We start from the raw sequence: 72,089 nt of genomic DNA, 5'->3' as shown, positions 1-72,089 counted from the left end.
GTACGACAGGGATAGAAATGGTAGTGCTGCCCCTGTCCCTACGAGATATGTGCTCAGGACCCTTGCGTACCCCATGTCTGACCACAACCTTGGAACTGATAGGCCCAAAATCCCCAGCAGTGTGTTCCCGGGAGTTTCGATATACCCCACCCATTAAGCAGGCTTTGTTAGACAAACCACCTGATCCAGTCTGGGTGACAGAGCAAAAGGGACGGGTGTGTCTTATAGGAAAGGGACACGTTCAGATGGGAACCTCGGAATGTACCCATACCCTGCCATCCGACACCAGAGGGAGAGAAAAGGGAGGCCCCCTTGTAATAACCATAGATGACCAAGCCCAGCATAACGTAACCAAGCTAACCATATCTTGGGGAGCACCAAGCGCCACCCGCGTTGAGATCGGTAAATGCATGGCCTCGGCCCTTATCCCACCCCATGGAGTGATGTTTATTTGCGGAAATAAAGCATATCCATACTTACCCGACCAGTGGGGAGGGACTTGTTATCTGGGATCCATTTTTCCCAAGGTAAATTCGGTAAATCATGTATTATTAGATGTAGGGAAGATGATTAAAAGGAAGGTATTTTCGGAAATTGGTGAAAGTAAATATGGCATTCGAATTTCCAGACACGACACAGGAAATGCGGCTATGAATAAGCCAACCATCTGAGAGATAAGGTAACTAAATGCCAATTAGTGGGACGGGGGGCTAGGAATTTGACCATGGTGTGTGTAAGAAAGTATTTTACAGGATGGAAAGTGAAGAAGCCGCCGACAACGACTATGGTTCTGACCACAGAGGCCGTCGACCTGAATGGGCCCTTCAACAAGGCAGTTGTGACCAGCGCTCCAGAAAATTGTATTGAATTTTGTGATGACTGTGATACTTGTGTTGATCCCATGTGGGAACTGGCTGCGGCCTGTATTGATTTTTGTGATGACTGTGATACTTGTGTGGAAAACCCCTTGCGTGTACTGGCTAACGCCTCTTATGTATTATGAATGATTGGCTAATAGATAGTCTCGCATTAGTAATGGAACGAATTGGAAATGAAACCCGAATCGCAGAACTACAATTGGAAAACGAATTAGTGCATATGCGAACGATGGTGATGCAGAATCAAGTGGCTTTGGATATGTTGTTGGCAGAAAAGGAAGGAGTATGTGGGGAAAACGATGAACCTATTGATGCTTGGGATTCTGATAATGATGATTTTAGTAGGGATGATTATACCTGTGATTTAGAAAGTGTAGGTTCTTTTAAAGGTTATTGCTATTATGCCAGCAGTAAGGAGCGGATGGCAAACATGTATTCGGAAGAACCACCCTCACCACCACTTACACCACCCAGCAATCACATGTACAAAGCTTGATGGCATTGGACGTCGATTGTTTGCCCTAATTCGCGAGGACACGCCTGCATAAGGAGGGCCCTAAATCTGGCTGGCAACTGGGTCGCACCTACGCCGTGACGAGGGTGGATTCGGAAACTGGCCGGGCGGCAACAATCTCCTAACCAGGAGCCGTCGTCGCGAATTATGGCTAACAATTCATGCGTTGAATGTTAGACAGCCAGTTAGGGCCGGTATCTCTCTCTTTGAGTATACGTGACGCTATGTCGTGCCTGCCATGTGACTAATTGGGATGCTGACCACTGGGGTATACGGTGTCTTTCCAAGGAATTGTCTTGTAAAGACAAAGGAAGGAACTGTCAGCCATTGGGGTTTAAAACCCATGACTCAATTGATCATAATATCTGAAATTATATATCGTGCTTCTGAAAAACTGATTTGAACTCAGCTGCAGGCAGAGGTGAGTGGACAAAATGTGGTTTCGAGGCTCGACGTGCAGGGTGGATCCTTAGCCCAGTAAGCAAGTCCTTGAATGTATGTGCCAAACAGTAGATAATATGCTCGCGACCTACGTACAGGGAAAACATGTCGCCACACGCCTCCTTCACGAAGGGAATAATTAATTATATATCTTTGTAGTTTCTAGTATGTCTCCTAAAAAAGGACGTAACCAACCTCGGGAGAAATATAGACATTACATATCCTTGATTGTTATTTTATTCAGCACGTGTATCCAATCATTCATCTACCATTTAGCCTAGTGTATGAGAATATTTACTTCGGCCTGCGCTCGGGTCTGATATGTTTAGATAAAGAGCCAAAAAAGCTCAGCCCATCCAATGCTTACATCTGTTTGTCTAAGTTTGGCCTTCTCCAGGAAGGGACGAGGGAAGGTGGGTCTCGATGGCCCAAGGTTTTGCTATGTCTTTAGCGCAGATTCTTGTCTGATCTTTTGCTATAAATGAAATGCCTTTTTACTTATTTTTCAGCGAGTGTCTTGAGGAATTGCCCGCTGCGTGTTAGGCGGTGCATTCTTGAGCCTCGCTCCACACTGTGTGTTTGTAATCGATTTTATTAAACATTGTTGCTCTGATTCTTCTTCTTCTTCCTTCCCATGAGGTCTTCGACCGACAAACCGGGAACCAGGTCAATGTGGGGTTCATGGTGCCAGGAACCACGTAAATGTGGGGTTCATGGTGCCGGGAACCACGTTAATGTGGGGTTCATGGTGCTGGGAACCACGTTAATGTGGGGTTCATGGTGCCGGGAACCACGTAAATGTGGGGTTTCATGGTGCCGGGAACCACGTAAATGTGGGGTTCATGGTGACGGGAAACACGTAAATGTGGGGTTCATGGTGCCGGGAACCATGTAAATGTGGGGTTCATGGTGACGGGAACCACGTAAATGTGGGGTTCATGGTGCCGGGAACCACGTAAATGTGGGGATCATGGTGCCGGTAACCACGAAATGTGTGGTTCATGGTGCCGGGAACCAGGTCAATGTGGGATTCATGGTGCCGGGAACCAGGTCAATGTAGGGTTCATGGTGCAGGGAACCAGGTTAATGTGGGGTTCATGGTGCAGGGAACCAGGTTAATGTGGGGTTCATGGTGCAGGGAGCCACGTAAATGTGGGATTCATGGTGCCAGGAACCACGTAAATGTGGGGTTCATGGTGCCGGGAACCACTTTAATGTGGGGTTCATGGTGCCGGGAACCACGTTAATGTGGGGTTCATGGTGCCAGGACCACGTAAATGTGGGGTTTCATGGTGCCGGGAACCACGTAAATGTGGGGTTCATGGTGCCGGGAACCACGTAAATGTGGGGTTCATGGTGCCGGGAACCACGTATATGTGGGGTTCATGGTGCCGGGAACCTCGTAAATGTGGGGTTCATGGTACAGGGAACCACATAAATGTGGGGTTCATGGTGCAGGGAACCACATAAATGTGGGGTTCATGGTGCAGGGAACCACGTTAATATGGGGTTCATGGTGCCGGGGACCACTTAAATGTGGTGTTCATGGTGCCGGGAACCACGTAAATGTGGGCTTCATGGTGCCAGGAACCATGTAAATGTGGGGTTCATGGTGCTGGGAACCATGTTAATGTGTGGTTCATGGTGCCGGGAACCATGTTAATGTGGGGTTCATGGTGCTGGGAACCACGTTAATGTGGGGTTCACGGTGCCGGGAACCACGTAAATGTGGGGTGCATGGTGCCGGGAACCACGTAAATGTGGGGTTCATGGTGCCGGGAACCACATAAATGTGGGGTTCGTGGTGCCGGGAACCACGTAAATGTGGGGTTCATGGTGCTGGGGACCACGTTGAAGTGGGGTTCATGGTGCCGGGAACCATGTAAATGTGGGGTTCATGGTGCCAGGACCACGTAAATGTGGGGGTCATGGTGCCGGGAACCACGTAAATGTGGGGTTCATGGTGCCGGGAACCACGTAAATGTGGGGTTCATGGTGCCAGGAACCACGTAAATGTGGGTTTCATGGTGCAGGGAACCACGTAAATGTGGGGTTCATGGTGCAGGGAACCACGTAAATGTGGGGTTCATGGTGCCGGGAACCACGTTAATGTGGGGTTCATGGTGCCGGGAACCACGTAAATGTGGGATTCATGGTGCGGGGAACCACGTTAATGTGGGGTTCATGGTGCCGGGAACCACGTAAATGTGGGGTTCATGGTGCCGGGAACCACGTAAATGTGGGGTTCATGGTGCAGGGAACCACGTAAATGTGGTGTTCATGTTGCAGGGAACCAGGTAAATGTGGGGTTCATGGTGCTGGGCACCAGGACAATGTGGGGTTTATGGAGCCGGGAACCAGGACAATGTGGGGTTTATGGAGCCGGGAACCAGGATAATGTGGGGTTCTTGGAGCTGGGAACCAGGACAATGTGGGGTTCATGGAGCTGGGAACCAGGACAATGTGGGGTTCTTGGAGCTGGGAACCAGGACAATGTGGGGTTTATGGAGCCGGGAACCAGGACATTGTGGGGTTCATGGAGCTGGGAACCAGGACAATATGGGGTTCAAGGCATCGGGAACCAGGACAATGTGGTGTTCGTGGTGCAGGGAACCACGTAAATGTGCGGTTCATGGTGCCGGCAACTACATAAATGTGGGGTTCATGGTGCAGGGAACCACGTAAATGTGCAGTTCATGGAGCCGGGAACCAGGACAATGTGAGGTTCAAGGAGCCAGGAACCAGAACATTTTCGGGTTCATGGAGCCGAGAACCAGGACAATGTGGGGTTCATGGCGTCGGGAACCAGGATATTGTGGGGTTCATGGTGCCGAGATACCTCCATGAGGCTTATTTATTCTGTCTTTATTTCAATTAATGTTTGGGGGGGGGGGGAGAGGGAGTGGCCAATGGGAAGGATGAGGGTAATCCGCACTGCCCGGTTCATTGGCTGAACTGCGCGATTATATTCTGTAAAGGCGGACCTCGTGGAGGACACACGGTTCTGATCCATCCGAACGTTTGTGCTTTCTCTCCCTCTCTGTCCCGTCGCCTTCCCTCCTTTCAACGTCCCATGGAGCTCACACGAGTTTCCCTCATTTCGGATTTCTTTGAGCAATTCTCCAAAAAGAAATATTCGAATAACTTTCCTTTAATCATTTGTAAACACCATCAAAATCTGTTAAAATCACAACTTAAATAAACAATTTAACATTTCAAAGGTATTCTGACCTCGTTCCTTCCTCTCAATCATGGCATCTCTGTCTGCATGTGACATTTCCCCTTTTTGAGGACGACACAACACACAGTTAAGCAATTCGACGTTTATAAGTTTCACCAGTTCATCCGTTCATCGATTTCAAGTCATGTAAAAACACAACTGAGCGAGGGGCGTGGCTTAGCGGTGACCGGGCAGACCACGCCGAATGAGGGGCGTGCCTTAGCGGTGACAGGCAGTTCAGGCGGAGCGAGGGGTGTGGCCTAGCGGTTGCAAGCAGCCCACATGTGAATGGCTGCAACACAACGGCGAAATTATCCGCACCCGTTGATAAGCGGTATCTCCCGATCGCTCCTTGCACAAGTCCTGCACAGTACCGAACGTCTCAAATTCATCACGAATTCTTGTAATTGTTATTCGCGACGGAGGATCCGTTTTAAATTCGCGGCTCCACTGTCTTTGCACTTCACACGCATTTTTGAATGTCCAAATCCACTTCTAAATTACTTTGCGTTCTTCAACCGTGAAGCGGCTCTCTGTCACGTCGTTTCTGTTTTGTAATTCCTCATCTGATGCGGAGTGGCGCCCCCAAGTGTGCAAATTGTGTAATTCCATTCTTGTGAACTCTCCCGCCAACGGCCACCACATGTGGCTCTTGTATAAATTATATATATATGTATGTATGTATGTACACATGAAATATAATATATAAAATCGAAGATTAAACTTTGTCCTATCTGTTGTTATAAAAAATTTTGGAATATTCTTCTTCTTGCGACTTCTTCGAGAACTATTGCTTTTAAGGTGTATAATCATGTTTTATGTTATCGATGCTGGTTCCCACCATTTCAAATATCGAGATAAACGTTGGATTACGACACTTGAAGCTTAAATTGGTGAATATAAAAATTACACTTAACTTTTCATGCAATTTATGCTGAAGCTGAGTCACTTTGTTCGGAGTTTTAAAATATTTTTTTCTGAGGTGAAGTTGGTTTTTCTGCCGCCTTGCGGGTTTTTTTTTTGTTTTTTTGTTTTTTACTGAATCGAGGCTCGTGAAAGAGCTGACACTCGCGAGGGAAAGACAGCACAGGGGGACCACGAGGGAAAGACAGCACAGGGGGACCACGAGGGAAAGACAGCACAGAGGGACCACGAAGGAAAGACAACACAGAGGGACCACGAGGGAAAGACAGTACAGGGGGACCGCGAGGGAAAGACAGTACAGGGGGACCGCGAGGGAAAGAGAGCACAGGGGGACCGCGAGGGAAAGACAAAAACAGCACATGGGGACCGCGAGGGAAAGACAAAAACAGCACATGGGGACCGCGAGGGAAAGACAAAAACAGCACATGGGGACCGCGAGAGAAAGACAAAGACAGCACATGGGGACCACGAGGGAAAGACAAAGACAGCACATGGGGACCACGAGGGAAAGACAAAAACAGCACATGGGGACCACGAGGGAAAGACAAAAACAGCACATGGGGACCACGAGAGAAAGACAAAAACAGCACATGGGGACCAGGAGGGAAAGACAAAAACAGCACATGGGGACCGCGAGAGAAAGACAAAAACAGCACATGGGGACCACGAGGGAAAGACAAAAACAGCACATGGGGACCGCGAGAGAAAGACAAAAACAGCACATGGGGACCACAAGGGAAAGACAAAAACAGCACATGGGGACCACGAGGGAAAGACAAAAACAGCACATGGGGACCACGAGGGAAAGACAAAAACAGCACATGGGGACCACGAGGGAAAGACAAAAACAGCACATGGGGACCGCGAGAGAAAGACAAAGACAGCACATGGGGACCACGAGGGAAAGACAAAAACAGCACATGGGGACCCCGAGGGAAAGACAAAAACAGCACATGGGGACCACGAGGGAAAGACAAAAACAGCACATGGGGACCGCGAGAGAAAGACAAAAACAGCACATGGGGACCGCGAGAGAAAGACAAAGACAGCACATGGGGACCACGAGGGAAAGACAAAAACAGCACATGGGGACCACGAGAGAAAGACAAAGACAGCACATGGGGACCGCGAGAGAAAGACAAAAACAGCACATGGGGACCGCGAGAGAAAGACAAAAACAGCACATGGGGACCACGAGAGAAAGACAAAGACAGCACATGGGGACCGCGAGGGAAAGACAAAAACAGCACATGGGGACCGCGAGAGAAAGACAAAAACAGCACATGGGGACCACGAGGGAAAGACAAAAACAGCACATGGGGACCGCGAGAGAAAGACAAAGACAGCACATGGGGACCACGACGGAAAGACAAAAACAGCACAGGGGAACCACGAGGGAAAGACAAAAACAGCACATGGGGACCACGAGGGAAAGACAAAAACAGCACATGGGGACCACGAGGGAAAGACAAAAACAGCACATGGGGACCACGAGGGAAAGACAAAAACAGCACATGGGGACCACGAGGGAAAGACAAAAACAGCACATGGGGACCACGAGGGAAAGACAAAAACAGCACATGGGGACCACGAGGGAAAGACAAAAACAGCACATGGGGACCACGAGGGAAAGACAAAAACAGCACATGGGGACCACGAGGGAAAGACAAAAACAGCACATGGGGACCACGAGGGAAAGACAAAAACAGCACATGGGGACCACGAGGGAAAGACAAAAACAGCACATGGGGAACGCGAGGGAAAGACAAAGACAGCACATGGGGACCGCGAGGGAAAGACAAAGACAGCACATGGGGACCACGAGGAAAGACAAAGACAGCACATGGGGACCACAAGGGAAAGACAAAAACAGCACTTGGGGACCACGAGGGAAAGACAAAAACAGTACAGGGGGACCACGAGGGAAAGACAAAAACAGCACATGGGGACCACGAGGGAAAGACAAAAACAGCACATGGGGACCACGAGGGAAAGACAAAAACAGCACATGGGGACCACGAGGGAAAGACAAAACAGCACATGGGGACCACGAGGGAAAGACAAAAACAGCACAGGGGGACCACGAGGGAAAGACAAAGACAGCAAATGGGGACCGCGAGGGAAAGACAAAGACAGCACAGGGGAACCACGAGGGAAAGACAAAATCAGCATAGGGGGACCACGGGAGAAAGACAAAAACAGCACAGGGGGACCGTGAGGGAAAGACAAAAACAGCACAGGGGGACCACGAGGGAAAGACAAAAACAGCACAGGGGGACCACGAGGGAAAGACAAAGACAGCACATGGGGACCGCGAGGGAAAGACAAAGACAGCACATGGGGACCACGAGGGAAAGACAAAAACAGCACATGGGGACCGCGAGGGAAAGACAAAGACAGCACAGGGGAACCACGAGGGAAAGACAAAAACAGCACAGGGGGACCACGAGAGAAAGACAAAAACAGCACCGGTGGACCGCGAGGGAAAGACAAAAACAGCACAGGGGAACCACGAGGGAAAGACAAAAACAGCACAGGGGGACCACGAGAGAAAGACAAAAACAGCACAGGGGGACCACCAGGGAAAGACAAAAACAGCACATGGGGACCGCGAGGGAAAGACAAAGACAGCACATGGGGACCGCGAGGGAAAGACAAAAACAGCACATGGGGAGCACGAGGGAAAGACAAAGACAGCACATGGGGACCGCGAGGGAAAGACAAAAACAGCACAGGGGGACCACGAGGGAAAGACAAAGACAGCACATGGGGACCACGAGGGAAAGACAAAGACAGCACATGGGGACCGTGAGGGAAAGACAAAGACAGCACATGGGGAACGCGAGGGAAAGAAAAAGACAGCACATGGGGACCGCGAGGGAAAGACAAAGACAGCACATGGGGACCACGAGGAAAGACAAAGACAGCACATGGGGACCACGAGGGAAAGACAACAACAGCACATGGGGACCGCGAGGGAAAGACAAAGACAGCACATGGGGACCGCGAGGGAAAGACAAAGACAGCACATGGGGACCACGAGGAAAGACAAAGACAGCACATGGGGACCACAAGGGAAAGACAACAACAGCACGTGGGGACCGCGAGGGAAAGACAAAGACAGCACATGGGGACCACGAGGGAAAGACAAAAACAGCACATAGGGACCGCGAGGGAAAGACAAAAACAGCACATGGGGACCACGACGGAAAGACAAAGACAGCACATGGGGACCGCGATGGAAAGACAAAGACAGCACATGGGGACCGCGAGGGAAAGACAAAGACAGCACATGGGGACCGCGAGGGAAATACAAAAACAGCACATGGGGACCACGAGGGAAAGACAAAGACAGCACATGGGGACCGCGAGGGAAAGACAAAAACAGCACAGGGGAACCATGAGGGAAAGACAAAAACAGTACATGGAGACCGCGAGGGAAAGACAAAGACAGCACATGGGGACCACGAGGGAAAGACAAAAACAGCACATGGGGACCGCGAGGGAAAGACAAAGACAGCACATGGGGACCGCGAGAGAAAGACAAAAACAGCACAGGGGGACCACGAGGGAAAGACAAAAACAGTTCATGGGGACCGCGAGGGAAAGACAAAAACAGCACATGGGGACCGCGACGGAAAGACAAAGACAGCACATGGGGACCACGAGGGAAAGACAAAGACAGCACATGGGGACCACGAGGGAAAGACAAAAACCAGTGTGGTGAGAGGAAATGTGTGGAATGAAAGAGTGAAGGTGAGCAGAGAGCCTAGACTTTGGCAGTTTAACCATAAGAGGGTTGCAGGCAGACCTTGTGCGACCTGAAGGAATATTGGGGGGGACAGAGCACAGAGAGAGCTGGGGGAGCAAGGCCGGAGAGGAGTCGGTAGAAGACAGAAAGACCACCAACCTGCCTGCGGTGAGTGAGTGAAACCATCTCAACCAAACCATCTCAACCTGTTCCTCTTCACAGCATCTATCACAGGCAATATTCCCATCATCTTTCGCAATTCATCATTTGTCTTCCTCTCTCTCAACGATACTCCGCACATCCATCGAACCATTCACATTTCCACCCTTTCCAGCCTTCGTTGCTGCTCTACGTTCATTACCCATGTCTCGCTCCCATAAATCACAACACTTCTCACACATGCAGCATACACCTTTCCCTTCAGCTTCAGCGACACTCTCCTCCTCATCAGCACGCCACTCAGTTCCCGAAACTTCTTCCATGCACATCTCACTCGAGCAACCGTTGCCGAGTCTGATCCACCTTCTCCATTCAGCATGTCTCCGAGGTAGCAAAATGTTTTCACACCTTCCAGCTTCACGCCGTCTCCAAGATCCAACTCAACATTTCCTCCATCTGCAGCTCCCTCTGTGCACACCTTGCATTTGAATGTCGCTGCCACACTGGTAAATGACCCTCTCAGACCACTACATTTTTGATGAACCCACTCAGCGCACATTGTACATTGAATGGAGTTCAGTCCGACACCCTTCCTGCACACAGCACACGGCCACTTCCCAGTTCTTTCCACCTCACCACATGCTTTACCACTTGCCATCACCTTCGTCTTTCTGATATTCACCTTCAGACCTTTTGTTTCCATACATTCCTTCCACTTGTTCATCTTTTCCTTCAGTCCATCCATACTTTCCGCAATCAACACCAGATCATCTGCATACAACAACTCCCACGGTAAACCCTCCTTTACGTTCTGAGCCAGCACCTCCATCACAGCTACAAATAGTAGTGGACTTAGTACCGACCCCTGATGCACTCCCACCTTCACTTCGAACTCACCACTGTTCCCATCCTTCGTCCTTACAGCTGTGCACGCTCTTTTGTACATTGCCATCACTACTCTGATCAACCATTCCTCCACTCCTAACTTCCTCAATGCCCATGTCAATACTTTGCGTGGAACCCTATCGAATGCTTTCTCCAGATCAACAAACCCATAAAACAACTTCTTCCTCTTCTCCATGTACTTCTCCTGCAACTGCCTCACAATGAAAAGCGCATCTGTCGTTCCTCTTCCTGGCATAAATCCAAACTGCATTTCGTCGATCTTCACCTTCTTCCTTATCCTCCTCTCCAACACCCTTTCCAATACCTTCATTCCATGCTCCAATAACTTCATCGCTCGGTACGAGCCACACTCCAGATGGTCACCTCTCCCCTTGTATAGAGGGACGAGGGTACTCAGTTCCCAGTCCACTGGAATGCGGCCTTCTTTCACCGCCAGATTACAGATCTCTGTCATTCTCTTCACACCCCAACTTCCTGCTGCCTTCAACATATCTCCCACAACTCCCGTCGGCCCTCCTGCTTTTCCACTCTTCATTGCTTTTATCGCTTCCTCAACTTCCTTCTCAGTTATCGTCTCTGCCGGTCCTAAACCTGGGTTACTCTCTATGTTGTAACCTCTATGTTGTAAGTCAATCGGATGAAAATTGAGGATTTTAGAAATCTGAAAAAAGTGGTTGTCCTCTGGCCTTTGTTGACCTGTTAGACTATGCTGCTCTCAAAAATAGTTGGTGGTTGAATTCAGTTAGCTGATATGTAAATCATATTGAAATTTCAAGTCAATCGGATTAAAATTGAGGATTTTAGAAATGTGAAAAAGTGGTTGACCTTTGGCCTATGTTGACCTTTTGACCTTAAAAATATATAGGATTTTGTCGGACCACGAACTCTACTATTTGGTGAAGTTTTGTGAAGATCGGTTTCAAATTGTGACCTGTAGGCAAGTATAAGTGAGCGGACAGACAAACAAACACACAAACCGGAATGATCAACATGCTTGCAAATTTTTTTATTTTTTTTTGGCCAAGTAACAAGCCAGACAACGAACATACTTGCCGGAATCTATTCCGGCAAGTAACAAACGGACTCAAATGCAATACCCTCTCCTCTGGCGAGGGTAATTACGTTTAAATAATTAATCTAACTTGTATTCAAATTACAAGCAGTACAATGTCATTTCCGATAAGAACAATATTGGGCTTGTGCTTAGCCTCCTGCCACTATCATCATCCTCGTCATCATCAATGTGCCATGCCCTCTATGGCATATATTGAGCGTTCGTGCTGCCGAAACAGCTACAATCCTGGACTGCTCGCCACTCAGACTCGAAGTGATGGCAGGAATTTGGAATTTGGCCATGGTGCTCGCCTACTCTTCATGAAGGAAGCGATGGGATCTGTAACGTCCACCAACAAATGTCGGCAGACAGGATTCCCAGTTGAAGGTCCATCCGAGGGATGGTACACACACTGATGAATCACCCTGCCTGTGAAACACCAAGATGAAAGTTTATAGCTGGATGGGATTCGATTATGAGGACCACTAGGGGGAGGTGTTGTAGGTCGCGCTTTGGTGGCGGCACCACGGCCAACTTGGGTCTGATGTGGTGACCGCCCGGGCACGTGGCCTGACAGCCTCTCCCTGAGACTCTGGGACAGCCAGCATGTGTTGACCTGCCATGCTGTGCTGGTCTATGGACGCGGGTCGATCCGCATGGACGGGGATGGATTTATAGTGGACGGGGATAGAGTACGTACAATTTGGCCATCACTTGCCACTATAGTGATGAAAAGCATTAACTGTTCATAATCACGTGTTCATGGTAATTCGCTACTATTTTAGAATTTCCCCTGACCAAATCCTCAAATCTTCTTGCAGTAAAGTGAAGGTTGCAATGTTTGACTCTCGGTCGTAATATATAACTTTACCTTCGTTAGCACGTTTCTGGAATCAACAACAATCGACTGCTTCATTTAAAGTGATGTCTTTCCAAGTGACATTCACAACTCGAAACTGTACAACACCTGTGTACAGCATCCAGACAGTAAACGAGGGCATTGACAATGGACATAAAACACACTAGCAGATGGCGATACAAGTCAATTGTTGTATTGGATCGAGCGATGTATTTAGAAGAGAACAAGGGAGATTTCGAAAATCCATCAACAGCTTTTTTGGTGCTTTTTATGGACGTTTGTTTGGCTGTCTGTATGGTCCTAAAAACCATCAATAACTTGGCACCTGGGATAATGGTTTGATCGTTTCCTTCACACTCAGGTACAATGGAATCATGGCTAAGCCAATAAGGCTTGTTTTATTCAAACACTTGAGGTGAAATTTAAAACTCAGTTTTTACTGCTTCCTTAAATCCTACTCTCGTAATCCTAGTTATCCCTCTTTTGCAATGGGTGGAATGTGTTGATATGTAATATAAAAATAGAGGCAATACTCCTGGTGCTCACCTGGTAGAATAAACAGTACACTGCACTGACTAAAGGTATTTTAAACCAATTTCAATTGTTGCTAGAAGACAGGGCAGCATGTAGAATCATACTAACATAACCATAAAACTTTAAACAAACCAAAAAAAAATACATATTTTGGGGGGCAACTCCCCCGCCCCACCTCCACCCCCCCCCCGGACCTCCCCTTTGGGCCCTTTTTAATGCCGTGAACAAACTTTGGTACATCGTGGATGTTGAAGGTTGTGGTCAAGTTTAATTGGAATTGCTGGTGTCGTTTCTGAGAAGAAAGCAAATATATATTTTGCGGGGTCAAACCTGGATCCCTTTTGACCCCCCCCCCCCCCCTTCCCATAAGTCCCCCTCCGACTTCAATTTTCTTAGTGCTGTGAACAAACTTCGGTACATCATGGGTGGTGAAGGTTGTGGTGAAGTTTCATCGATACAGTGTGTGTAGTTTCAGAGGAAAAAGCAAATTAATATTTTGGGGGGTTAATCCTGGATCCACTTTGACCCCAGTAAACCCCCTTAGATCCCAATTTTTTTTTTTATGCCGTGAACAAACTTTAGTCACAACACAACAAATAAAATTTGTGCCAAATTTGGTCGCAATCCCATCAGCGGTTTCGGAGAAGTTTCAAGTGTTTGCGGACTGACTACGCGCCTTCGCATGAGCTCACCTAAACTTCGTTCGTTCCAGGTGAGCTAAAAAAACAATGGATAATTTTTAGTTATTTTAAAGTCTTTGACTGTTACTACCTTCTTTTACATGGTAACAGATTGATGAAGCTTCATAAGGTGTATCAGATTCTTGGAACAGAGACGCTGATTTGAGAACTTTTGCTCGACCGATTTATTTTTTCTTTCTGGGAGAGCAGTTGTACCACTGATGCCCACTCGTGCGGTGCCCCCTTTCCAGCTAGCTGGTACTCATTTTGCCAACCTTGGAAGAATGACTGGCTGAGCCAGAGCCAACCCGACCGGTGTTAATTCAACGGCGACGACAGAGGCTCGAATTCAAGAACCCCAGTATCGTAAGCCAGCTACCTCAACCGTTAAGCCAACACCAGGCTTATTATTTTCACTGGTAGTGCTTATCAGCTTTTAACAGTGGGGTCTGTCCTACCAACAATGAAAGAATTGCTGTTTCCTTTTCATTCGGCCCATTGGAGCGACCCTTCTCCGCAGCCAAGTTAGTGAAGCGGCTGATGTAAATGCTTCTCACAGTTTTAATATGATAATGGTGAAAACTGAATTGCTTGATAACTTTCTTGTTTTTGTATAGAAAGTCCAGGCAGTGGGGATTATTAGCCATATGGTACAAAATGCAGTATTTTCCTCACCTCCCACACTATCCCTCTCCCCTCCAACCCTCACCACTAAGCTGCTCCTGAAGGGAGCAGGTGTTTCAAGTGTTTTAAAATTTACATTATATAATGAAACCGTTACGTGTTTAAAGTGTGTGCTGTGATGTTAGAACAGCACTTTATTTCATGGCAATATGGAGGGAATTATATATGCTTTATCCCACGTACAGTGCTCAACACTACAGCTGTAAAACATTATGGCTTCTCTGCAAAAGAGTAACAAGGAGTAAATTCGCCAGAGAAACAGGATCAGAGAATTTAAGTGATTCTTTATTAAGTTATAGGGCCAAAAACAATATATAATATTGTAACGGTTTTGAGAAGTGGGTAACGAATTTGAGAAGTGTAACGGTTTTTGAGGAGTGTAACAATTTTGGAGGAAGTGTAACGAATGTAAAAAGTATGGTTTTGTTATGTGTAACACCCTCGTAATGTAAATAATGGTCGCAGCCGTCCTCCTAGTTAATTCCATGAAACTTACACGCAGGCCACGATATATCTTTTTAAATAGTGTATTTCCTTATTCTATGTAGGCTAAATATGTGTTTCCCACTAGATTGACTTTGCATTGTATCAAACAAAATAAGCGTAGGCCCTTGCAATTTCCCCAAACATCTCCCTTCTCCAAAGTTCCTTTCAAAAGGGTGCGAGTTGTGTTCAATCCCGCAAGCCGCCATTGCCCATGTGCTAATCTCGGAGAAGAAAGGCGTGTCTCCACCTCGTCATAGAGGGGAGGAGTGAGCCAGAGGGTCGCATGGCCAATCAGCACCGCGGTGAGCGACCCGGTAGGCGAGCCCTCGCAGCCGGCGGCTTGATTCCGCCCCGAGTTATAAAAGCGACTGTAAGGGACTGTTTCACCAGATGACCTGGGAGATGAGCGAAGAGGCGACACCAAGAGGAGCGGTGAGAGGCGAAACGCTCCAAGCCAAAGAGGAGAGGTACTCGGAAAGGAAACCAGCTTTGGAGAGACGCGCTGAAAGGAGGGAGACGGCTCCACCAGAAGGAGAGGAGCAGGTGTGCCCGAGCCAGCGCGTGACGTCTACAGCATCGGCAGCGGATACGCGACGAAGGGTTTTCCCGCCAAAAACCGCGAGGAATTGAGAGCTGCTGCCTCCGACCCTGCCTCCCTCTCCAGCAATCCACCTCAAGCCCTACCTGCCTGCAATATCCCCCGTGTAAGTGTGAACGTCGTCTGTCCTACTCGTTGTCTTGGGGTTAAGCAAAATGAATAGTGTAAGTTAACGATTCGCTGTGTGACTGCTTCTTCCATCCATTGCTTGTGTGTGTATAATAAATCTGTTCTTCCTCCATACTCTGTCTTCTTCTCTTTTCATTCTCTTTCGGTCGCTTTAGAGGTTTCCCGATTGAATATCTGTGGTGCGATCTGGTCAACGTCGGGTGGAATCGGGTTCTAATCGGGGAGTAACTGTTCGGACGCGGTAATACCAACCGCTCGGTAAAATAACATCTAAAACCGCGTCTGTAACAATTGGTTGTCAGGAGTTGGATTCGGACCTGGGACTAAATTTGTTAGGCCCAAATTTTGGGACACCAATTGTGTTAGTACTGTAACAATTGGTGTCGAGGAGTGAGATCGGACCCGAAGCGCGCTTAACGCGCTCAAAATTACAAGCTGCCGAAGTTTATTTTGTTTTATAAAACCCGAATTTTGAGATCGCGCCATGGACAATCAAGGCGATCGGATGTCGGTGGGAGAGATAGACAGGGTGGAATCGACCCAGGACCTCGGGGAAATGTATGTGGAGGAAAGGGAGGAGGAGAAAAATGGCAATGTGGTTGCGGGGGTATCAGGCGCACAAAATGGCGCTCTCGCGCACGAGGTTTCAGGCGCGCAAAAAGGCGCCTCGCACGAGCGCGCGGTAGCCGAGCCCACGGTATCAGCGGGCTTTAACATGCAGCCGTTTGACATGCAGCAGTTCATGGCACGGTTTAGCGAATACATGGCAGAGTCGAAGTGCGACAACGAAAAAAGAGCCAGGGAAATGGAGAAAATGGAAAACAGAATGGGGGAGCGACTAGGAAATCAAATCGGGGGAATTAGACAAGAAATTTGGGAAGTTAGACAATAATTTTGAGGGGTTAGACAACGGGATAAAAGAGGTGAAAAATGGGTTAATGGGGTTAGAAAATAGGATGGAGGACAAATTGCGGGAAATAGGGGAGCAATCTGCCAAGGAAATCAAACGAATGGGGAACCACATAGAGGAGGTGCAAATCGGGTTAGAAAGTAAACTGGATGCTCAGAGGGATGAATTGGGACAGATGAGGGTGGCATCTACAAAAGAGATGGAGGAGATGAAGGAGGAGATACGATGAGGTGTGGGTGAGGAGGTCTCGGGGCTACGCGAGGAGGTAAAGCGAGGTGAGAAGCGTATGGAGAAAGAGGTGAGGAATAATACGGCTAGGTTACAAGGGGGAATAGAAGATCTGACGGAGGAGGTGGAACAGCTGACGGAGGGACAAAAAGAACTAGTGGAGCAGGTTCAAAAGAACACTGCGGTACTAGGAGGGTTAAAGGCGACACAAAAAGAAATTAAAAACGAATTAATAGCGACACAGAGGCAATGTCAGATGGTACGTGAGGAACTGACAATGAGGGTGGACGAGGTGACAGAGATAATGGAGACGAAGGACCGAGAGGTGAGGACGCACATAGAAACGGTCACGGTAGCCTTAGAGGACGAACTTGAGGAGACGCACCGGGAAATAAAAGAGGTGAAGCAAAAATTAGAGGAACTGGAAGAAGAGGTGAGTGAAATTAAGAAGAGACGGACAGAAACTAAAAGAGAAATCCAGGAGGAGGTGATGGAATATGTGCAAGGTCGGTGCTCAACTCATAATGTGATGCTCACTAACCAAATAAAGAGTTTGCAGGTGGCAAAGGAGGTGCGGAGACGAGGTACGGAGGTGAGTGGCAATGTATATGATGTGAGGAAAGCTTCAGTCGGCTTGGGGATTGGTTTGGATCCGGGTGTTCATGAGAGGCCGTTGGTAAAGTGTGCGACAGGTCTGGTGTGCGAAAAAAGAGGTGTGCAAGAATGTCCGACCATGGGGTGTGTGAGGAAAAAGTGCGCGCCGACCAGTGAGTGTGCTGTCAAGAGTGAGTCGGTCGTAGCGCGTGTGCGAGGGAGCACAGGGAAGCGCGGTGTGGTGAGTGTTACGGAGGAAGTAACGGAAAAGTGTGCGCAAGAGGATGCGCGAGAAAGGTGTGTAACGGACGGGTGCATGAGGAAAGAGTGTGCTGTCGAGAGTAAGGGTGAGTGCGCTGTCAAGAGTGGTGGTGAAAGTAGTGAGAGTGACACGGAGCGTGAGTTGGTTGTGACAGGTGAGCGAGGATGTACACCTGGAATGGAAGGATGCACACCTGGAATGGTAGAGCGTGTGTGGGAATGCACACTTGAGTTGGTCGTGAGGCACGTGGTTGGGTGTGCGAGTGAAAGCACACCTGTGATGGTCACAGAGGAGGTGACCGAGGAAGGGGCGCGAAGAGGTGTGTTGGTGAGGTGTGCGAGCGACGAATGTGTGCCAAGGTGTTCGGTGGTCAGGTGTGTGACCAAGTCTGTGAGTGGAATGAGTGTACCTGGGTGTGTAAGGAAAGGTACGAGGAGCATGGGAACAGCTGGAGGTATGAGCAAGAAAGGGGTAGCGTATGCTTGTAAGCATCCAGGTGAGGCATCGACGGTAACCGGGTTAGAGGTTAGAACGACTTATAGCCGAATCCGGCCCTCGGTGCGCGTCGGGCAGCTTCGAGTGCCGCGAGGACCAGCGGGGATCCGAACCACGGCGGTTTCGAAAGAACCGCCATACGCGATCCACGCTGTGCCTCGCTTGGAACGGCCGCGTCCGGGCTCCACTAGGCGGAGCGGGCAGCCCGATAGGAAGGGTCGTCATGGCGACCACTTTCTATTGAGCCGTGCCGGCAGGTCGAGATCGGGACATTGGATGGCTCCACGCCGAGGTGGTGCGTGGGATCTCGGCCCGGGTAAGCCCCCGTCCCTGCCACGAATGCGGGACGTATCCAGCCGCTGGCACAAAACAACCCGTATTCATTGCTCGGCTGTACGAAGCCGGGCTGTAGACGTGAATTGGCGCACCGAGAGGATGTAATAAGTAGACGGGTGATGAGGATAGTGTTTTGGCCCTGAAATTAGAAAAAAAAGCAAAATTTGATGATGGTAGAGTGATTGGCAAATTTTTGGTTTATTGAATTTGGACGAACAAACTTTATAGGGAGAGACCCCCGATGTGGCGGGATGGCAAATCCACCATCCCTCACAGGTGGGGGCAAATGCGCTATAGCTTATGGGGTTGATGGCAGTGAAAACTAGCCCGGGTGGGTTAGGATATCGTGTGTAGGGATCTAGCGAAGATGACCTTAGGTGACGTTAAGGTTAATTAGTGACAAGGATACCTGTAGTGGGGACGCAGGTAGATTAGTGTGGATGATAATGACGTGGGAGCGCAATAGTTTAAAGGGACGACTGGGAAGCGCAAGTTTCAGAGGGGAGTAGTTAGCTGAGATGATGCCGTGTGTGTGAGAATTGAACAGGTGTGATTGCACAGGTGTGCAACTGAACAGGTGTGTGGAGCAGTGTATGAGGGAGTAGTGGTGATTGCGTGTTGTGTTGACCAAATGGTCCAGGAAGAGGAGGAGGGTGCAGGTGGCACCAGGTGATTGCACAGGTGTGCAACAACAGGTGAATGGAGAATGGTTGTGTGAAATAAATGGTTGTATGGAATAAATGATATGGAGTATTGGAATGGATGGTCGTGGAGTGAGTATGGTGGAAATTGTGGAGTGGAGTGGATGGTGCGAAGGTGTGAATGGGGGAAGAGTGGACCCCCATCACGGATACCCGGGGCAGGTAGTGTAAGTGTTAGGTAGAGGGTACAGGTAAATTGTGGTTGGATATTGGCATCTGTGGTGCGGGTGAAAGAATGGTCTGTGGATGGGTGCATTAGTGTTGTGGAAATGGCTGGGCGTGTAGCCTGTTAGTGTGTGTAGTTGGTTGGGCACTCCACCACTGTGAGGATGTCGGCCAGGTGAGGCCGCAGGTGGGCTCTGGGAGCCGGTAGTAGTTGTTGTGGATGGGGCCCGAGGATCCGGAGGACGGACCCGGGTAGCCCAGTGCCAGAGGGCACCAAGGGGTGACAGAGCCAGGAGAGGGCCTTCCCCAGTTAGTTAGGTTAGGGTGAGGAGCTAGGTAAGCTCGGGTGGCAACTGCAGTGGTGGAGGTGTGCAGGTGGGTAGACCTGCTGGGAGAGCTACACGTCGCAGCCCAGAAATTGTGCGAGGGCACCGGGAGATGAATCGGGGGAGTGAGACCCCAAATTGAGAAGCACCACAGTTTGGTCAATGGGAATTGGTTTTTAGAACCCATAGTGTAAGTTGGCCAATGGATTGGCAGGGAGAGACCCCGGGTAGTGTAAAGTGAGTTAAAATCATTTAGAGGATAGTTAGGATTGGAGTCTCCTCGCACCATCTGCATCCACTCACCTGAGATGAGGTAACTCCACACCATGCCATGTTTTATTATTTTTCATTAATGCAAATGTTTTGGATTGTGAGACGCATCATGATGTGGGTGTGACATTGTGCGTAATTCCATCTCTTCCTCCTTATGAGGATTGATGACGAATTGGGTGATGGCAAATTTTGAAGTAACGGGATTGGAGACGAATTTGGTGTAGAAGGGAAAGATGGGGAAGACAAGACGTAGTGACGAATTTGTAAAGGTGTAAATTCTTGTAAATATGGGGTAAGGGCAAGGGTAGTGTAGGTGACAGGGGGGGGGGGGGGGGGTGACGTACGGTAGGGACGAGTTTTTTCTCACTTCGCTCTCCGTACGCACTTCACCCTGCATTGCCTTTATTGATGTGTACCCTTGTGACCTTACCCCTCGCTCAATTGTCTTCCCCCCTTTTGTCTCCCACTTGAGGACCTGTGCGCCATTGGGTGCCGAGGGGAGCATGTGAGAGGTGGCCATTGTGCGCACGAGATTCCCAGAACCAGCTTGCATTGCGTTGATGTACCACTTTATGGACCGCTGTTCTGCGGCCAAGTACCACTTGATGGACCCCAGGTTCTGGGGCAGGGCACCTCTGTTGGAGACCGGCCATAGTGGCCAGGGAATCTTGCTTGCGGACCTCGGTAAGGTGGCACCTATGCCAAACAGGTGGACCACCCTTAGTTGGCCCCTGTTGCCCTAAATAAAAATGGACACGGTTTGTGCTTTTTATATTTCCAAGTAGGCCGCATGAAGCCAGAAGACGTCGGGAAGAACATCGGCCCAGCAGAGAAAGAGAAGACCACCACCAGTTGTTTTGTTGTGTTTATTATAAACCGTGGTGACTGTGCACCGAGTGGTGCTTTTGGTGCGTTGTGGTGCTTTTGGTGCTTTGTGGTGCTTTTGGTGCTTTTGGGTGCTTTGGTGGTATTGGTACTGGTGCATCGATGCAATGCGTGCTGTCTCCTCCCTCCCAACAGGAATTTCTTTTTCTTGTTCCCTAAAAAGAAAGAAAAAAAAACACAGGTCCTGGGTTGCGTTGTAAATAAGAAATCACGTCATTGTAAATAATGCTCCCCACCGTAAATGTATAGTTTGAGAATAATTCCGTAATTCGGTTAGCTGTGGGCTTGAGTCTGTTAGACAGGGTGCAATGCAATACGGGGACATACTTATTTGTGTTTTAAGATTGTCACACTCAGGGTCAGGTTAATTGTAGAGGGAATTACACCTACGTGTCACACTAAGTTAAAGTTTAGTAGGCCCGAGTACGGGCCTGAAGAAAGGAGGGTGCAGTGTAACGGTTTTGAGAAGTGGGTAACGAATTTGAGAAGTGTAATGGTTTTTGAGGAGTGTAACAATTTTGGAGGAAGTGTAACGAATGTAAAAAGTATGGTTTTGTTATGTGTAACACCCTCGTAATGTAAATAATGGTCGCAGCCGTCCTCCTAGTTAATTCCATGAAACTTACACGCAGGCCACGATATATCTTTTTAAATAGTGTATTTCCTTATTCTATGTAGGCTATATATGTGTTTCCCACTAGATTGACTTTGCATTGTATCAAACAAAATAAGCGTAGGCCCTTGCAATTTCCCCAAACATCTCCGCTCTCCAAAGTTCCTTTCAAAAGGGTGCGAGTTGTGTTCAATCCCGCAAGCCGCCATTGCCCATGTGCTAATCTCGGAGAAGAAAGGCGTGTCTCCACCTCGTCATAGAGGGGAGGAGTGAGCCAGAGGGTCGCATGGCCAATCAGCACCGCGGTGAGCGACCCGGTAGGCGTGCCCTCGCAGCCGGCGGCTTGATTCCGCCCCGAGTTATAAAAGCGACTGTAAGGGACTGTTTCACCAGATGACCTGGGAGATGAGCGAAGAGGCGACACCAAGAGGAGCGGTGAGAGGCGAAACGCTCCAAGCCAAAGAGGAGAGGTACTCGGAAAGGAAACCAGCTTTGGAGAGACGCGCTGAAAGGAGGGAGACGGCTCCACCAGAAGGAGAGGAGCAGGTGTGCCCGAGCCAGCGCGTGACGTCTACAGCATCGGCAACGGATATGCGACGAAGGGTTTTCCCGCCAAAAACCGCGAGGAATTGAGAGCTGCTGCCTCCGACCCTGCCTCCCTCTCCAGCAATCCACCTCAAGCCCTACCTGCCTGCAATATCCCCCGTGTAAGTGTGAACGTCGTCTGTCCTACTCGTTGTCTTGGGGTTAAGTAAAATGAATAGTGTAAGTTAGCGATTCGCTGTGTGACTGCTTCTTCCATCCATTGCTTGTGTGTGTATAATAAATCTGTTCTTCCTCCGTACTCTGTCTTCTTCTCTTTTCATTCTCTTTCGGTCGCTTTAGAGGTTTCCCGATTGAATATCTGTGGTGCGATCTGGTCAACGTCGGGTGGAATCGGGTTCTAATCGGGGAGTAACTGTTCGGACGCGGTAATACCAACCGCTCGGTAAAATAACATCTTAATCCGCGATCCGCAACAATATGATATTTCAAAAAGTTATGGACGAGTTATGACAAAACTTGGTGGATGAGTTGGTTAGGTGACAAGAACAAGGCAATTAAATTCTGGTTCAGGTCTGAATCCAATCCGGTCTATCAGTGGAATACAAAACGTAAACTGTCCGGTCTGGCGGAGGTATACGCTCCACCGATGCCTTCTAGTTACCCTGTTCTCACGAAGCGAAAAGCAGGGTTAAGCATTTTGTTATGTACGTGCCGTGTGCCCTACGTGTCTGCATTTTAAAAATTCATTTTCTTTGCAACTGTTAGACCGATGGACATTACATTTTCAGAATATGTGCAGCTCCTCCTGTAGAATTTTTTATGATAATTATGACGTCATACGTCATGTGGTACAGGTGCCATCTTGGAAATCCGAAAAATGTTGCACCTCTATTTCTCCAAAACCGCTGCATGGAAAAAATTGAAACATGGCTCATTGTAAAGAACTCCATATGGGGAATAGGTGTTGTTAATGATGACGTCATTGGTGCCATAATTATGACGTCATAATTCGACAACCCTTAGTCTGATCAGTTTGAAATGTATTGAGCGTGATCTATACAACAATTATATTAGAGAATATAAATTTATGATGTCATCGCTCACGTGGTCTGGCAGCCATATTGGATCAAAGAAAAACAATGTTCAAAAACAGAAGAGTTGGTTCACAACAAGTTGACTGCGCAGGGTAAGTATTCTATGAATACTGTTACGTGCTCCTCCCCAAACCCCGGTCACAGTGTACCTCCGAGCCCTGAAAGGAGTCACGGCAGAAAGATGTGCTATTATGTGTGCCATTGACCAATGGTGAAACCACACCAATCAGTTGTTACAAAACCCATGTAATTGAATTAAAATCACACAATAATAACAACTTGCGCAAGTACAAGAAAACCTCAATTGCACAGCAAACACCATATAATTCCTATGATGGTACCACCAGTTTCTTAACTCAATAACTCACAGTACTCCACGTGAGCGAACTGTAACACCCCCAAAGTCACTGTCACTACACCAGGCCAAAGTCGATCCACGCTCTGGTGATCACAAAAAAAAAAGGTCAAAGGTCGTACTGAAACCTGACCCCAGGACGGCTGACAGTCGACGCTGCAGACGAGCCGCTTGGTGAAGTGTCGGGCAGGTAAAAGTTCACCCAAAAGGCGACTGGGAATTCACACCTTCGGTTCAGCAGACAATGACACTGGCATGAATGAGCAGCATTTCCCAAGCGGAGAACCGCGAATTCCCAAGCGAAATCCACGACACACACGAGAACCAGGCTAACGGCTGGTGCGAGGTGAAATGGCTGGTGAAGTGAAATGGCGGATGGGCCCGTAATGGAGGCGTACCTGCTCTCCAGCAATGATTCACTTTCGGAACTAAAAGCAAAACCCGTCACGCAGGTTTATCTGCCACAGCAATAACGACACTGTCACAGGAATCCCTTTCCCGGGGAAACCAATATTCGCTCGTGACCAACGTCCACCAGCGTCCGCTCGACACCTCGAAGCAGATCGGCCTTCCTTTCCCGATCTCACTCCATCAGTAGTGTATAAATGTTGCTTCTGGGACACTCTCATTTTCCCATTGACTTACATGTTAATTTTTCCCCTCCCTCATTGCCCCTAAACACCTATATTTCTCTCACCCTGTTCTTTACGAACCTTCTAACCTTTTGACATGTTATCCTTATTCATTAGACCACTTAAACAATGGTCCTTCTGTGTGAACCTGTGATCCTTCTGACCTTATGGACCTTTTAACCTTTTACTCTTAATATCATCTGGTGAATATAACCCACTCAAACATCGACCCGACAAATATTTGTTTATGCGTGGGAAATAATTTAATTCTCCTACAACTCTCCTCACCGTCTAATATATTAACAAAAAAGATGTTTGAGTTTGGTTCTTTCTCAAGATATTTTAACTGAGCTAAGATAAAATGGTAAACCTCCCTCAATGTTCTTGTTTGAGCGCCTCCAGTGCCACACACTTTTTGGTAGGCTCTGCCCACTTTTTGTTAAGCTCCGTCCACTTTTTGGTAAGCCACGCCCACTTTTTGTTAAGCCACGCCCACCTTTTTACTAAGCCCCGCCCACTTTTTGTTAAGCCACGCCCACTTTTTTTACTAAGCCCCGCCCACTTCTGCTAAACCCCACCCACTTTGTTAAGTCCCACCCACTTTATAAACTCTTCAGCATTGTATCATTTCCAGGTAATACATTACATCATTTTCAGGGAATTTCCATCACATCATTTCCAGTTAAGACACGCCCAGGGAATTTCCACAGGAAATGACACACCCAGTCCTTATAAAAGGCACCGACCACACAGGCTTTTTCAAACACGCTTTCTGCTTCACCTGAGAATGGACTACTATTATGCCGAAATGGAATGGGATAACTTTGCTATTCCTTGGAGTCCTACTACCTGTGTAGAACTCAACCTTCAGATTGATGAACTGGACTCGAACCTCTTATCAATGGAGGTAAGTTTGTTTATTTATTTATTTATTTATTTATTTATTTAATTTTTTTTTTTAATTTTTTTTTTTAGATGAGACTCGTGTAAGAGTTAACAAAGTTTATTTTAATATTCATAGAGCTTGATTTATACAAATAAAAAATATTGTATTAAATTAATACATTGTTATTTTCTTTCACAGGAAATTGTATCTGAGATACGAAATGAAAATTCTGCTTTTAACACAACTTGGGATGAAGTTATTTTTTTGTTTGAAGACATTTTGAACAACCAAGACCCCCAGAACGAGTTCTACCTTGATGACCCAGCCAAAGAGTTATACCTTGGAGATCCACAAAATCCTGAAAAAGAGTTTTACCATGATGATACTTGTTGTGAGTTATCAAAACAAAACCCACTGAACAAGTTCTACCTTGATGAGCCAGAATACAAGTCATACATTGGAGACCCACAAATTTCTGAAAATTGGGAAAGGGGAGTTCTCCCTGATGGTCCGCAGTTATACTATGTGAGACACATCATAGAAACCCTAAAAAATTGTGAAATGGGAATTCTCCCTGATGGTCCGCAGTTATACTATGTGAGACACATCATAGAAACCCTAAAAAATTGGGCAAGGAGAGTTCTCCCTGATGGTCCGCAGTTATACTATGTGAGACACATCATAGAAACCCTAAAAAATTGGGCAAGGAGAGTTCTCCCTGATGGTCCGCAGTTATACTATGTGAGACACATCATAGAAACCCTAAAAAATTGGGCAAGGAGAGTTGTCCCTGATGGTCCGCAGTTATACTATGTGAGACACATCATAGAAACCCCCAATATTTCTGAAAATTGTGGTTCTACCTTGGGGACTTGGAAAGATGGTTATATTTTTGGAGACTCGGAATGGGGGTTTTGTTTTGATGACTCGGAATGTGATACCTATCTTGGAGGCTCAACAGGAATGTGGTTATACCTTGGGAACTTGGAAAGTTGGTTTTATTTTGGAGACTCTACCTGTGGGGTTCCTCTTGGAGACTCTTTGGATTCTAAAGCAATGAACAATGTTCATTATTTAATGACGCTTGATTTAAGCAATATCAAGAAAGTTCGAGGAAGAAAATGCTGGAAAATTCTTTCTTCCCATTTCTACTTCTTCAAACTTGAAAGCCTTGAAAGACAGAATTGGAGGAAGAGGAAAAAAAAAGAAATACGTATTTAAAAAAAGAAGAAAAGAAAGATTATGTTAGGGTTTGGGTGGGATTTTGAATGTGAGGGTTAGGGATGGGGTTGGGTTAGGGATGGGGTTGGGTTAGGGTTGGGATTTTGAATGTGAGGGTTAGGGTTGGGGTTGGGTTAGGGATGGGATTGGGTTAGGGTTGGGATTTTGAATGTGAGGGTTAGGGATGGGTTGGGTTAGGGATGGGGTTGGGTTAGGGATGGGGTTGGGTTAGGGTTGGGATTTTGAATGTGAGGGTTAGGGATGGGGTTGGGTTAGGGATGGGGTTGGGTTAGGGATGGGGTTGGGTTAGGGATAGGTTGGGTTAGGGATGGGGTTGGGTTAGGGATGGGTTTGGGTTAGGGATGGGGTTGGGTTAGGGTTGGGGTTGGGTTAGGGTTTGTATATTATTATGACTCACTCACACATACACACACACACAAAAGTTAAGCCCCAACTAAAAAGTTGTGGGATTCTGTGTTTGGGGTTCACAGATTTAAAAACGTATCCCCATTATACACACACAAAAGTTAAGCCCCAACTAAAAAGTTGTGGGATTCTGTGTTTGGGGTTCACAGATATAAAAACGTATCCCCATTACATTTTATTTATTTATTTATTATTTTCAAGGGTATTATCTGCTTACTTGTGTTTTTTGTAATTCTTGCGAGTAAAATGAACCCAAGATTTCTTCTCCATTTAAATCATATAATTTGTAGGTCCAAGGGACTGTATCCATTACATCAATGATTTTAAATAATTCACGAGTCCATTTTTGTGTATAACCTTTCTCAAAATGACTTTTCCATTTGTATATTCTTACAATATCACCAACTTTAAACTTGGGCTTTCTCAAATTAATCTCCTTTTCATAATCTAATTTTGTAAATGTTTCTGATGGTTTTGATTGTGTTGATGAATGAACTGTATTATTGTAATTATCTACAATATCCTGAATTAAATACACCCATTTTTGAGAACCGAGTTGTGTGAATTTTTTATATAATTTCTCTTTCAAAGTACGATTAAAACGCTCAATAACAACTGCCTTTCCTTCATTAAAGGTGCTGTATAATTTAATACCCTTCCCCTTAAGAAATTTCATGAATATTTTGTTGTAGAACTCTGTTCCCTCATCGGTCCACAGTTTCTTTGGTTTTCTTTTATCCCTATCAAATATTAGCTTAAAGGCTAACATTAAAGTATCACCCCTTTTATTTTTTAAAGGGACAACCCAGGCAAATCTACTCCTCAAATCAATAACGGTTAAAGCATACCTGTATCCCTTATCATTATTTAGTTCGATTAAATCAGCGGACCATATGTGGTCAGTGTATTTAGAATAAACTTTCCTTCTTTTAAACTTTGTGATTATAGGTTTATGTAATTCATTAGCCAAAAGCTCCTCCGTCTTGATAACATCATTGGAGTCTAATAGTTTTTTGGGAAATAACCAAGACCAAGTTTCAATTTAACACTTATCATTTTTTTCACAATAAACCTATCAACTTTCTCTCTCAATGTCGGATTTCGTATCAAAGACAAATTATACAACATTTCTCTGTCTGCTTCATGTTTTTCATCCAATGTGGTGGTATCCCCATAAGCAATATCATGCTTCATACACACTTCGTCAACCCTATTTGTAGGTTTAGACCAAGGTTTAGGATTGTCAGCCTCATCTAATCTTTTATCCAAGTTTGTTCCTGGACCACAGAAAGAATACCCTGGAAGGTGTAATTCCCCTGGAATTCCAGTTGTTGTAAATTTACTTCCTGACAGAAACTTTTGTATGTCTCCTCCACTTTTAGGAGAGATGAATTGGCACTTTTTAGAGCCACACACTTGACATATTCCTTTTTGATAAACTTTATTATTTTTAGCTTTAACATAAGAGATATTTTTAGATTTAGTTTTCTTTTTACATTTGAGACAATAACTCATATTTATTTATTAGAAAAATTCCGACAGAGTATCAAAACCTTTTTGGTTTTCAACATATACATTTCAATCTTTATTTTTAAAACATAAAGAATCCTAAGGAATGCCTTCACTCTCTCCTCCATTTATTTACAAATAAAAACTAACTAAAGTCAATGACACCAACATCATCAATCACATAATCTTTTCCTTCTTCTTCTTCTTCTTCACCACTTTCTCGTTTAAATCTCCTCCCTGAAATTGAAGACATTGACGTTGTTATTTTTGAAACCATTATCTTCATAAGAGTTGTTAATTCTTTAATTTCCTCTTCTGTGCGTTGAGATTGATTTATTTGCTGTAATACACTCAATCTTTTACGAATCTCACTGATTTCCATCTTTTTATATTTTTCCTCCCTCTCTCTTTGCTCCCTTTCCTCCCTCTCCTCCTTCTCCTTTTTCTCCCTCTCCTCCTCCTTTTTCTCCCTCTCCTCCTCCTTTTTCTCCCTCTCCTCCTCCTTTTTCTCCCTCTCCTCCTCCTTTTTCTCCCTCTCCTCCTCCTTTTTCTCCCTCTCCTCCTTCTCCTCCCTCTCCCTTTCCTCCTTCTCCTTTTTCTCTCTTTCCTCCTTCTCTTCTTCAACTCCTTCCTCATCCCTTGCTACCCTTGAGTTTGAACCCCAAAGAATATTATACATATACTCATCTGGATTTTGAGATATTCTTGTATCTATAATTATTTTTCTCATAATAGGATACCAATAAGATTTGTTGACGATTTCTAAAAGAGTTTTATATTTCATAACTTTGAGAAGTTCATTTTTATTTAATATTTTAAACAAGTCTCTATTTGTGGGTTTAACAATATCAGTATAAGGCCAGTTTTTTATGACAAAATTCCCATGTATATGCTCCAAATCATAAGGTATGTAATACCGAGCACCCTTTTCTTGTAGGTATCCTTGAATACAAAAATTATAATTCTCTTGTAGTCTTCTTCCTGCCATTTATGTATCAGAAATATATGTGAGATTAATATTATGACAGGTAATACCACCCCATCTTCCCACTACCAAATCGGTTTGTATTCCTCGGCTTTCTATCCTTATCTCATTACCTTCCTTCTTTGTCATGCGAACCATCGCTATACTATCATATATTTTTATTTTCTTAAAATCACGTATTTGTTGTTTACTAATTGTACTTCCACATAAATCCTTATCTTCACCAAGTGGATAATATTCTTCTTTACGAGACTGATTTAAATCATGTAGGTCTTCTATGTTTATTGAAAAAGACCAATTATACCCTAATTCAGGCATATCATACCCCCATTTATTAATTCGCATATAAACTAAATGTCCTTCTTTATAAAATTCAATTGTAAGCAGGTAGTTAAATTCAATGAGGAAAGGTGTATGGTCAGTATAACCAGGTGTTGTGGTTGTAAATTTTACTTGTTTAACAAAACGTGCTGTTTTCTTTAAAAATATATATTGTGATAAATCACTTAATCTAATTAAGTCATTCGCATCTGTAGGGTTTGGATAATTGATTAATTTATAAGTATTCTTCATATTAATATTTTTACTTACACTATATTTTTGTCGTTCAGCCTGTGCCTTTGTATAATAATTTGATAAATCAATATCCTGAGAGGATTTTCCAAAGATAGAACCATCTTTTCCAACATAAGTCATTTATATTAGATTAAAAATGATATCATAAAAATTTTCATTATTGTTGAGTTGAAATAATACATATAAACATAATTGACCACAACATTTAGAATTAATTTCTTGAACTTGAAATGTTTGATAAACACCATTCTGTAAGAATTGTATTACTTCAACAGGTGGTGGCATACCATAACTATCAAAATAATATTTATCCTGACTATTATGAATACAAACCCAATGAGAACCATTCTGTGTGTCTAAATTCATAATAATATTCTTTGTATTCTTATTTATATGTATTAATTCATCTCTCATACAAATAACCACATTATCAATTTTTAGTGTTTTACAATACTTAGCTAGTTCTATATTTGACATTGTATTCTTTCCAAATTGTTTAAACCATTTATCCATTTATTTATGAGAAAGATACAATCCATTACCCCGTTTAGTTAGTTTAACACCCGCTTGAGCGATAGAGGAAAGCATATCTCCAACCAACAATCTAGCTTTATCAGGTAGACTTTCAAGTTTTTGAGCAAAATCTACAATTACACCACTTCCACTAATTTGTTTCTCCAACTCCTTGTTATGTCTTTCCAATTCTTTTTGAGCTTTTAGTTGTGCCTTCCTTTCGTTAGCAGTTTTTACCGCTGCTGAAATACCACCAGTCAATGCTCCCGCCGCACTTAAACCAGCAAATAAAGGAATTAGAAACGGGAGAAATCCTCCTCTTGACTCGTCTATTGAATATTTCTTTAACATAGGTTTCGTCATTTTAATTTTAAGTGATCCAACATCATTTAGTGTTTTTACTTGTGTGTGTGTGAGTAAAACATCAATTCTTACAGCTCCTTTTCTTTGAATTGTATTAACATTAATAATACAAGGCTTTTGATTTTGAATACAAGATGTTAATTTATTAAGATTGATTTGATTAACATATACCCCAACCATTTATTTATGAGAAAAAACCTATGTGATATTAATCATAACACCATTATCTGTATTAATCTGTAATTCTGTTTCCTCCAAAAGCAAACAATATGCATTAACCTCTTCACTCTCCCCTCTTTCAATGTATAGAGAAGTATCCACTCGATTAGACTTTATAGTTTCCTTTTGAGAACTCAGGTCAACTGCGTAGATTGTATAAAGTTTTTGAAACGCAACCATATCCAAAATAGGATCATTATTACCATTACTTTCACACACCTTTTGGTAGGACTTGTAGGCTTCCGCATAATCATTTTTTTCCCAATCAATTTCCAATCTATCTCGCGGATAAAATGTGCCATCAAGAGAAACCCGAAGTTGTTTCACCTTAGCATTATCACTCAGCGCATTATTCTTATTAGTACCGTCCTCTCCATCTGGTTTTTTAAAAATGAGCCAGAGGTATCGTGGCTTTCCTTGAAGAACACCCAAATTCCAAGTGTAGGTAGTGTGTTCCAGTTTAACGTGTTGACATCTTCTTTTAAGGTATGATACATTTAGCGGTTTCTTTGAGTTAAGTCTTCGATTTAACATCTCTTCCGTTTTAAGATTAGGAGTATATTCACTGATATACCAACACAAATCATTAATAACAAATTTATTGTTGTCTCCAAAAGCATTTTCATCCCCAAAAAGCAGCCTATTTACATTATCATTCCTTTGTAGTTGAAATCTAATTTTAAGACCATACAAAACTTTATCATAATCGCAAAATCCAAATATACCTTTAAGAGGTACTGCTACGGTAAAACTATTCACTGCTTTTGTTTCATCATTATACATTGACTTCCTTTGACTATAACCAGGGTCTGCGTTTGTACCCGTTGACATATCAGGAATAAAACCTTCAACAGCTCCCTTACCCATTCTATCACTAAACGAATATAGTGTAAATTTCATCATTTCAGATGTAGCAGAGACATAATCAACCGCTTCAACCTCTTGTGTTCCAATATACAGGCGGACACTGTCAAACATTTTCCAGAAGAAATCATTTACGAGTGTAGCATTAGTATTATTTGCAGCCTTAGTGAATTTAAATTTACACAGCAAGAAACTATCAGCTATATTCAAGTAAGTTTGTTGATTATTTATTTCAAAACTTTTTGTTCCGTTTGAATTCCAGTCTGTTCCTGTTATAGCATTTACCTTAAAATAGTCTTCCTTTTTAGTGGAGTTTGAAATGATAATCGTATCATCCAAATCATAGATACTATCAATCGCTTCCATACTTGTATTTATATAGCATTAAAATTGTTGAAACCCTGACCCAAGTATTTTAATGATTTTTTGTCGTTCTTGTGAAGATAGTTGAGTTTTACCTTTTTTTATTTCTTTGATTGCTTGTAATTTATGAGACTCCTTTTGAGCATCTTTTATACTCTTTATAGCACCCGCAACGGAGCCCACGGCAGAAGCAGTTGAACCAATTAGGTCTTTATGTTTAAGGATGGTTGAACCAATACCCATTAGAGTATCAATTATCCCATCTCCTTTATTTCGAAATTGATGACCTACACCTCGTTGTCTCTTAGGTTTATAGTATCCTCTACCCACATACCTTGTATAGTCTGGTGAAAGGAACATGCCCTCCCCTGTAATTATTTTATATTTTCCCAACTCCTGTTTTCTCACAATAACCATTATTTATTTATTGAAAAACTTCACGTAGGTGAATTCTGATGGATATAATTTCATCATTAAAGGATATCATACGATTATCTTGGTCGGTTATCCTAAAATTTACTCTGTATATGGTTTTTCCTGACACAGGTAAATAGACAAGATTTTTTGGTTCCATATTAAATTTATAACCAATCGGGGTTGAGTATGCACTGAATGAAAATATTGTATTTGTTCTTATTCCATCGTTATAAGCACCATCAATCAAATCACAATGAATTAATACTGAATTTATACCGGAGGATATTTGGATAACATTATCACTGTAAAACGTCCCGTTATTTTCAATCTTTTTTGAAGAGAAACCCAATAGCTCTCTAAACGAATTTTCAATCGTGAAATCAACTTTATAATTATTTTTAAGTTTAATAGTTGATTTTGAAGTGTGTTTTTGAATATCTATTACAATATTTTTTGGTTCATCACCTTTTTCTTTCATAAGGCGAGAGACTTCTGAAGATATTTGAGAAATCTCGTAAGCTCCAGGTGAAACGGTTATAGTTTTATATCCACTTCCTGGATTATAACTAAACTTGTTGTTTTTCTCTGTGATATTAAAAAGGGTATTGTAAGTTTCCATTGACAACAAAGATGCCTCATATGAGGTAAGGGGGTCAAGTTGTAGTGGGTAAGGGAATGAAGTTGTGTAATCGCTCGTTGTGAAATTAAAACTAAGAATTGTGCTTCTCATCTTATTTAATATCTAATAAAATATCTTTGTATTGACATTTATTAATTATTTTCATATTCATCAACTGATCTAAAATGGCTGAGGATTCATTAAAACAATTGTTGTTTCCAGCCTTCTTACTACCTAACAACAATAATAGCCTATTAACTAATTGTGATGGGTCATTTGGAAGAAAACTAACACCTGAACCAAGTTTACTTAAAGCATCAATAATATGTTTCTCCTTCTCATTCTTCTTACTTTTACCAGCAACAGAAACTCCATAATCAAGTGCATTTAACAACTCAATATATACCCTATCTTCCTCTCTTTCCATATCAAGTGGTTCCTCAAAATATTTTGAACCGCTGAATCCGGGGTTTGTTAGAAGAAACATTAATCTTGGAGTTAATTTAACATTTGGTTGAGTAGAACTCAAGAACATCAATTCATCATTAAATATCAATACCTTTTCTTTCACAAGATGAAACACTGCTGGTTCTTCTGTTGGAATGAGACCTGCTCTGGTTTTTGAACCCGCCGAATATTCATTGTTTTGAAGAGCTTCCACAACATAATTAGGGGGTTGATTTACCTCCTCAAGTTTCCGAAATAATCCCTCGTCATCATATTCTAATTCACCAAGTTCTTGTTTTGTTATCTGACTAAAATCTTTGAGCATTTGAAGTTTTTTCGGAGTAAATTCTACCATGGGAACTGTAGGTGAGTGTTGAGTTTTCAAAAGTGGTTTAAAGAATTTCTCTTGTTTTCTTTCAAAGGCTTCTTCACCAGTTAGTTTCTGTCTCCGTTTCTTCTTTATCTCTTCCTGTTGCTTTACAACTTTTGAAACCAACTCTTGATGTTCTTTAAACTTTCTTGCTCTTTCTTCGGTATTCATTTTCTGTATTTATTTATTGAAAAATATCATTTAATGAATTGTAAAGGTCAATGGGAAAATTTTCCTTTTCTTCATCATTATAGTAAATGTGTTGAAATAAATCTTTTTCTTTAAATATTTCATCAAATTCTTTATTGGTATTAATACGAGTTGTTATTTCTTCTTCACTAATACTTGTATCTCTGCTTTTCATACGTTTGCGTTGAGTCTCCTCATCGATATCAAAACCGAATGATAAAATCTTAACTCCATCACCACACAATTGTTTAATAATTTGTCTCATTCCTTCAGGATTAGTTTCTAAAATCCCAAGACCATTATATTTTACTTTATTTAACTCACTCTTACAATGTGAATATTTTGTAGAACCAAGAGAGACCTCCTCAAATATTTGACCTTCGTTCCTCAATCGCATATGTTCCTCCATTGAAATGTAGTAATAATCTTTCCCTTCTACTTCTCCTGGTCGCTTTGCTCTGGTTGTAGTACTCACAAAACGAATCATAGGGTGTTTTTAAAAAAAACTTACAATCTTTTCATTTTTACTATTCAAGAGTTTAGATTTATGAAAGTTCTTTCCAGAAGCAGATTTACCCACAAGGTTAATAATAATTGTTGTCATTTATATATGTAATTATGTTTAAAATAAAAATACATCCTTTAATATCTCATCTTGTTTCACGACAATATATTTATATTTTTCAATCGTGTGTTTCATATAATTTTCAAATTCTTTTTTTACTACATAACGTAGAACAATTATCTCTCCAAAAATTATTTACATCTATTGAATTTAACTTAAATAAAATAAAAGTATTGGCATTGTTTCTTATTGAGCGTCGAGGGAGTTGAAAATATGATTGACTAAGATATATACAATTACAAGAAGAATGTCTCCCTCTTGTATAGTAGCTATCCATTACTGTTTGGTTTCTCTCATTAACACAATCATCAAAGATGACGAGGTTCTTTTTTGATTTATCTAAATCTTGAGGTGAAGGTATATCATCCGTATTATCACTGAGAATACAAGTTATGGGTTTCGATTTTGATTTCTGTGTATCACAAAATAATTGTATTATATCTTCAATATTATAATCATTTAGTTCGTTTTGAAGTTTAAATAAACCGATAATGTCTTCCTTTTTAAGACCTGCATTAAAACTCTGTGAGAGTAGTTGATACTCGGGTTGAAAACTTGACTTCGTAAAAATTATTAAATTATCATAATCTAAAAAGTTGGGGGTAAGGAGCATCTTTAAAAGCAAACAGGTTTTTCCACATCCGCTTGAACCAACTATTAGACATCTCAATGAATTTGGAATGTTTTTATGGTTATTAAATTTTATCTTATTTTCCCAAACGGGTAAAAAATCATTCATTTATATATTTGGAAAACAAGTCATCCAACTTTTTTTGAGCTATTTTAGAAACTCTATATTTTATCCTGAGTTTGGGTTTAATTTCAAAATAATTCATTATTTTATTTATGTAGTATCTTGTATTAACATTTCCATTAAAATTATTTTGAATAATAAATATCATTAAACCCTTATACATTTCCTCAATACAAAGAGTCTCTTTCCTTGTAAGAAATGGTGTATTATCACCATAATGCTTAACATTCATCTCTCTTATTAATCTTGTAAAGTAATTCATTTTTGGTTCTAATTTAAAAGAGTTATATGTTTTTTTATATTTCTTATTATCTTTAATTAGAATATAATCACAGAATAAACATCGTTTATATGAACCCTCATTATTAAGCCCTATTCTATCACAAGCCGGACAATTCTCTAATTTATCATATGGAGAGTCTGGAAATTCTAAATATCCTTCAGAACTTATCATATTTATGTGGTAAATTTTCACTTAAACTAAATGCAAGTTTATTCATTAATAAATACAATGTTTCAAAGCACAAAAGACAAATTTCAATCAATCTCTACTTCGGTGAAAGATATAGAAAAATATGTCAAAGATGTTAAATTGAACAAAGATAAATATGGAAATTTTTGGGTAAAACCAGTTATGGAAAATAACATGAGTCCCTCTATTTCATTTAAAGGAAGAGCTCTAACTATACCTGGAAAGACATCCATTAAAGTAAATCTAACAAAAGTTTCTCCTCTACTCCTGGCAATTTATTCAAAGCTTGAAAAAGTGATTGACCACGATACTTTGAAAAAGAATGATAAGACCATCAACAATACTCGTGGAGAAATTTGTATTTACTTTAATAATCCAAAGGGTGTAGATCTAAGTAAAATGAATGATGTTAATATTTCTGGTGAAATGTCATTTCGTTCTATGATAGTTAGAGATTATTTAAAGATAACTTTTGATATTAAAAATGTAGAGATTGAATCTGTTAATGAAAGAAAGTATATTGGTATAGATGGAAAGGTTTTTTCTGCTAATTAAATATGAGTCATTACAGCAGTGAAGATTTTACTATTTCATTGAACTCGGACGATAGTGATGATAGTATTTCATTGAACTCGGACGATGGTGATGATAGTATTTCATTGAACACAGATGATAGTTATGATACTAATAGTTTGTGCTCAAATGATAGTTATGAGAGTAGCTTTATTGATGACTCTGAGTATGATTCTGAGTATTCATGTGATAGTTATGACTTAGATGATTCTGAGTGAAAAAGTGTTTTAGTTTAAGCACAGCGATATATATAAAACGGAGCTGTAAAGCTCAAAAGTGTTTTATTTTAAGCACAGTGATATATATAAAACACCACGTTTTCTCACGCTATAAATATGGTTTATTGTGATACTTGCGAGAAGGAAGTAAAATATTATAAACAACATATTCTCACCGCAAAACATACATACAACATTTTTAACAAACTTTCCCCTCTTCCACCTGAAACAAAACACTGTTCTACATGTAATAAAAATATCCTCAAGAAAGGCTTCAAAATACATCTTAAAACAAATCTACATTTATCAAATTTTATCACAACTAAAAACTCTGATGGAGCATTCAAAGGACATATTAAAATAAGAGTCTTTAACTTCAAACCTCCTGAACCAGAGTCTATAGTTGATGCTGTAGAAATAGTTAAACCTGCTGTTCAAACGTTGATTGAAAAAACACTAAAGGAAATGAAACCACCTAAATTTTATATGGGAGTAAAATTAGAAATGACAAAGGATGAAGGAGTTATAGATGCACCATACATGAGAACTGAGCTGTAGTGAAATCGTATCCGTACTGAACCCGGGTGGGGATGCTCGCTGCTCGCTGTCATTGTTGTCCCCACTAGGGGCGTGACTATAAGACCCGTTGCTGTGTCAGTGCTCCGAGACTTCTCCCTTGTGACATGTTACATCGGTAGCCTCGTTAATGGTACGCCTTTATAGAATATCTAGCTTGCTTGCATTGACTGATATGAATGGCTTTATGAGATGTCGCATCGTATGCTTATTGTGTATTTCTACTTACAGGAATGATGTGATGATCTAAATGCAATTAAACCAAACCGTTGGACTAAAAGTTGTGCGGACCTGAATGGTTTTCCACAACACTTAATTGCATTTATGATCTGCTGACATGGCTGGCAACAAGACGTTGACGGTGTCCATTTTCAGCGCCGACCCACAAGCCACGGACGGAGGCTTGCAACTCAAGCACTGGCTCAAGCAACTGGAGCATCTCTTTAATGAGCCTGATACCGCTCCGACGCCTGCCGCGAAGCTGGCCATATTACACTCAAAAATCGACTACCGGGTCTACCACTCGGTCGCTCAATGCACGACGTATGATCTTACCGTCGCGGAGCTCAAGCGGCTTTATATAAAAGAAAAAAGCCCTGTGTATGCACGTTATTTGCTGCAGACGCGACGGCAGCAACCCAACGAGCCTATGGATCATTACGCCCAGGAGCTCCGGCAGCTCATGCTGGACAGCGCCCAGCCACGGACTCCCGAGCAGGCTAAAGATGATCGACTTTTAGATGCCTTCATAGCAGGGGTCTCCTCTCAGGAACTACGTCTCAAACTCTTGGAGAAGACCGACCTGACCTTCGCTACGGCGGTTGAGCAAGCGACGGTGTATACTGAAGCACGGATGCAATCGAACGCCTATGATCGCACGCGCCTTTTGGCGGGCACCTCACTACACGCCCGGCCGGAGAGGACCACTGACGAGGACGTGGATCCGCCTGCTGAACTCCGGGATGCTCCGGAGGATGACCCTACCCTGACAGCTGCCGTTACGACCAGCAGACCCAAGGCCTTGCGCGGGGCCGCATGTTTTTTTTGTGGAGGGCCTCGTCATGCCCGAGTCGTGTGTCCGGCACGTGACGCTATTTGCCATTTGTGCTCGCTAAAGGGACATTACGCGAAAGTGTGCAAGAAATCGGCACGCGGCTCGCGGCCCTTCGACCCGCGCAGCCGCGGTCGCGCAGGCGCGGCAACCTTGAACGGGCTTGTAGCAGAACCCACGAGCCCAGCGCCTTACCCGTCTTCGAAGGGGAGGGCCCCTCGCTGCGGCCCGCTGGGCGCTCAGACAACCTTGACTGGCGCCACCGGAAAGCCACCACCGTCTCATTCTCCATCGGGGACAAAGGCCGCGTCCTTGGCCAAACCTCGAGCCACGCAAGGGAAGAAACAGCTTTCGAATACTACGGAAGCCTTTTGTCAAAGCGACCAAACGAAAAAGGCGATTTCGAATACTACTACGGAAGCCTTTTGTCAAAGCGACCAAACGAAAAAGGCGATTTCGAATACTACGGAAGCCTTTTGTCAAAGCGACCAAACGAAAAAGGCGATTTCGGCTACAACGGAAGCCTTTATCTGCCAGGAGTGTCAAAAGGCGATGTCAAATACTACTGAGGCCTTTTCTCATCGGATTTTGAATCGCGAAACACCGGAATGCTGGGGAAAGCCCTCTGATGACGATAATGGATTCCCCATGGTCAACGCAGACTCCGGCCACGATCGCAAAACTGCTGCTGGTGTAGGATCCACCCGCGAGGCTGGTCCGACCCATTCGGGGGGCTCAGTCCCGCTCCCAGCTGCCTCGTCTGGCCTGGCTCAAGCCCTTATTCCCCTTATGGTTGAGGGCCATTGTGTTCAGGCCTTGGTGGACACCGGATCTACGGATAGTTTTATCGACCAGCGACTTGTGCTCAGGCATGGATGGCGGATCGGGCGGTCTACACGACGGATCTTCATGGCATCCCAGGGACTCCGGCTTAGCACAAAAGGGGAATGCCGATTGAAACTAGTGCTAAAGGGACGGGTTTTCCCTGATGTACACCTTATGGTTTTACCCGCATTATGTGCTGATATTCTGCTAGGACACGATTTTCTTAAGCTGCATGGACGTCTGGTAATGGAGTTCGGTGGGCCTGACACTCTTGTTGTGGGGGCGGACGACGCGCTAACGGTGTGCGCCCTAGCGCAAATGGACGTCCGTCCACTTTCGCTGTTCCCCAATCTAACCTCCGACTGTACCCCTGTCGCGGTAAAATCGAGACGCTACTCCCGCGCGGACATGCAATTCATTGCGGACGAAACGACTCAGCTCTTGAAAGACGGCATCATAGAACCTAGTAGGTCACCGTGGCGTGCCCAGGTCTTAGTGGTGCGCAGTGAGGCCCATCGCAAACGCATGGTAATCGACTATTCCCAAACGATTAACCGCTTTACACAGCTGGATGCCTACCCCCTTCCGGGGATGGACGCGCTAGTGCAACAGGTGTCCCAGTATTCGGTCTATAGTACTCTCGATCTCCGTAGTGCGTACCACCAGATCCCTATCTCTAGGGCGGATCGTATCTATACCGCTTTCGAGTCGGGGCAGCGGTTGTACCAATTTACACGATTGCCCTTTGGGGTGACGAACGGGGTCGCTTGTTTCCAGAGGGCCATGGATGACCTCGTTGCGCGGGAGCACTTAACCGATGTTTTCGTCTACCTCGATAACCTTACGGTTTGTGGATATGACCAAGGGCACCATGACGCTAATCTGAAGCGCTTCCTTGAGGTCGCGCAACGGTATCACTTAACTATGAACGAGGATAAGTGCCGATACTCCCTACGCACCATAGATCTTCTGGGGTACACCGTGACCCATGGCTCTGTCTCTCCGGATAAGGAACGTCTGCGACCTTTGCTCGACATGGCCCCTCCCTGCGATCGGGCTTCCCTGAAACGCGCCCTTGGGCTGTTCGCCCATTACTCCAAATGGGTGCAAAATTTCTCCGCGAAACTTCGCCCCCTTGTGGCCTGCGACACCTTTCCCCTGAGTTCGGCCGCATTGACGGCCTTTGAAGGACTTAAGACCGACATCGCCCGCGCCGCCGTAGCAACCATTGACGAGAGCGGCTCGTTCGTCCTCGAAAGTGACGCCTCGGATCAGGCCATCGCGGCGACCCTCTCCCAAGGGGGACGTCCCGTGGCTTTCTTTTCACGGACTCTTACCTCCGCTGAGCGGCGGCACTCGTCCGTTGAAAAGGAAGCGTATGCGATCGTCGAGTCTATTCGGCGATGGCGCCCGTACCTACTCGGGCGGAGCTTCCAAATCATCACGGACCAGCAAAGCGTTGCGTTCATGTACGACACCTTACACGCCCAGCGCATTAAGAACGAGAAAATCACTCGCTGGCGTATCGAACTCGCCGACTTCTGTTACACCATCAAATATCGCCCAGGGAAGGATAACCAGGCCGCCGATGCCTTATCGCGCCCCACTACATGTGCTGGTATCACCTCGTTGGAGGGCCTACGGGTGCTGCATGCTACTGCGGGCCATCCCGGCGTAACGCGTTTCGCTCATTTCGTGCGGAGTGGGAATCTCCCTTACTCGATTGACGATATCCGCCGTATCTGTCGCGACTGCGCTATCTGCGCGGAAATCAAACCGCGTTTCTATAACCCCCCTATGGGGACTCTGGTGAAGGCTACACGCCCGTGGGAACGCTTGGCGATGGATTTCAAGGGCCCTTTGCCGGTGTCGAGCGGCTCTCGCTATCTGCTCACTATCGTCGATGAGTACTCACGATTCCCCTTTGCTTATATGTGCGCGGACATGACTGCTGCCACGGTGATGCGTTGCTTACAGAACTTGTTCTCAATGTTCGGTTACCCGGCCTATGTCCATACCGACCGGGGTGCAGTCTTCTTGTCTCAGGAGGTGCGCGGCTATCTGCTCCAAAACAACGTTGCGTCTAGTTACACCACGCCGTATAGACCCCAGGCTAATGGGCAGATCGAACGCTTCAACGGGATTATCTGGAGGGCCGTCATGCTCCATCTCCGGACCCACGGCCGGGGCCTCGATAAATGGGCTTGGTCGCTACCTGCGGCGTTGAACTCAATCCGGGCACTCCTGAGTACGGCAACTAACCAAACTCCCCACGAGCGTCTTTTCCACCACCCCAGGAGCTCGGGGTGTATACGGTCTTTGCCCAGTTGGCTCGCTGGGCCCGGGCCGGCCTACCTTAAACGGGCAGTTCGCGCGAGCAAGTACGACCCCCTTGTGGACAAAGTGCAGATTCTCCAGGCTAATCCTGAGCATGCTCGTGTGATGACGTCTGATGGTCGTGAGACTACTGTCTCCGTTCGTCATCTTGCCCCTTGCGGGGTCGACGACCTTAGTAGGGAATCGGACGAACCAGTCGAACCCGTCTATGAGACTATGACCTCTCCCGACGCTCCCATCGCCGACAGTCCACCGACCCTCCCCCCGTCGAGACTGCCCGGGTCCGACGACTTGGCGTTACCCCCTTCATCACCCGACCCTGTTGACGCCTCTGACACCGGGGATACAGGGTTACGAGACGCCGTACCCGGGGAATTTCGAACGCGTGCTGGCAGAGAAATTCGCCGCCCGGCCCGCTACGGTTGGGCCGACTAATACTCCGCGCCCATGCTGACGCTCACTCGCTTTTAGCCACGCGGCCGTATAATTCTGACGGGGGGGGTGAATGTAGTGAAATCGTATCCGTACTGAACCCGGGTGGGGATGCTCGCTGCTCGCTGTCATTGTTGTCCCCACTAGGGGCGTGACTATAAGACCCGTTGCTGTGTCAGTGCTCCGAGACTTCTCCCTTGTGACATGTTACATCGGTAGCCTCGTTAATGGTACGCCTTTATAGAATATCTAGCTTGCTTGCATTGACTGATATGAATGGCTTTATGAGATGTCGCATCGTATGCTTATTGTGTATTTCTACTTACAGGAATGATGTGATGATCTAAATGCAATTAAACCAAACCGTTGGACTAAAAGTTGTGCGGACCTGAATGGTTTTCCACAACATGAGCCACACTTTATATCTTCATATCAAGATTTTAAAACATCAGGAGTCTATGATGAACTTATTAAACAAGAGCAAGATGTGGATAATTCAATCGTAGGAAGTGGATTCAATATAGGAAAAATTATTTACATAGACATTCATATTCTTAAATCAGATCCTCTAAAAGCTTCTTCTTACATTGATTTACCCAGTGTTATCAAAAATAGAAAAGCAGTTATCAATATCAAAAATAAAGACAATAAATGTTTTCTCTGGTCTATTTTAGCACACTTACATCCTCCACATTTTCATGATGAAAGAGTATCTCATTATAAAAAATATGAGAATACATTAAATACGAAAGATCTAAAGTTTCCGATGACTTTAAATGATATTCCTAAATTTGAAAAGATGAATAATTTATCAGTTAATGTTTATGGTCTAACAGAAACAAACAACATTCAGGTTTTAAAGCTTTCTGACAATTGTAAACAAACTCATATTAATCTTCTATATTTTAATTCAGACGAAAATTCACATTATATACTGAAACGCAAAAGAAACTTACCACCTTTGAAACCTTTAAATATCAACAATAACACTGCGTGTAGTAAATGTGTGAACTTATTTGTGGACAACAGTGTCCTCACTGTCAGACAAAATGGTCACGGATGGTCACTTGAACCTTCAATGGTCACTTCATAGCACAGCTGTTGAACAGCCGTTTTGACTGTCAGTGATTAGCCAAGGGTTATGGGATAATTTTAATGAGCTGCACGTGATGTCTTGATATTGGCTTTTAAAAGGCCAGTGCAAAATGGGCATTTTGACCGAAAAATTTGACTATTTTGACCAACTTCAAAAAGACCGAAAACGCAAAAGAAACTTACCACCTTTGAAACCTTTAAATATCAACAATAACACTGTGTGTAGTAAATGTGTGAACTTATTTGTGGACAATAGTGTCCTTACTGTCAGACAAAACGGTCACGGATGGTCACTTGAACCTTCAATGGTCACTTCATAGCACAGCTGTTGGACAGCCGTTTTGACTGTCAGTGATTAGCCAAGGGGTACGGGATGATTTTAAAGAGCTGCACGTGATGTCTTGATATTGGCTTTAAAAAGGCCAGTGCAAAATGGGCATTTCAATCAACATGCCACGATTGTCAAGGGATCAACGGCAGCATGCCCTGGGCATGCTGCAAGGCGGACTGAGCTACCGTGAGGTGCCACGGCGCCTTGGCTGTTCACACCAGACGATATCGGCCCTGGTGGACAGAGACACCCTCCACAACTCTGCAGATGACAGACCTCGATCAGGGAGGCCAAGAGTCACCACTGCAAGGCAGGACAGGCAGATGGTCCGAAGTCACCTGCGGGATCGATTCCGTCCAGCATCCTGCACTGCGGCAGAAACTCCGGGGCGTGCAAACCCACGGATCTCCAATGATACTGCACGAAGACGACTGCATGACTATGGCCTGACTGCCAGAAGACCATACAGATGCCCCGTGATGACGGCTGCCCATCGCCGCAACCGACAGAGATGGTGCCAGCAGCATCAGCGGTGGACCTTGGCACAGTGGAACGAGGTCGCTTTCAGCGATGAGTCAAGGTTCTGTGTGGACGGTCCTGATGGGCGTGAGCGTGTCTGGAGAAGAACTGGTGAGCGATATGCCGATTGTTGCGTGCGTCAAGCCAACAGGTGGGGTGGCTCAAGTGTGATGGTGTGGGCCGCCATATCAGGCCGGTACAGGACGCCACTGGTGGTTGTGTATGGGAATCTTAACGCCCAGCGGTATGTGGATAACATCCTGCGACATCATCTGCTGCCATTCCTGCTAGACCACCCAGAACTGAGAACCTTTCAGCATGACAACGCTCGTCCCCATGCTGCTCGCTTTACCACTGCATTTCTCCAAGGCGAGAACATCAACACCATGCAGTGGCCTGCGCTCTTCCCTGACCTGAATCCCATAGAGCACCTGTGGGATGAGCTTGGGAGACGCGTAGTTGGCAGGGCCAAGACACGGGCAGAGCTGTTTCAGACATTGAGGACTGAGTGGGACAGAATCCAGCAGCAATCCATCCAAAGACTGGTAGGCAGTATACGCCGATGATGCACTGCCTGTATCCAAAACAATGGTGGCCACACACGCTATTGAAAGGGGACTGACATTGCACCCTGTGCTGTTCTGTACTGTAGAACAAACTGATGAGATGGTGTATCTTGGTCAAAAACTTGACATGTCATCAATAAAATGCCAATGTTTCAATTAGCAATTGATGGTTTCTTTTATTTTGAACTGTTACAATTTTATTACATTTCAAACAAGTGGTAAGTTTCTTTTGCGTTTTCGGTCTTTTTGAAGTTGGTCAAAATGGTAAAAAATTTCGGTCAAAATGCCCATTTTGCGCTGGCCTTTTTAAAGCCAATATCAAGACATCACGTGCAGCTCATTAAAATCATCCCATACCCCTTGGCTAATCACTGACAGTCAAAACGGCTGTTCAACAGCTGTGCTATGAAGTGACCATTGAAGGTTCAAGTGACCATCCGTGACTGTTTTGTCTGACAGTGAGGACACTATTGTCCACAAATAAGTTCACACATTTACTACACGCAGTGTTATTGTTGATATTTAAAGGTTTCAAAGGCGGTCAGTTTCTTTTGCGTTTTCGGTATTTTTGAAGTTGGTCAAAATGGTCAAATTTTTCGGTCAAAATGCCCATTTTGCACTGGCCTTTTTAAAGCCAATATCAAGATATCACGTGCAGCTCATTAAAATCATCCCATACCCCTTGGCTAATCACTGACAGTCAAAATGGCTGTTCAACAGCTGTGCTATGAAGTGACCATTAAAGGTTCAAGTGACCATCTGTGACCGTTTTGTCTGACAGTGAGGACACTATTGTCCGCAAATAAGTTCACACATTTACTACACGCAGTGTTATTGTTGATATTTAAAGGTTTCAAAAGTGGTAAGTTTCTTTTGCGTTTCAGTATACATACATCAAAGATATTGCTAAATTAATAAAACCACAAGTCTGTAAGAGAACAAATAAAATATATATTTGTTTGCGTTGTCTTAACTTCTTCAATTCACAAGAAAGATTAGATAAACATTCAAATTATTGTGGTGAACATAAATCAACGGTAATCAATATGCCTAAAGAAGGCTCAAAGATCACATTCAAAGATGAAAATAAAAAGATCAAACATCCATTTGTTATATATGCTGATTTTGAAAGTATTTTAGAAAAAATTGATACTGCTTCTCCAGATCCAAAAGAATCATACACAAATAAATATCAAAAACATACTCCTTGTGGTTTTTGTTATTATATCAAATCATCCATTGGTGATAAATATAACAAGTTAGAGATACATAGAGGCTCAAATACTCCAGAGGAGTTTGTGAAACGACTAGAAAAAGACTGTGTTCGATTAACCAAGATAATGAAAGAAACCAATAAACCAATGTCCTTAACAAGTAAAGAAAAAAGGGAATTTATAAAAAACAATGTCTGTCATATTTGTGAGGAGAAAATTGGTAAAGGTCTAAAGGTTAGAGACCATTGTCATCTCACTGGTAAATATAGAGGTCCGGCTCATCAAAGTTGTAATATTAATTATCAACTCCCCTCTTTCATTCCTGTCTTTCTTCATAACAACGCTCATTATGATACACATCTATTTATCAAGGAACTCTCAAAGACTTCTGGAAGTATCTCAGCAATTCCAAACACGGATCAGAAATACATTTCATTCACAAAAACAATTCACACATCTCCTATTACTCATATCAGATTTCTTGATACATTTAAATTCATGGCAAGTCCATTGGCTAACTTGGTTCAAAATCTAAAAGAGTTTCCATGTCTTTCAGAGTATTTTTTAGATAAAGATTTTCTAACACAAAAGGGAATTTACCCCTATGACTATATGGACTCATTTGAGAGATTCAATGAAACACAACTTCCTTCAAAAGAAAATTTCTATAACAAATTAAACAACAGTAATATATCTGATAAAGATTATGTACACGCACAAAATGTTTGGGAAAAATATAACATCAAGAATCTTGGCGAGTATCACGATTTGTATCTCAAAACTGATGTGCTTTTATTGGCCGATGTATTTGAAGCCTTTAGATCTGTTTGTCGCACTGGATATGGATTGGATCCTGCTCACTACTACACAGCACCTGGATTGGCCTGGAGTGCGATGTTGAAAATGACAAAACAAGATTTGGATTTGATAACCGATGTTGATATGCTTTTGATGATTGAAAAGGCAAAAAGAGGAGGAATTTCACAAGTCTGTTCAAAGAGATATGCGAAAGCAAATAACAAGTACATTCCAAATTATGATCCATCGGTAGAGAGCTCCTACTTGATGTATTATGATGCGAACAACCTGTATGGCTGGGCAATGTCTCAGGCTCTTCCTTATGGAAAACTTAGATGGGTAAAGGGAAAAGACTACAAAAACGTTTTACAAGATGTATGTATCTCTACACAAAAAGAATTGGATGATTCAAAGGTTGGTTATTATTTTGAGGTCAATTTGAAATATCCAGAGGAACTTCATAACCTACACAAAGATCTCCCATTTGCTTGTGAAAAGGAAAGTCCAAAGAAGGAGTGGTTAAGTGATTATCAACAATCATTTAATATAAGTGAATCAACAGAAAAATTACTTACTACATTATATAACAAGAAAAATTATGTTCTACACCAAAGAAATTTGCGACAATATTTATCAAAAGGTCTAAGAGTAGAGAAGATCCATAGGGTTCTAAAGTTCAATCAAAGTCATTGGTTGAAGGGGTACATTGATTTTAATACACAAAGAAGAACAGAGTCAAAAACAGATTTTGAGAAAGACTTTTATAAATTGATGAATAATGCGGTCTTTGGTAAGACCATGGAAAATGTGAGAAAAAGACAAAATATCAGACTATCAACATCTTGGAAACAAGCATCAAAATTAATTAATAGACCGAGTTTTACTAGAGCTGAGGTCTTTACTGAGAACTTTTGTGCGATCCATTTGATTAAAGAGAGTATTGAAATGAACAAACCTATTTATATTGGAACATCAATTCTTGATTTATCAAAGTCATTAATGTATGATTACTTTTATAATAACTTGAGGAAGAAATATCAAAATGATGTTAATCTACTTTATATGGATACAGATAGTTTTATTTTGCAAATTAATACTGATGATGTTTATTCAGACATGAAAAAGGACATTAATATATATGACACTAGTAATTACAGTCCAGAGAGTGAGTTGTTCTCTTCTAAAAATAAAAAGGTGATTGGAAAGTTTAAGGATGAATTAGGAGGAAATGTAATGAGTGAATTTGTGGGATTGAGGTCTAAGGCTTATGCTTATAAATACATTGTGAATAACGTTGAAAAAACTGATAAGAAGTTAAAAGGCATAAAGAAAAATGTCATTAAAGAAACAATAAACTTTAATGATTATTATAACTGTTTAACAACAAAGAAAGAAGAGTTTCGAAAGATTAATGGAATAAGAAGTTATAAACATCAATTATATTCAGAAGAGATAAATAAGAAAGCATTGGGGGCTTTTGATGATAAGAGGTTTATTTTAGAAAATGGAATTGATAGTCTCCCTTATGGTTATATAAGTATATAAGTGATAAGATATATATAAGTGATAAGATATATATAAGTGATAAGATATATATAAGTGATAAGATATATATAAGTGATAAGTTAAAAAGGGGGGTTGGGGATTTTAACGGGCTACCGCTGCCTTTTTTACTATTGTATAAATGATAGAACCAAGTACCAACCAGACTAAAGAGTGGAGGTGTAATCAACCTTGGTATATAAATGGTAAACATAACGAATGTGAAAAATATCAAATAGGTATAATTGAAAAGACAACTGGTAAAACAATTTACAAAACAAATAAGAGAATTAATTTAAATACCGGTGAATTGGGTAAAAAAGATGGAAATATTTTTGAGTGGACGGAAAACTTTGATGGTTGTCAGGAAAATATATACTTTAATTTAAAAATGGTATGTGGCACTGGAGGCGCTCAAACAAGAACATTGAGGGAGGTTTACCATTTTATCTTAGCTCAGTTAAAATATCTTGAGAAAGAACCAAACTCAAACATCTTTTTTGTTAATATATTAGACGGTGAGGAGAGTTGTAGGAGAATTAAATTATTTCCCACGCATAAACAAATATTTGTCGGGTCGATGTTTGAGTGGGTTATATTCACCAGATGATATTAAGAGTAAAAGGTTAAAAGGTCCATAAGGTCAGAAGGATCACAGGTTCACACAGAAGGACCATTGTTTAAGTGGTCTAATGAATAAGGATAACATGTCAAAAGGTTAGAAGGTTCGTAAAGAACAGGGTGAGAGAAATATAGGTGTTTAGGGGCAATGAGGGAGGGGAAAAATTAACATGTAAGTCAATGGGAAAATGAGAGTGTCCCAGAAGCAACATTTATACACTACTTCCATCTGCTCCAGCCTCTTCTTCTTCTTCCTCTTACAGTTTCTCCTGATCCATTTCGTTTTTCTTTTGAAACACTAATTTTTTTTCCCTTTCAAGACAGTTATCTCCATTTCACTCAAACTGTAACAATAATAGTATATGAAACTAAAAATGCTTCAAGTGGATGAAAACCACAAAGATGGAAGTGACGAATCCATAACAATACCATCTAGTTTATAAAGTGGACACCTCTAATGTATTCAGCCTCACATTGAAGTCGAAAGAAATACAAATTTGGCTGATCACATGATTCCTCCAGCGCTATGAAACAGCCTGAGCAGAGGAATTCCAACTGGTCTATACCTGAAAGCACTTACATATTACTCCTACAAATGCGATTGTTCCCATTGGAAAACGTGAAGCACAAAAGCCTTATTAAATATAAAAATTGGCAAAACCAGTATATTTCATTTCTACAACTTCCTGGTCAAGTTGTATTTAATTTTCACAGGACGTTTTTAAATTAATTTTATCACTCCGTCATTAAGGACACAGCAAAGACGGAGGTTGTTTCATCATTTTCTTGCAGAATCGGAATCAACTGAAGTTGCCATATGCAGCATGGAACCCTCGCATGGGAAAAGAGAGGTTAACCCTGCATGCAATGAATTGCTTGAGGTTATTTAATTACCCACAGTATCTTTTTTTGCAAAGGTAAGACCTTTGAGGTAACACTGGCCCAATTATCTGAATACAGATTCTTGCACAGGGTTGACCATCTTGCATTTATTAGGATTCTCTCTGGTCTAAAAAGACTGCAACGTGGTCTCATGGATATAGTCAGACACCAATGGAAGATTATATTTCAAACATTAAACTTAACATGTTAATTAAATTTTACCTTGGCTGTAGGCAATGTATGGTACAGTACCAGTTAACTCAGCAATCCCTTCAAAGGATGATGTGTTTCTATCAAATATATTTGCAGCTCTCTCGTGTTACGAATTCAAATTTGAGTTTTATAGATTTTGATTTTGATTGGGACAGAGTCTTTTGAAACAATCAATAGTGCAAAAGTATAAATGTTCAGGAATATGTTGGTGAAGGAAATAATCACAAAATACTTTTATCTCCTTAGTACTAAATGTAGCACAAAACAACAATACCAAAACTATCTGGAACTTTGGCAAAGGTCAACTTGGCTTTCATCAGATCATTTAGCAATGTGCGGTGCTATCTTTACCTCCGCCACCAAAGGTGGATGGAGGTTATGTTTTCACCCCTGTTTGTCTGTCTGTCCGTTTGTGTACAAGATATCTCAAAACGTTGTGGACGGATTCGGACGAAATTCGGTAGAGATGTAGCGTATCTGACAAGGACGAAATGATTAGATTTTGGTGAAGATGCGGATCCAGATTCAGCTAGTAGATTTTAAAAGTGATTCTTCACCATTGAGTGATAATGGCCAACCAGGTGGAGGTATGCTCTCTACTGAGTGCCGTTCTAGTTTATCCTTGTTACATAGATCAGGTATCGAGTGACGTTGAGGTCAACTGTCATGAGCACATTCGGGAAACGAGTTCCCTCGTTGCCATGTAATTGCTGCACCTGCCACAAGCAAATTTGATGACCAAATATGATGCAATGGCACTAGTTGTTACCTCCTGTATATAGACTATACTGCCTTACCCATACCAACTTGTTTCACCTCTCCATTTGTCAGAATTCTCCATATTTCCCTGCTTGAGACGCCCATGTTGTTGCTGGCAGAATCAAACAAGGCCATCTTTACCTGGTGACTTTCAAATGCTCATTGCTGATACATGCTCATCAGTTTCTGCATTGGCAGCCCTTGCCCTGTTTTAGTAAATAATTAATGTGTGTTTATCAAACATACTTGCTTTCCTAATATGACAAGCATCAATGAGCAACTTGTGCTTCTGAATGAAAGCCAAATTCATTCGAGCCAAAATGTCCTCTGAACCATCAGCGAGATAATTTGCTTTTCCTTGCTCAAGGATGAAAGCATATTGCACAACTGTGCCTTCAGTTAGCCTCGCCTGTTCTCAAAGGGTTGGAAGAGAGTGTGTCCGCGATCTGCCGTCCACGTACAAAAGAAAACTTTAAAACAGCGCAATTGGGTTGGCATAGTTTATTATCGCACCCTAAGTGGCGCTCAGCACCTTTCAACGAAGTTGTCTAACTTAACCATCGCAATTTTATGTCTAATTTAACCATGTTTATTTATTTATTTATTTTTTAACATGACTGTGTATTATTCTAAGTTAGTGATGATCGGTCCTCTGGTGTTGGGCTAGCGGCTAGGGTGCCGGCTTAGGATCCTAGGATCCTGTGTTCGAATCCCGGTCTAATCGCTGAATTAACACCAGGGGGGTTGACTCAGCCTGTCATCCTTCCGAGGTCGGCTAATTGAGTACCAGTTCACTGGTAATTCCCTGTTTGTCGTTAAAGGCGGCAAAAAGGGTTGGCGGCAGGAAGGGCATCCGGCCGTAAAACATCGCTTCAAAAAGAGGACCGAAAAACAACAACCACGGTTCCCGAAAAAGGCCAACCCCCGCTTTGCGGGGAAAAATGGCCTCTAAAGGTGTTTTTTTATTTTTTATTTTTAGTGATGATCGGTCCTCTGTGTTCCGTTAGTAAGCAGCTTGCTTACCACTTGCCAAGCGGCTTACTTGATTCAAAGTACTTAAGCAAGTACTCCAACTGAACGGAATGTTCGGCACCGCTTAGCAACATGATGGGTCTCCATGGAAACAATTTTATAGTGGTACTCAAGCAAATGCTTCCAAGACTGTCATTTTCAATTTTAATCGGTCTCGATCCTCTTGTGACAACTTCCCCAAAATAATTTATTGTTAGCAGTAGCTAGAGTACGAGGAAGAGGGAAAGAAACATAAGGAAATGGGGAGTCAGAAGGAGGAGCCCACTGTATAGTTTATCTGTGAGCCTAACACTGAGCATTGGGGAGTGGGGAGCGAGGCAAGGGGGAGGGAGAGGCGGGGGGGGGGGGGGTCTGGGGGGGGGAGAAGGAGGCAAGGGGGCAGGAGAGGGGAGGGGGAGGGGGAGGCAAGGTGGCGGGAGAGGGGGAGGCAAGGTGGCGGGAGAAGGGGAGGCAATGGGGAGGGGGGCTTGCATGTTTGTAGATCTTGAAGAATTAGGATAAAAAGTAGAAGAAACAATAAAAATATGAAATCCACATTTCAATAATAGTATCAGTATGCATAATTGGGGTATGCATCTGAACATTTTATTGGTCATATTAGGCCAAGTAAAAGAAATTATTCGTTTCTCGTCCCGTCTTTTCAAAAAAAAGGAGGAAGGGGCGCCTTAATATTTGATATTTTTTTTCCAAGATGGCTGCAATTAGTAGAAGTCTACCAGACCAAAGACGAGCACTACCCTACCACCAACACACATCCCTCCCATATAACACGAAAATGACATTCGTCATATACCGGATACGTCAACGTCAACATCTACTGCAGCAGTGGCACTGTCTATTGGGTACTGAATTAGTTCACCAATAAAAAGCTAGAAGCTGATTGTTTTTTTTTTTGTTTTTTTTAGATCAAAAAGTCAAGGTTGCATAAAATCGTCAATTTTCATCCGATTGACTGAATTAAATTTGAACAAAACTTTCATATTGCATCATTGAATTGGTTCACCAATAAAATGCTAGAAGCAGATTGTTTTGAGGTCAAAAGGTCAAAGGTCAGGGCACAAAAGGAAATTGTAAAATAACTATATATGTACGTACGTACATACATACATACATACATACATACATACATACATACATACATATATATATATATATATATATATATATATATATATATATACATACATACATACATGTAAATGTTGATAAAATCTATAAATCGATCAATTCAATTTCAACCTATTTCACTCTTTACTTGCATATTATATTAATTCCTTCTGGATATGTCACATTAACCCTTTCAGTTCATTCACTAACTTCCGCCATTGCCCGGGTTATTGAAAAATCTTGAAAGATTTTCAATATAACTCAAGCCCTAAACATATACATGCAACTGAGAAAGAAGTTATACTTTATTCACATGCTTTTGGTACACATATGAATCAATTAACACTTTATGCCGATACCGTAACATTGGCTATATCATTCTCGTCCAATATCGAGAATCAATACAGGTTGATTATGAATGATTTTTAGAAATGATCAAGGTTAGCAATTATAAAACCATGTGACTGTGTGTGTAATCACTATTCTATTTGCTATCATTGTAGCTACAACCTTCATGTAGTAAATGAAAATTCACTCATTCAGCAATTTCCCACATACAAAATGCGAAAAACAATCCCTCTTCATCATCTGAATTTTCCACCGCAAAAAGATGTTACAATCATACTAAAATACGCCATTTGTGTCTGTCCGTCTGTCTGATGAATTTTTGATGCCAATACATTCCGTCATTACTTATCCAATCTCAACCAAACTTGACAGGATGACCAAGGTTTACATAATGAAGGTTGTAGCGCATTCATTTGCCCCCCTACCCAAGTGGGTTTTATCCCCCGAGCGGGTCTTCCCCCACCATTGCCGTCAATGGGTTGCGTGTTGAGGTGTATATCCATATTAAGTTAGCTTTATGGTGGCGTTTTTCCCAAGAACAAGATTTATAGTGGCGTTTTTCCAAAGACGATTTTAATAACAAAATTAATGATAATCGCATATTATTAATGTTAATACAAAACAATACGAATACTAATAATGTCTAACTTTCCCAAGGCGTTTTTCCTGCAGTGATAACGTGTATAAATAGCTCATAGTTATAATGGCGTTTCCATGGGAGCAATGGCTTCTACAGGAAGTAACAATATTATGAACCACAAACACATATGCTTAGCTTTTTTAAGTCGCTCATGCTCTTTATCATACTAAATGAAGAAATTTGGAGGAATCCCGACATCCGTGAAGTGAGGTTTACTTACAGAACTGAGCGAAGATCTACGGTACTCTATATAACCCACATATTTTGGGTTAATAACATGGCCCTTTCTGCCGCTACCGTGGCATTTTTCGTAACGAACTTTTGAAACTCGCTCCTGCTGTTTGATACGAAACTGAAAGGGAGAAGCTCGGGTTGTGCTCCTTTACCAAGCAGCTAGCTAGCGCTTGCCAAGCCAGCCGTTCCTTAACGGTTTTGAATGGAGTGCTTGCTCGAATGCTTAAACCACTTGGCGATCTCTCCACAAGAAACTTGGTAAATGAACACACACCCAATGATCTTGAGGCCCGTCGATAGATTGACTGTAATCTATATACCCCAAAGAGGAATGACCCTTCCTGCCCCTCCCGGAGTCTGCGGGTGGACTACTACCAAGAAATTCCAATTGGTATTTTCATATACTTTACATCATGCCAATATTAGGCTATAGTTACGATGATTAAAGACTGATGATGAATGATTAATCGGAGTACGAGAGGTCCATGTCCATGTTCAAAAAATGTCATTCTTCTTTTCAGCAAGTGTACACAGTAGTGGATCTCCGCAGCAGTTGCAAGCCATGGTACAGTACATGTAACTTTGGCTTTGCTACATGGGCAATGTGATCTATATTTATCTTTACCGTATTTGCATCCAGTAGACATCACACCTGGTTTGGATGATCTGGTCATTAAAGTAGCCAACAAGTACCTCATCTTTGTATTCCTGCCACAATCCATGGGATCAGGCAACATTGGATTTGCCGACGTTTTCAAATCAAAATTTGATACATGGCTCAGCCTCATGTCTTGCAACTGAAATGCATCACTGGTCGGTGGCAATGATCTGAGGTCAGATTTTTTTTGTTGTTTGGAAAAATGATGGCACAGCTCAACCATAGATTCAGAGAAGACATTTTTCCCATATAATGCAAATATGTATTTCCATGCAGTCTCTGTTGGGTTCTGATATTTATGATTTCACCTGGCATTCCATACTGCTTGTCGCATTCCAAGGCCACTTTAAATGCGTGTTTTTTTCCACAATTGAAAACATAACTGACAGTATCACAGCCGGTAAGTTATAATTATAGTAATACTAGCCGAAAGCACCCGGCATTGCCCAGGTTCTTTTTGAATGAATTTACTACTATAATTCAGCTCAGCTTTTAATTGCGAAATGGGCCCAGCCTGGCCGAAGCGGCCTCGACCGGGCGAAGCGGCCTCGACCGGCCTCGCTACCTAGCCTATAACCTTCCCGGGGCCCGTCCCAACATTTTTGGTTCTTTTTAAATGAACTTACTACTATAATTCAGCTTTTACTCACGGCCGTAGAAGATTGACTACTATAATTCAGCTCTGACGTGGTTGTGGCATGTGAGAACACATATCAGGAACATTGAGATGGTATGGCATGGCATGAAGACATTTTGCTTCTGCATCCAGAGCTCCACTAAGCCTACTACCATTGAAACATGGTATTACCCCAATACGAGGACATCCATAATCGGTGGCTGAAATCTTTGGCACCCTTGTTCCTCTGCTGAGTATGTGATATGAGCAAATATGCGGGTATCAGGCTCCTCATGTTCGTCACATGCCAAGGATTAAACTTCTGATACCCGCTCATTTGTCAGCATTATAACTGGTCCACGAGTCATGCCTCCCAGTATCAGCGTGCATCCTGTGGGTATGCTCTCGTGATGTGCTGTCCATGTCCTAGTTAGACCCTCTTGGAGATGGCCCTTCTTTTCTTGGTTGGAGAAAAAACCCATCCATGATGGGAGTGGTATGTTGTCATGAGGAATGAAGGTTTTCACTATCTGCATTGCTGTCTCCCTCTGCATTCTCTCTTCCATCTTTAAACTTTTCTGGGGGTAGACATCATAGCGACCGCCAACATGTACAATCTGGCAGTCCTTTGGTCGAATATAACCACCTTTAGAGGCCATTTTTCCCCGCAAGCGGGGGTTGGCTTTTTTCGGGGACCGTGGTTGTTGTTGTTTTTTTGGTCCCCTTTTTGAAGCAATGTTTTACGGCCGGATGCCCTTCCTGACGCCAACCCTTTTTGTCGCCTTTTTACGACAAACAGGGAAGGCTCGGATCGGGACACCGGGATTCATTCCGGTCGCCCGGTCGGCCCGGAGGTGGGGGTGCGGGGCTTGTCACGGAACGTCAAAACAAACGGCCTACCGGGGCCGCCCAAAAGTCGGGCGTGAGGGGCGCGTCTACTAATGGAACGCCTCCCGCTTCCCAAATCGAGGGCCACGTGGTCAGGAGAACCTCGTCCCTTCTGGTTGCCTTGCCGTCCCACCGTGAGCGCTGGTCAGGGTGTACTTCAAGCTAAGCTTAAGTGTTAAGTGTTAAGTTCCTCCTTGCCCTCGCAAGGGAAAGGCTAGGGTCAAGCTCTCCCAAATTTCCAAACACTAGAAATCGGACGTCTCAAATTAATTAATTAATTTGTTAATACATCTCAGTCGCCCGCGACCTCTCTAGCGCGGGTGTCGAACCAGTTCATTTCCGGTGCGACCGGGCCGAGTATCGGCCTGGCCGTGGCCGAAGCCGTTGATTCCACCATAGCACGCTAACGCGAGGCTCGCGCGTCCCTGGTCTGCCGGGGCTCCGCGGGTGTCCTACCGTGCCTGGCGCCGCTATTCTCTCGACTTCCGGGAGTAGGTGCCGGTGCCCGGGGACGGATCTCGCTGTCTAAACATGGTAGCGCTAGGCCAGTGGGACCGCCGGGACCCACGTGCACTCACAAGTTGTTATGCGCGTGGGCGGCAGTATCAGACCGGGGTGCCCAAACGCTCCCCGGCTAAAGTTCATCCTGATGCGCCCACATTGTGCGGACAAACCCCACCAAGTCGAGGGCCACGTGGTCAGGAGAACCTCGTCCCTTCTGGTCACACTGTGCCTATCGGCCGGCCTCGAAGACCGAAATTGTGTCGGTTACCGATCCTCCGGGTTCGTTACCTCCGGGTTACCGATCCTCCGGGAAACAGGGTCGAATGCGCAAAATATTTTTGAGATATTGCGAAGATAGTTACTCGAACTTAGCAATCCCAAGTTCCTGGTATCGTTGAATGAAGGCCATTAGATCAATGTGTTACATATTTAGGTGAATGTATGTAAATTACCATTCAGGTTGCTTATCCGTGTGTATTATATTAAGGGTTGTTGTGATGGGAGGGTCAGGAGCCCTTCGGAACCAGTGGCCGGAAACGGAAGTGGCCGGAAACGGAAGAAGAAAAGACACGAGGAGAGAAAAGGACGGTGCTTCTTCTTCCTCGCCCCGCGACGACGAGAAGGTGGAATCGACCTTACGCTGCGCGGAAAACGCGCCGTTGCGAAACGTGTGCGGAGAGGAGTTACCTGGGCGGTAAATACCTTTGGACCCGTCCAGTCACTGTGAGTTCGTGCACGAAACCAAGCGTCCGGGACAGTTTGCCCCGTCTACAAAGACGCGTACGGGTCCGCACGTTGGGCCTCGCTCGCGTCGGAAGCCGCGCTGGGTTTTTGCCCATCTACAAGGACGCGTAAGAGTCGCACTTGGGGCCTCGCGCACGTTGGACGCCGCGCTGGGTTTGCCCCGTGGCTTGGCAAGGAGGTGCGCTGCAGCCGCGGCCCCTGTCCGAGACGGCACGTTTAGAGCACGTCCGCCCGGGGCTCGTTCAACCGCCCGTGTGCGGAGAGGAGAGACATTGACCACGGAGGGAGTCAGGAGTGGGGCTCACGTGAGGAATGTATAAGATTAAGATGGCCATCTTAGAGTTTGTGTAGATGAGTTCACATGGTTGTAATATTGATTGTGCATTATTGATGGTTGTTGATTGCTCAGTGAATATATTATTGATTATTCCGGATCCTTGGTGTGGGGTTTCTTCTTGACCGGAATTCATATTGATTGCGTTACGAAAGCGTATAAACCATATATCTTTCTGGCGGGGTCCCTCCCACGGTCCGGGGGTCACCAAGACCAGGTAGTTACCGGGAGGACCACGTAACAGAATTGGGGGCCCGTCCGGGATCTAAAAGTGTATAAAATAATAAATAATAATATTTTTGGTAATTAAAATTTATTAATTAATTATTAATTGGTAATATTTTTTTTTGAGAAATTGGGGAAAGTCTTGGGGTGAAGGTTAACAGGTGTTAACGATAGGCACCATGGCGTTTGTGGCACAGAACTTTGGGGTAACCCCGAGTGAGGCACAGTTCCGAGCGTTGCTAAAGTCGGATCTCTTGAAATTGGCCAAACATTTTAACTTGGAGGTCCGAACTAATTTGAGGAAGGCAGAGTTGCAGGCCACGGTGATACAATCTATGGTGGGATTAGGAACATGGGACGAGTTAGCCTGGGAGTGGCTACCCGAAGAACCAGAAGACGTGGAGCTCCGGAAACTGGAGTTGCAATTACGGAGCCAGGAACGGATCAAAGAAGAAGAAAGGAAAGCAGAAGAGAGAAGAGAAGAGAAGCAAGCAGAGGAAAGGAGAGTGGAACGAGAACTCCAGGAAAGGTTAAAAGAAGAAGAAAGGAAAGCAGAAGAGAGGAGAGAAGAGAAACAAGCAGAGGAAAGGAGAGTGGAACGAGAACTCCAGGAAAGGTTAGCAGAAGAAGAAAGGAAAGCAGAAAAGGAAAGAGCAGAAGAAGAAAGGAAAGCAGAGGAGAGGAGAGAAGAGAAACAAGCAGAGGAAAGGAGAGTGGAAAGAGAACTCCAGGAAAGAAGAGAAAAGGAACAAGCAGAGGAAAGGAGAGCTGCAAGGGACCTCGAAGCAGAGGAGAGAAAAGCGGAAAGGGAATTAAAGGAACGTGACATGCAGCTTCAGCAAGAAATCAAAATCAAGGAGCTGGAGTTAATGAGAGAACGGGGAGAGGCACCACCCTTGCTGACGGGGTCGACACCTAACCAGAAAACCTGGGATGTGGGCAGACATGTGAGGCTGGTTCCACCGTTCAGTGAAAAAGAAGTCGCGAAATTTTTTCCACACTTTGAGAAAGTGGCTCGACAATTAAACTGGCCGGAGGAGGCATGGACCATACTCGTGCAAAGTGTGCTGGTGGGGAAAGCTCAGGAAATTTATTCGGCGCTACCAATGGACCAATGTGCAGATTATGAGGTACTGAAGAAGCACATCCTCAAAGCCTATGAGTTGGTTCCGGAAGCTTACAGGCAAAAATTCAGGAATGCCAGGAAGAGGGAGAGTGAGACCCATGTGGAGTTTGCCAGAGTGAAAGAAAACATGTTTGATCGGTGGTGTGAGTCAAAAGGAGTCGGGAAAGACTTCGAAACATTGCGGGACTTGATCCTGGTGGAGGAATTCCAGCAGTGTGTCCACGAGGACATCAAAGTGTACCTGCAGGAAAAGAAGGTACCAAAGTTGTGGGACGCAGCCACCATGGCAGATGATTATGCCTTAACCCACCGAATAGGGGTCCACGAACCTAACTCCTCGCCTAGATCTCCGCAGGGGAGGTGGGGAACAGCAGGTGCGGAGAACGACCATACATGGCGGCGGCCTCGAGATGATTATGGGGACAACTATGATACCCCACCGGTTCGAAATCAGAGGGATGCGGGCCCAAGACAAACTTATAGTTCGGGGGGCCCGAGGCAGACCCCGAGTTTTTCCTCCGGGCCTACTTGCGCGTTTTGCAAAAAACCTGGACACTTGATGTCCAGTTGTTACCTCATGAAAAGGGACAACCCAGAGCGGAGTCCGACTATTACAACTCCGAATGCGATGGCTAGCGTAAGAAATCGCCATCAAGAGGGTTACCAACCATTTATTTCCGAGGGGTTTGTGTCACTGGATGGAGCCTCGACTAACCGGAGACCGGTTAGGATATTGAGAGACACAGGGGCCCATCAATCTTTAATGCTTGAAGGCATTTTGCCATGGTCCGAGGAGACGGCAACGGGGGATAGTGTTCGTTTACAGGGGATCGGGGGCGGTGTTAGTGCTCCCCTTCAGGTCATCCAGTTGGAGTCCGATTTGGTGTCAGGACCGGTCACCGTCGGTTTACAAGCCACGTTTCCTGTAGAGGGTGTATCTGTGGTTCTCGGGAATGATTTGGCCGGGGGTCAAGTTTATGGTAACCTGAGGGTTGATAAAGAGCCCAGCAGGGAAAATAACACCACACCAGCTCGGGATGGTGACAAAAGTGCCAAGTTATTTGTAGGGGGACTGAACTTCAAAACAGAGGAAGAAGTTCTGACCTCTGTCTTCAACAGATATGGGCCGCTGGTGGAAGTGCGGTTGGTAAGAGACTGGGAAACGCAACAGTCAAGAGGGTTCGGCTTTGTCACGTTTGCCAGCACAAAAGACGCCAGAGAGGCAGAGAAGAATTGGAATGGCAAGGATTTGGAGGGTCGGACCATAACAGTAGGGAAGGCATTTCGTAGGCGTCGAGAGGTCTACAGGAGAGGACAACTGGGCGGTAGTTTTGGTGGTGGCCGCAGTCAATATTATTATGGAGGCTCCCTGAGTTACGGCCGCTCCCGAAGGAAGAATTGGCAAAGTAGTGGCCGAGAAGAAGACCGGTATTCAGGGGACTACAGGGACCAGTGGTCCCACCCTAATTATTAGGGACGTTCTGAGAAGTTGAAGCACTGAAGGCGGCGGAGCCGCCGAGCCAAGATTCCTACACGAATTAACCGTGAACGCCGTTCCTAAAGGCGTCCATGTAGTGAACTTTCCTGCACGGACTAACCGTGAACTCCACGTTCCTCAAGGCGCCCATGTAGAGAACTTTCCTGCACGGACTAACCGTGAACTCCACGTTCCTCAAGGCGCCCATGTAGAGAACTTTCCTGCACGGACTAACCGTGAACTCCGCGTTCCTAAAGGCATCCATGTAGTGAATACTCGGCTTGGCCTCCCGGAAAAGTGCTATCGAGTGGCTTAACTGGCTTTATTTTTAAGTGATAACTGTGCCCGGGGGGAACTGATAATGTGGGGGGGGTTGAGTTATCTGGTTTGTTTCTCCAAATTGGCCGGCAAAGAAAGTTTTCGCTGAGTTCAAACTTTCTTTCTTGAAGGGGGGGAGTGTTACATATTTAGGTGAATGTATGTAAATTACCATTCAGGTTGCTTATCCGTGTGTATTATATTAAGGGTTGTTGTGATGGGAGGGTCAGGAGCCCTTCGGAACCAGTGGCCGGAAACGGAAGTGGCCGGAAACGGAAGAAGAAAAGACACGAGGAGAGAAAAGGACGGTGCTTCTTCTTCCTCGCCCCGCGACGACGAGAAGGTGGAATCGACCTTACGCTGCGCGGAAAACGCGCCGTTGCGAAACGTGTGCGGAGAGGAGTTACCTGGGCGGTAAATACCTTTGGACCCGTCCAGTCACTGTGAGTTCGTGCACGAAACCAAGCGTCCGGGACAGTTTGCCCCGTCTACAAAGACGCGTACGGGTCCGCACGTTGGGCCTCGCTCGCGTCGGAAGCCGCGCTGGGTTTTTGCCCATCTACAAGGACGCGTAAGAGTCGCACTTGGGGCCTCGCGCACGTTGGACGCCGCGCTGGGTTTGCCCCGTGGCTTGGCAAGGAGGTGCGCTGCAGCCGCGGCCCCTGTCCGAGACGGCACGTTTAGAGCACGTCCGCCCGGGGCTCGTTCAACCGCCCGTGTGCGGAGAGGAGAGACATTGACCACGGAGGGAGTCAGGAGTGGGGCTCACGTGAGGAATGTATAAGATTAAGATGGCCATCTTAGAGTTTGTGTAGATGAGTTCACATGGTTGTAATATTGATTGTGCATTATTGATGGTTGTTGATTGCTCAGTGAATATATTATTGATTATTCCGGATCCTTGGTGTGGGGTTTCTTCTTGACCGGAATTCATATTGATTGCGTTACGAAAGCGTATAAACCATATATCTTTCTGGCGGGGTCCCTCCCACGGTCCGGGGGTCACCAAGACCAGGTAGTTACCGGGAGGACCACGTAACAAATGAAAAAGACAGTTTTGGACTCCACAGCTGGCAGTTCCTCAAGTTCCTTCCCTTGAGATCCCATTGTGGCTTCAAGCATTGTGGCATAATCAGACTTGTTTCCCTTCCTCATTGAGAAACCAGATAGATGTAGATCCATCTGTACTTGGATATTGATGCATCTGTACTTTTTACACCAAGTAAAAAACTGTAAAACTTTACACCAAGTACAGATAGATCCATTTGTACTTGGTGTAAAGAGTGAACTTGGATATTCAGCCCAATCATGGGAAAAGGCATCAACTTTCTTCTTCTGGTCTAGGCTTTCAGCCAAACAGAGGCTGAGGACGACAGACTTCTCTTCAATGTACAGCTGTTTTTATTTATTTATTTTTTCGTATACAGAATCGAGGCTCGTGAAAGAGCTAACATTTATCACACAAGCAAATCAACCAGACAAACAAAGTATATAAAAAGGGGTGCGGTAGACAAGATGGGGAGAGAAGGGGAAGCACATAAACACAACATTTGCGAGCAGGGACATCGGGAAATGTGTGAGAGGGAGTGGGCTTGGGTGGAGGTGGCGTGAGAAGGGGGGGGGGGGGGGGGTGGGAGAAGTATAAACACAAGGACACCAAGGACTTCCAGGAAAGAAGTTGGTATTTCAAAAAAGTGGATCTGGGGTGAAATTAGCGGGGGTATAACAGATCAAGGTTTTGGATGGGGGAAGATAAGAGATGGTGGTGAACAGCTGTTTTAAAGACCTGGAGGGAGGAGTGGGATTGAAGAGAGTGAGGGACTTTGTTCCAGAGGCGGGAGAAAAGCGGAATGAAGGTGTGAAGGTGAGCAGAGAGTCTTGATTTTGGCAGTTTAACCATAAGAGGGTTGCAGGCAGATCTTGTGCGACCTGTAGGAATATTTGGGGGACAGAGCCCAGAGAGAGCTGGAGGAGCAAGGCCGGAGAGGAGTCGGTAGAAGACAGAAAGACCACCAACCTGCCTGCGGTGAGTAAGTGAAAGGCCCTCGGAGGTAGCTTCATCGCGGGAGATTCCTATGATTCTGAACGCTTTGGTTTCAACAGCGTGAAGACGGGCTAGGTGTGAGGCAGGAGCACCAGCCCAGAGGGGAGAGCAGTATTCCATTGAGCTGTGGATGAAAGCCTTGTATGTGGTGAGGAGCTCAGGTGTGCCAAGGAAGGACTTCGCACGACGGAGGATGCCCAGTCGGCGACTGGCTTTGGAGGCCAGATTTGAAATGTGGTTTCCCCAGGAAAGATCATGGCAGATAGTGAGACCCAAAAGCTTGAGTGACAGAACTTCTTGGAGAGGCTTATTCAGAAAGTGGATGGGAGGTTTGTCCAGTCGGTCTTTTCGGAGAGACATAGTAAGAGTGTGAGATTTGTCAGGATTGAAAGACATGTTCCACTTGTTTGCCCAGTCTGTGATTTTGTCCAGGTCTGCAGAGAGTGAGGAGGCTGCAGACTGCCGATCTGAGGGATGAGGAATGGAGCGGCAGAGAGTGGAGTCATCAGCAAAGAGATAGAGAGGATTTTCAAGAGAGTCGGAGAGATCATTGATGAAGACCAGAAAAAGCACAGGGCCCAGAATGTTTTGTTTGCTGGAGTGTCAATTTATTTTGTCTTTTCCAAAAATGTTTTTAGTTTTACTGGGTCGACCTTTTGAGAGCCCACTTGCTCAGATCTCGTGAGTGCATCTAATACTTTCTGCTTTGCTTCTATCAGCTCAAAGGACTGTGCAACTTGGCCTGTTGAGATGGTCACGAAGTCATCATTTAAGTGGAGAAAGTGGTTTATCATGTTTCCCTTCGCAAACAGTCTTGATGTTTTGCACCTGTAGATCCCTCTCGGAAATGGTCGCTTCACCCGTTTGCTGGGGGTCTTGCTTCATGCGAGCCATCAACAGTATTTTCTTGGAGGTTTCAATAAGTTCCCATTGTGGGGGAAAAGTAATTGGAGGCATTAAAAAACAAAAAAAACAACTTAACTTTAGCCTTAGTTTAGTTGGTTGCTTTAGCTGCTACGATCATTAATATAAAATGCTCAGGATTTAAAATCCAAACCAACAAATAATGTCAATCAAGTTGGAACTTCGTTCACGTTCTATTTGTGTTAAAGGGCTTGAGTTACATTGAAAATCTTTCATAATTTTTCAATAACCCGGGGAATGGTGGAAATTAGTAAATTAACACAAAGGGCTAATGTGAAATATCCATAAGGGGTTAATATAATATTATATATATATATATATATATATATATATATATATATATATATATATATATATATATATATATATATATATATATATTGTTACAGACGCGGTTGTGGATGTTGGTTTACCGAGCGGTTTGGTATGACCGCGTCTGCACAGTTTACCCGATTATACTCGAACGTTGGCCGAGTCGCGCTACGCTAAATCAATTGAGGAAAGGACACACGGCTGGGTTTAAATGACACGACACCAGGGGTACAGTTCTCAAGACCTCCGGAGGAGGTTATAATATTTCGGAACGTTGAGATTACAGGGATGAGAGGCACAGCATAGGAAGGTAGGCACTTAATCACGGTCTTATAGTAACCCCGACAGACCACAGATAAACAGGACAAGACTGACTCACACGGGGATTGATGGCAAGGAAGGGCAGGTAGTCGGTGGACAGCACAAGGTGCACCTTGTGCTCAGGGACAGGATAGCGCGGCCCAAAAGATGCAGGGAGCTCTCTCAGCGCTCGGAGGTGGCGTCTGGTTCTCTTTACTTCAAGCTCGGGGCGCATCTGACGTCACGTCCGGTAAGTGGCTGCGTATATCCGGCGGGGAGTGACACGCCCTCGGCTCGTTAGCTCCGCCCCAGATGGAATCGGCCCGCCGCTTCTTATTGGGTGCTGGGGGTTACCGGGCTCCGCCCTTGACGAGGAGCTGACAGCCAGCCCCTTCGTGGTAACCCCGTAACCTGGAGGTAACCTGGAGCACATGGGCAATGGCGGCTAACCGAGCCGGAGTGAGAACGCACACTCCCCGCGCGCTGTTGTTGTTGTTGTTGTTGTTGTTGTTTCATGAGGAAGATGGGAGGAGGTATGGGGAGGTCCTAAACTCACTACTGGTGCCATACAATCACATTCTGGTGCAACGAAGAGTCAGAATTAATGGAAACGAGTCCTTAACTGACATAGACTAAGAATAACTAGCAAGATGTCCTATAGTTGTCTACGTGAGATGCGGTGAACCTGGGCACGACATTTAATGGGGGAAAAAGGGGAGGTCGGTTCTACAGAGTGTTGTTTACAGACAATGGGACTAGGGAATGGGGGATTGGGGATAGTTGGGGAGTATTGGGGAAATAGGGGAATATTTACAAGCGGATATGGAGGCCAAATCCCATATCCGCAACAATATATATATATATATATATATAGATATATATATATATATAGATATATATATATATATAGATATATATATATATATAGATATATATATATATATAGATATATATATATATATAGATATATATATATATATATATATATATATATATATATATATATATATATATATATATATATATATATATATATATATATATAGAGATATATATATATATATATTGTATACAAGATCGAGGCTCGTGAAAGAGCTAACATTAATCACACAAAAAGCCAAACCGACACACAAAACACAAAAAATAAGGGGAGCGGCAGACAAGATGGGGAGCGAGGGAGAGAGGAGAGGGGGAAGGACACAAATACAACATTTGAGAGCAGGGACAACGGGAGAAATGTGGGAGGGGGAGGGCTTTGGGGGAGGTGGGATAGCTATAAATCATATGAACACTGCAAGGACTTCCAGGAAAGAAGTTGGAATTAAAGAAAAAAAAAATGTATCTGGGGTGAATTAGCGGGGGTAGAAAACATCAAGGTTTTGGATGGGGGAAGATAAGAGATGGTGGTGAACAGCTGTTTTAAAGACCTGGAGGAGTGGGATTGAAGGGAGTGGGGGAGTTTGTTCCAGAGGCGGGAGAAAAGGGGAATGAAAGAGTGAAGGTGAGCAGAGAGCCTAGATTTTGGCAGTTTAACCATGAGAGGGTTGCAGGCAGATCTTGTGCGACCTGAAGGAATATTGGGGGGACAGAGCACAGAGAGAGCTGGGGGAGCAAGGCCGGAGAGGAGTCGGTAGAAGACAGAAAGACCACCAACCTGCCTGCGGTGAGTGAGTGAAAGGCCCACAGAGTTAACTTCATCGCAGGAGATTCCAATGATTCTGAAAGCTTTGGTTTCAACAGCGTGAAGCCGAGCTGGGTGTGAGGCAGGAGCACCAGCCCAGAGGGGATAGCAGTATTCCATTGAGCTGCGGATGAAAGCCTTGTATGTGGTGAGGAGCTCAGGTGTGCCAAAGGAAGGACTTCGCACGACGGAGGATGCCCAGTCGGCGACTGACTTTGGAAGCCAGCTTGGAAATGTGGTTTTCCCAAGAAAGATCATGGCAGATAGTGAGACCCAAAAGCTTGAGCGACAGAACTTCTTGGAGAGGATTGTTGAGAAAGTAGATGGGAGGGTTTTCCAGACGGTCCTTTTGGAGAGACATTGTAAGAGTGTGTGATTTGTCAGGATTGAAAGACATGTTCCACTTGTTTGACCAGTCTGTGATTTTTTCCAGGTCTGCAGAGAGTGAGGAGGCTGCAGACTGCCGATCTGAGGGATGAGGAATGGAGCGGCAGATAGTGGAGTCATCAGCAAAGAGATAGAGAGGATTTTCCAGAGAGTCGGAGAGATATGCAAGCAAAGGGTGAATGAAATAGGTTGAAATTGATCATTTTATACACTTCATCAACATTTACTCCTGTTTTGAGAATGTAAGTTGTGCAGAACTACTATTGTGCAAAAAAACTCAATCTTTGGCAATTTTGCAATTCTGCTCATAGACATTAAGGGGTTAATCGCAAAAACCTGTGGACCCATCTAACATCCTTTGATTATTGAAAACTTTGTCATATAGTACTCTTAAATTTGTGTCATTTTGATTCATTTATTTCCATTGGTTTGGTTACAGCAAGGCTATTGATACCCAAGACCCCGAAATTTTCACCTAACCCGACTTCCTCTCCCGACTTTGGGACTTCCTCTCTGGTCGTAGTCAATGTATGGCCCTGAATGGATTTCTCTCATCTCCCCTTCCTGTTCAGGCTGGAGTTCCCCAAGACAGTGTTCTGGGCCCTGTACTTTTTCTGGTCTTCATCAATGATCTCTCCGACTCTCTGGAAAATCCTATCTCTTTGCTGATGACTCCACTCTCTGCCGATCCATACCTCATCCCTCAGATCGGTAGTCTGCAGCCTCCTCACTCTCTGCAGACCTGGACAAAATCATAGACTGGTCAAACAAGTGGAACATGTCTTTCAATCCTGACAAATCTCACACTCTTACTATGTCTCTCCGAAAAGATCGTCTGGAAAACCCTCCCATCTACTTTCTGAACAATCCTCTCCAAGAAGTTCTGTCACTCAAGCTTTTGGGTCTCACTATCTGCCATGATCTTTCCTGGGAAAACCAAATTTCCCAGCTGGCCTCCAAAGCCAGTCGTCGACTGGGCATCCTCCGTCGTGCGAAGTCCTTCCTTGGCACACCTGAGCTCCTCACCACATACAAGGCTTTCATCCGCAGCTCAATGGAATACTGATCACCCCTCTGGGCCGGTGCTCCTTCCTCACACCTAGCTCGGCTTCACGCTGTTGAAACCAAAGCTTTCAGAATCATGGGAATCTCCCGCGATGAAGCTAACTCCGAGGGCCTTTCACTCACTCACAGCAGGGCAGGTTTGTGGTCTTTCTGTCTTCTACCGATTCCTCTCCGGCCTTGCTCCCCCAGCTCTCTCTGTGCTCTGTCCCCCAAATATTCCTACAGGTCGCACAAGATCTGCCTGCAACCCTCTTATGGTTAAACTGCCAAACTCAAGACTCTCTATTCACCTTCACTCTTTCATTCCTCTTTTCTCCCGCCTCTGGAACAAACTCCCTCACTCTCTTCAATCCCACTCCTCCCTCCACGTCTTTAAAACAGCTGTTCACCACCATCTGTGATCTTCCCCCATCCAAAACCTTGATTTTTTCTACCCCGTTAATTCACCCCAGATCCACTTTTTTGAAATTCCGACTTCTTTCCTGGAAGTCCTAGCAGTGTCCATGTGTTTTATACCTCTCCCTCCCCCCCCCCCCCCTTCCCACGCCACCTCCCCAAAAGCCCACTCCCTCCCACAGATCTCTCGATGTCCCTGCTCTCAAATGTTGTACTTGTGTGCTTCCCTCTCTCTCCCCATATTGTCTCCCGCTACCTTTATCTTATGTTTTATGTGTCAGTTTGTCTTTTTGTGATTGATGTTAGCTCTTACACGAGCCTCGATGTTGTATACAAAAAAAAAAACTAAGCAAAAACAAACAAACAAAAAAAACCCTTCTGAGCGAGACCTTTTGACCCATAAACCTACACTCAGTGACCCCATAAAAAAAAATTCCCCACCAACTTGTAGATCACATAACCCTTTATAATGATATATAAAATGTTGGTATACAGCACTGGGAACATAGTGAAACAATCAATTATATAAACTCTGCCCCTAATTTTTGGGCCAGATTGTGTACATAAACATGTGTGCCATGGTCCAATCTACCAGAAAACACACAATACAAAGTATGTTCTTTCACGACTACCTCAATCTCTTTTTAAGTGCATTGTTGCTTCTTGGCTCCCCGACGAAGACCAAGAAAAATACACAGCTTGGTCCATGGATCCCTTCTCAAAATGGAGGTGGATACATTGAGACCTGGGAGGGCTCCGTTGCACCTTCTGAAACCTGTATATGGAGATAACCACACACACACACACACACACACACACACACACACACACACACACACACACACACACACACACACACACACACACACACACACACACACACACACACACACACACACACACACACACACACACACACAATCTCTTGCACTTCTAAATCTCCATCGAAAGCCATATTGAACACCACACATGTTGTCATGTAAGCAGTAAGGTTGATGTAAAAGTCGACATTATAAGTGAGAAAGTCAGTGATCCTTCAACCTATATCCAGTATAAGCATCAATCATTGTTTTGATGTCGTTGGTGTAAAAATATTTAAAAAAATAAAATCAGCAGTCACAACATACATGACATACATCTTCAGTTAGTAATAATTTAAATATCGGTGTTCATAAAAAATCTATCAACAAGAAATCAAATTATTTATTGTTATATCAAGGTACTTTATAAAGAACACACAAATCAGATTGTATTAAAAGTTAAACCCTGTGTGCTCCTTCAAACAGTGATTTAATTGCGCCATTGGTCTGCAATGAGTTGCCACAGATTGAAATGTTTTAATATTTTATGTTATACCTTTTATAAAATGCATGGAGACATCAGACATTGCCAGAATACTACCAACTTGCTTGCTTGCTGGCGACGGTTCGTTTTTTCGCAGGTCCCCACGCTCTCCATCGAAATCGAAGTTAAGTCATTGTTCCAATTTGTATTTTCGTTATAACTGTATTTCTTTTATGGTGTATGTACGTTTATTGTCCCGTCAAAGATTTTCGGTGCAAATCTTTCATACCTGTATTGAAAATCGCGTTAATTCGTGTCGCCTCGAGGCCCTGTACAGTGTACACTGTACAACCTTGAGGCTTTGTTTTTCTCTCGGCGCCTGTCGTTTGTGATCCAATAACTTTCGTTCTCTGTTTTCGCAGTCTTTCCACCCCAAAGCCTACTTCCTTATGTAAATCTCAACTCAAAAAAACAAAAAAAAAAGACATTACCTTCTCTGTGCTCATTCGTTTATTCTTTCTTATTCGTTCGTTCGTTCTTCGACCACGTGTTTCTCCCCCATTTCCCCAGATAGATTGTCAAATTTCAATTCGTTATTTTATCGTCCATGTGATATTGTTTGATTATAGTTAGTTTTGGTTTGAATTTCCTGTAACTCGTATTTAATTAATCGTGTTCTGCTCCTCGTGTGTGGCCTTGTACTGTAGTTGTACCCCCGTCGGTGTTTTGTTAACTTAAGTGTGTTTTGCTTGGCTCGTGGTTTTTTCCCTTCTACCCCGAACATAATACTGTCTAACGTTCTAAATCCCCACCCCCCCCCCCCCCCAAAAAAAAAAAAAAAAAAACCAAAAACATTTATTTTATTTTCTCCACGTGTACTGTTGTCTCATCCTGTATTTTCTGTCCAGGTGTGCTGTTCGCCCCACCCCCAGTATCTCCTTGCCATCCACCGTTTGCCCTGTTCATGTGACTCGTGGTGGTCCCTCTCGGCTCTCCCCCTGTTGGTATTTTTGTGCATATAAGATTGTTCATAGTTCTGTTTAAATATTTTTAAATATGTTTAACCTTTCCCCTTCTGTTTTTTATTCAGTGGTATATTACAACACGCTGTTTTTCTTCCTATTTAAAAGGCTTTTCTCAATTTCCTCTCCAACTCATTCCACTTTAAAAAAAAGAAATTCAATATCTTATACGTCTCCCTCACTACATGGTCTAAATTCACATTCATTCCATCCCTCCTCCATCATCCTGAACCGGATTGCTAACTTGAAAATCACAACAAACCCAATTTGTTATCAATGTTCGTCTTTCATTAATCATCCACTTTCTAAACTCCCCTCTTGCCCCTCCCATCCAAATCCCCCCCCTTGCACCTACAATCCGAAACTTCCCCCTTGCCCCTCCACTCTTAAACTCCCCCCTTGCCCCTCCACTCCTGAACTCCCCCCTTGCCCTTCCCCTCCTAAACTTCCCCTTTGCCCCTCCCCTCCTAATCCCCCCCCTTGCCCCTCCACTCCTGATCTCCCCCCTTTCCCCTTCCCTCCAAAACTCCCCCCTTGCCCCTCCCCTCCTAAACTCCCCCCTCACTCCTCCCCTTCAAAACTCCCCCCCAATCCCTCCCATTCAATTCTCCCCCCATACCATTCCTCTCCAATTCTCTCTCCTCCCCCCTCCTCCTCCAAGCTGCCTCCTCCCCACTTCGTCTCCCTTCTATCTCATACCTCCACCCCCCCCAAACCTTCTACTTTCCTCTGCCCCCCCTCAAACAACCCCTCACTGTGCCGCATCCCTTCACCAGCAAACCTTTCATCCTCCTCATCCTTCCCTTTCTTGGAACTCTTCTGCAACATCTGAAACACTATCAACTGCTCTCCCTACCTCCCCCTCTCATCCTTCATCTTACCCTACTCCTCCCCTCCCCTGTCCTGTACCCGATGCTCCCCCTCTCTCTTCATTAACGGTATGGACCTCAAACATCCGGGGCCTTCGCTCAAACCTGACTGATCTCTCCATACAGGTTGCTTCTGACAATCCAGACTTGATCTGCTTAACAGAGACTTTCCTCCTTCAAGATGTCTCTGATTCCTTAATATCTCTTCCTGGTTACTCCCTCCTCCGGTATGATAGACCTGAGCCTCGGCCTGGTGGTGGGGTGGCTATCTTTGTCAAAAACTCTCTTCCTCACTCTCCTTGCACTGCTCTCTTTCCTCCTCACCCGCAGGAGTACCTCTGGTTATGGCTTCCTCTCCGCTCCCACCTTTTGTTCATATGTGTTCTGTACCGTCCCCCAAACAGTGATGACTCCATCTACATTTCAATGTCTGACAACATGGACCAACTTCTATCCACTCATCCCAACTCTCTCTTCCTCATATGTGGTGACTTCAACTGTCATCATGCCACCTGGTTGGGTGTGGGTTCCTCTCTCACTAGTCATGGCACCTCAGCAAAGGACTTCTGTGACTCACTGGGATTGACACAATCTGTCAATTTCCCGACCCGGATCTCAGCCAATGGAGTATCTTCTCTTCTAGACTTGGTTATGACAAACTTCCCTGCTAATGTCTGCTGCTCTTCTTCTGCTCCAATCGGTTCTTCTGATCATGTGCTTGTCAAAGTGGACATCTCTCTGGCCATTCTCAGAGAGCCTCCTCAGCGTCGACGAGTCTGGCATTTCACTCAGGCCGACTGGGACGGTCTTCAAGCAGCCATCAATCGTCTGGATTGGTCTCCCATCTCCACTGCCTCTGACATCAATTCTTCCTGGGAATTCTTCCAAAGCAAACTGATCTCTCTCATGCACAGATTTATCCCATCTCGCCTTCAATTGTCTTACCCTTCCT

At 44.2% G+C, this 72,089-nt stretch overlaps 1 long non-coding RNA gene across 1 annotated transcript; it reads right to left on the bottom strand.

The window, feature by feature from the left end:
• Window positions 1-22,631: 22,631 nt before the first annotated feature.
• On the bottom strand, window positions 22,632-69,293 carry LOC137426070 (uncharacterized). The gene is made up of 3 exons (XR_013622956.1): window positions 68,595-69,293; window positions 23,256-23,403; window positions 22,632-23,056 (listed from the first exon to the last, which is right to left on the bottom strand). It is a non-coding gene; the product is annotated as an uncharacterized LOC137426070 (long non-coding RNA).
• Window positions 69,294-72,089: the final 2,796 nt, after the last annotated feature.

The sequence above is a fragment of the Myxine glutinosa genome, chromosome 4 (genome assembly GCF_964187855.1).
Source record: "Myxine glutinosa chromosome 4, kmMyxGlut1.1, whole genome shotgun sequence".
NCBI classification, from domain to species: domain Eukaryota; kingdom Metazoa; phylum Chordata; class Myxini; order Myxiniformes; family Myxinidae; genus Myxine; species Myxine glutinosa.
Note: the sequence above shows the minus strand (reverse complement) of the source record. Positions and strands in the feature narration are given on the sequence as shown.